Source organism: Siphateles boraxobius, unplaced genomic scaffold (genome assembly GCF_051911475.1).
Source record: "Siphateles boraxobius isolate OS27281-9 unplaced genomic scaffold, OSU_SipBor_1 13, whole genome shotgun sequence".
Classification (NCBI taxonomy): domain Eukaryota; kingdom Metazoa; phylum Chordata; class Actinopteri; order Cypriniformes; family Leuciscidae; genus Siphateles; species Siphateles boraxobius.
Window position 1 is genome coordinate 31276540 of NW_027508733.1, and position 72089 is coordinate 31348628.

At 37.6% G+C, this 72089-nt stretch overlaps 1 protein-coding gene across 2 annotated transcripts; it reads left to right on the top strand.

Annotated features, from left to right (window-relative positions):
- Positions 1-12498: 12498 nt before the first annotated feature.
- lcor (ligand dependent nuclear receptor corepressor) lies at positions 12499-51152 on the top strand. Of its 2 annotated transcripts, none has more exons than XM_077227007.1 (7): positions 12499-12659; positions 33616-33681; positions 37479-37558; positions 38110-38236; positions 40774-41103; positions 42402-42498; positions 45560-51152. In XM_077227007.1, exons 1-7 carry the CDS (start codon positions 12563-12565, stop codon positions 46614-46616), a joined length of 1854 nt encoding a protein of 617 aa, XP_077083122.1. In that variant the 5' UTR covers positions 12499-12562; the 3' UTR covers positions 46617-51152. The 2 variants fall into 2 exon arrangements, with proteins under 2 accessions (XP_077083122.1, XP_077083123.1); XM_077227008.1 differs by having other exon boundaries at positions 40777-41103; positions 45560-46767.
- Positions 51153-72089: the final 20937 nt, after the last annotated feature.

Below are 72089 nucleotides of genomic sequence, written 5' to 3' on the forward strand. Positions count from 1 at the left end.
CATGGAATATATTAGTTCTGCAGGTGCTTACATTAATTGTTGAAAATGTGTTTTTTTTACATTTGGAAACTGAGATTTTGTCTATGAAAAGCACTGTTTTAAATAAGGTATATATGCAGATCAGGGGAAATGTCATTCTTTGTTAAATGATTTAACAAGAAAGCATCTGCAAAATTATTGCCATTATAATTGAGTTAGCTATCAAGCTATTTTTTGTTGAATTTTAATGAATTAATTAGTGTGAACATGTAATTAATTAGCAAAAATAATATAATTTTTTTAGAAAATAATTTCCATTTATTAAACAAAACTTTTTGTCACAAAGTGTAAGATGTGGATGTATTCAGTGAGCAATTAATTAATTTAAATTGATTTCAACCGATAACTTAGTCTTTTTTACCAACTCATTAAGAGCCGGTTCAAAGGTCATTTGTCTATCAGACTGCACTCGCGTCTTGCTTTTGTGTGCAGCAAATGAAGACAACTCATAAGAGACCTTCCCAAAAACCTCAGATTGCGTCATTAAACCTGTGTATTTTAATAAATGTCAATCTTTCATAGGGCTTATCTGTATCTTTATAGAGTATTTATCTTAAAAATTACATATATATATACAAACTCGTGAGATATCATTATGGTACATAATACAGTGGGACACAATGCAGTGTTTTTAGTTAGTCTAAAATAACTAAATGTAAATAAATGTTCAGATGTTTACGTGGTTGGACGCAGCTGTTGTTATTATTTTTTTTCGTAACGAATAACATCTGAGGGCATATCATGAACAGAGAAACTGAAAGCTCTTTACGGCAACCCTTTAAAATAAAAGTTCGGATTAACTTGAAGAAATTGTTACAGAAATATATTACCGTTGTACAGAAAAATGTAGCAATGTAATAATAGCCTAATAATAACAATAATAATACTAATTATTATTGAAACTTAAAAATAAATAAAAAACACAACAGAATTACTGAAGAATAAAAGATATTTCATAAAAAAATATATATTTAACAAAAAAAGTGTTGTTATGAATTAAATTAATTAGACATGCTTTTTGATTATTAAAATGTAATTAAACCATTAAAATGGAACCCAAAAAACTTAAAACAGAAAACAGAATTTGGTAAAAAAAAAAAGAAAAAAAGGAATTTTCTTATTAATAAGACATGCTTTTTGATTACTAAACTTTTATTTAACATTTAAAATGGAGTCAAAAAATTTAAACAGAAAAAAAAGAATTTGAAAAAAAAGAAAAGAACGTAATTTGGGAAAAATAAAACGGATTTCATGTGGCCCTCATGAATCTGAAAATGTTGAATGGCCTTATGAACGATTTACACGCTAAAAATCCTTCTGCTTTTTCATGAATGAGGCCCATTGTCTGTATAGTATTTAGTGCTATAGTCTCTTTATGCCATCATATTGAATTCAAACTGCAGGCTCACATCAGGTGAAATATCATTTGTTTTTGGCATCGGCACTGAAGATTCAGAAACTAAATAGCGGCTCAGGAAACACTAAGTAGCTTAAACAAAGCTATCAACGTTTACTTTAAATGAATGTTGAAGGCTTACACTACATCAATATGTAATCTTTTGTATTGGCCCCTTTAACACACATACTGTGCTCCCAATCTCCAAAGAAACACTGTCCTGAAGCCCCTCCCCCACTCCACTGGTATTTGAACATCAGATTATCCCTAAACGCTTTGAGCGGTGCATGAGACAAAGCTGAGGGACGAATTAGGCAATGAGAGAGTTAAGTAATGCGGGCCTTGTGCGCGAGTTGAGTGGGGGGTTACAACTCATTTCATGGAGCCTTAAATGTTAAATGTTCAAATATGTCTTGCCAAAGGTCATACAGTCAATGATGTTCATTAAAAACTGAATCAGAGAAAAGTAACTGAACCAATCAACAGGTCAGATTGGTGTGCATGAGAACGTGCCACAACATATCAATTTACTGCATTGTTTCATACATGTGCACACGCAACAAAACTGCTTCTGTTACAGTTTAACCAAACCATTACCCAAAAGCGTATTCAGATCCCTTGTGAGTGACTGCTTTGTCTTTCACTGTGGGACTGATGCCTTTTGTTTATACCATACTGCAAAGAAGACCTTGAGGGTATATGGAGCCCTGGTACATACAGCGCCTCTGTTTGTGTAATTTAGCTGTCTCTAAAGACGCCTTGTAGAAGACGCTTTGTGATATGATCATTTAATATCAGCAGACTTCATGATTTTCCGAAAACGGATTATATTAAATATCTATTCTTTCCAAATACTATTCTGACCCTGACTGTGAGAATGCACATTTTTCACATATCCACAGTTAATTGTTAAGTCTGAATTCACGTGTAGCGTTAAAAAAATCTCTTTTGGTCCCATGACTTATTTCTATCAATTGAGTAAAATGAATGCTCATCCAAATCAGTATTTTCAGTGAATGCATTTCAATGCGTTCCTCACACAAAGCTTCTTGCTTCAATGTGTTTTATATGTGACCTGTACTTGTCTGTTATTGCTTATTTAACTTCAACAAACTCCAGGTTTGAGTTCAAGGTTTTTTGTTTTGTTTTGTTTTTTAGGGCGGAGATGAAATTGGAACAAGAGACTGAAATATTACAGCTTCTTGCGTCACATACAGCACATACAGTAGAGTAAATGTTTTTATACTCTGTATTATGTGAATATACTGGAATAGTTGTGCACCTCTGGGGTTTAAGAATCATTCACTTCATAGCAACATCATGAAATGTTTCTGAATAGGGAGGCTATACTGCATAAAGCTTCTTAGTTTAGATTTTTAAAATGTATAGTTTTACGCATCCTTCCTTTTATTGCATTTTTAATGTTTGATAACCTTTCTTTCTTTTGTTTTATGGAAAAGAGCAACTTTGCTAATCATCAAATTCTCCACAAAAAAACTAAAATTATGATTAATTAGCCTATATACTGTACTGGCATACCATTTGGAGTGAAAATTAAGCACACTATTCTAGGTAGAAAAGAACTTATAATGCATTTACATTTCATTCATTTCATTCGCCTTTCTTTTACCATTTCATCCTATAACAATTGCTACAATTGTTACTGTGCACCGTAACCCATTGAAATCACATTAGGAAATCTGCCTCGCCACTGCTAGTACAATAAAAGCTGTCAGTCACTCCTAAACAGCGCACCTTTAACTGCACTGTACCTACTGTACTGCCAGCGTTAATTCTGAGGGAACAGAGATTCCTGCTTTATTACATGACCAGAGAATCACTGCCTTAAAAAGTTTGCTAATCGATTATACTCGATCCACTCACAGGATCTCCACTCGCATTTTGCACCATCATTTTGCGTCATTTATATGGCTGCTGTTATCCGAGTGACACCTGATTGGCTGAGCTGTTATCCGAGTGACACCTGATTGGCTGAGCTGTTATCCGAGTGACACCTGATTGGCTGAGCTGTTATCCGAGTGACACCTGATTGGCTGAGGTGTTATCCGAGTGACACCTGATTGGCTGAGCTGTTATCCGAGTGACACCTGATTGGCTGAGGTGTTATCCGAGTGACACCTGATTGGCTGAGCTGTTATCCGAGTGACACCTGATTGGCTGAGCTGTTATCCGAGTGACACCTGATTGGCTGAAGTGTTATCCGAGTGACACCTGATTGGCTGAGCTGTTGTCCGAGTGACACCTGATTGGCCGAGCTGTTGTCCGAGTGAAACCTGATTGGTTGAGCTGTTGTCCGAGTAACACCTGATTGGCTGAGCTGTTGTCTGAGTGAAACCTGATTGGCTGAGCTGTTGTCCGAGTGACACTTGATTGGCTGAGCTGTTATCCGAGTGACACCTGATTGGCTGAAAATGCTGCAAGAAGTCAATGCTTGGCAATCTTTCTTGCATTGCAAGGCATTATCCTTTTTATACAGGGATAGTTCACCCAACAATTAAAATTCTGTCATTTTTTACTCACCCTCATATTTGTTCCAAACCCGTAACACTTTCAATCTTCTTTGGAACTCAAATGTGTTACGCAGCATGTTTGAGCTTCTGCAAAAACCAATGAGGATCATTCTCGTATTACGCAGCACGTTTGAGCTTCTGCAAGAACCAATGAGGTTCATTCTCGTGTTACGCAGCACGTTTGAGCTTTATCAAAAACCAATGAGGATCATTTCCGTGTTACGCAGCACGTTTGAGCTTCTGCAAGAACCAATGAGGTTCATTCTCGTGTTACGCAGCACGTTTGAGCTTTAGCAAAAACCAATGAGGATCATTCTCGTGTTACGCAGCACGTTTGAGCTTCTGCAAGAACCAATGAGGTTCACTCTCGTGTTACGCAGCACGTTTGAGCTTTAGCAAAAACCAATGAGGATCATTTCCGTGTTACGCAACACGCTTGAGCTTCTGCAAGAACCAATGAGGATCATTCTCGTGTTACGCAGCACGTTTGAGCTTCTGCAAGAACCAATGAGGTTCATTCTCGTGTTACGCAGCACGTTTGAGCTTTAGCAAAAACCAATGAGGATCATTTCCGTGTTACGCAGCACGTTTGAGCTTCTGCAAGAACCAATGAGGATCATTCTTGTGTTACGCAGCGCGCTTGAGCTTCGGCAAGAACCAATGAGATTGATTCTTGTGTTACGCAGCGCGTTTGAGCTTCGGCAAGAGCCAATGAGGTTCATTCTCGTGTTACGCAACATGTTTGAGCTTTAGCAAAAACCAATGAGGATCATTCTCGTGTTACGCAGCACGTTTGAGCTTCTGCAAGAACCACTGAGATTCATTCTTATGTTACGCAGCGCGATTGAGCTTCGGCAAGAGCCAATGAGGTTCATTCTCGTGTTACGCAGCACGTTTGAGCTTCTGCAAGAACCAATGAGGATTATTCTTGTGTTACGCAGCACGTTCGAGCTTCGGCAAGAGCCAATGAGGTTCATTCTCGTGTTACGCAGCACGTTTGAGCTTCTGCAAGAACCAATGAGGATCATTCTCGTGTTACGCAACACGTTTGAGCTTCGGCAAGAACCAATGAGATTCAGTCTTGTGTTACGGAGTGCGTTTGAGCTTTGGCAAAAACCAATGAGGATCATTCTCGTGTTACGCAGCATGTTTGAGCTTCTGCAAGAACCAATGTGGTTCATTCTCGTGTTACGCAGCACGTTTGAGCTTCTGCAAGAACCAATGAGGATCATTCTCGTGTTACGCAACACGTTTGAGCTTCGGCAAGAACCAATGAGATTCATTCTTGTGTTACGGAGTGCGTTTGAGCTTTGGCAAAAACCAATGAGGATCATTCTCGTGTTACGCAGCATGTTTGAGCTTCTGCAAGAACCAATTAGGATCATTCTTGTGTTACGCAGCGCGTTTGAGCTTTGGCAAGAACCAATGAGGTTCATTCTCGTGTTACGCAGCACGTTTGAGCTTCTGCAAGAACCAATGAGATTCATTCATGTGTTACGCAGCGCGTTTGAGCTTCGGCAAGAGCCATTGAGGTTCATTCTCGTGTTGCGCAGCACGTTTGAGCTTCTGCAAGAACCAATGAGGTTCATTCTCGTGTTACGCAGTACGTTTGAGCTTCTGCAAGAAGCAATGATGATCATTCTCATGTTACGCAGCACTTTTGAGCTTCGGCAATAGCCAGTGAGGTTCATTCTTGTGTTACGCAGCACGTTTGAGCTTCTGCAAGAACCAATGAGGATCATTCTCGTGTTACGCATTACGTTTGAGCTTCTGCAAGAACCAATGAGGTTCATTCTCGTGTTACGCAGCGCGTTTGAGCTTTGGCAAGAGCCACTGAGGTTCATTCTCGTGTTACGCAGCTCGTGTGAGCTTCGGCAAGAACCAATGAGGTTCATTCTCGTGTTACGCAGCACGTTTGAGCTTCGGCAAGAACCAATGAGGTTCATTCTCGTTTTACGCAGCACTTTTGAGCTTCAGCAAGAACCAATGAGGATCATTCTCGTGTTACGCATTACGTTTGAGCTTCGGCAAGAGCCAATGAGGTTCATTCTTGTGTTATGCAGCACGTTTGAGCTTCTGCAAGAACCAATGAGGATCATTCTCGTGTTACTTATTACGTTTGAGCTTCTGCAAGAACCAATGAGGTTCATTCTCGTGTTACGCAGCACGTTTGAGCTTCTGCAAGAACCAATGAGGATCATTCTCGTGTTACGCAGCGCGTTTGATCTTCGGCAAGAGCCAATGAGGTTTATTCTCGTGTTACGTAACAGGTTTGAGCTTCGGCAAGAACCAATGAGGTTCATTCTCGTGTTATGCAGCATGTTTGAGCTTCTGCAAGAACCAATGAGGTTTATTCTCGTGTTACGCAACACGTTTGAGCTTCTGCAAGAACCAATGAGGTTCGTTCTCTTCTTATGCAGCATGTTTGAAGCTTGCTCAAGAACCAATGAGGTTCATTCTCGTGTTACACAGCGCGTTTGAACTTCGGCAAGAACCAATGAGGTTCATTCTCGTGTTACACAGCGCGTTTGAGCTTCGACAAGAACCAAAGAGGTTCATTCTTTTGTTAGGCAGCGCGTTTGAGCTTAGGCAAGAACCAATGAGGTTCATTCTTGTGTTACGCAACACGTTTGAGCTTCTGCAAGAACCAATGAGGTTCATTCTCGTGTTTCGCAGCACGTTTGAGCTTTAGCAAGAACCAATGAGGTTCATTCTCGTGTTACGCTGCACTATGAGCTTCAGCAAGAACCAATGAGATTCATTCTTGTGTTACGCAGCACGTTTGAAGCTTCCTCAAGAACCAATGAGGATCATTCTCGTGTTATGCAACACTTTTGAGCTTCTGCAGAAAACCAATGAGGTTCATTCTCGTGTTACACAGCACGTTTGAGCTTCTGCAAGAACCAATGAGGTTCATTCTCGTGTTACGCAGCGCGTTTGAGCTTTGGCAAGAGCCACTGAGGTTCATTCTCGTGTTACGCAGCTCGTGTGAGCTTCGGCAAGAACCAATGAGGTTCATTCTCGTGTTACGCAGCACGTTTGAGCTTCGGCAAGAACCAATGAGGTTCATTCTCGTTTTACGCAGCACTTTTGAGCTTCAGAAAGAACCAATGAGGATCATTCTCGTGTTACTTATTACGTTTGAGCTTCTGCAAGAACCAATGAGGTTCATTCTCGTGTTACGCAGCACGTTTGAGCTTCTGCAAGAACCAATGAGGATCATTCTCGTGTTACGCAGCGCGTTTGATCTTCGGCAAGAGCCAATGAGGTTTATTCTCGTGTTACGCAACAGGTTTGAGCTTCGGCAAGAACCAATGAGGTTCATTCTCGTGTTATGCAGCATGTTTGAGCTTCTGCAAGAACCAATGAGGTTTATTCTCGTGTTACGCAACACGTTTGAACTTCTGCAAGAACCAATGAGGTTCGTTCTCTTCTTATGCAGCATGTTTGAAGCTTGCTCAAGAACCAATGAGGTTCATTCTCGTGTTACACAGCGCGTTTGAACTTCGGCAAGAACCAATGAGGTTCATTCTCGTGTTACACAGCGCGTTTGAGCTTCGACAAGAACCAAAGAGGTTCATTCTTTTGTTAGGCAGCGCGTTTGAGCTTAGGCAAGAACCAATGAGGTTCATTCTCGTGTTTCGCAGCACGTTTGAGCTTTAGCAAGAACCAATGAGGTTCATTCTCGTGTTACGCTGCACTATGAGCTTCAGCAAGAACCAATGAGATTCATTCTTGTGTTACGCAGCACGTTTGAAGCTTCCTCAAGAACCAATGAGGATCATTCTCGTGTTATGCAACACGTTTGAGCTTCTGCAGAAAACCAATGAGGTTCATTCTCGTGTTACACAGCACGTTTGAGCTTCTGCAAGAACCAATGAGGTTCATTCTCGTGTTACACAGCGCGTTTGAGCTTCGGCAAGAACCAATGAGGTTCATTCTCATGTCACGCAGCGCGTTTGAGCTTCGGCAAGAACCAACGAGGTTCATTCTTGTGGTACGCAACACGTTTGAGCTTCTGAAAGAACCAATGAGGTTCATTTTCGTGTTACGCAGCACGTTTGAGCTTTAGCAAGAACCAATGAGGATCATTCTCGTGTTACGCAGCACGTTTGAAGCTTCCTCAAGAACCAATGAGGATCATTCTCGTGTTACGCAACACGTTTGAGCTTCTACAATAACCAATGAGGTTCATCCTCGTGTTACGCAGCACGTTTGAGCTTTAGCAAGAACCAATGAGGATCATTCTCGTGTTATGCAACACTGTAGCAATGTTCAGGGAAGAAGGAGGCGGGAACCGGCGAACAATTAAACATACTTTATTTAAAATAAAACAAACAAACCAAAATACCGCCAGCAGCCCCTCGCGGATGACTGCTGGCTACCGAAAATAAACATAACTGCCAGCAGCTCCTCGCGGACGACTGCTGGCTAAAATAAAATACAAATACAAAAACAAAACACAACACAACTAAAATACAGGCCTGTTCCTCTCTCGATCATCAATGTCGTCGCTCCTCCTTTATGCTTCCGCTCCTCCGTGAGAGATGCGAGACCGGTGTGCTTCACAGGTGTTGCTCATTAGCAATCGCACCACCGGCCTCGCGCCGTTCTCTCACGTCCCTCGCCCGTCCCTCGCCACAAACATGTTTGAGCTTCTGCAAGAACCAATGAGGTTCATTCTCGTGTTACGCAGCACGTTTGAAGCTTCCTCAAGAACCAATGAGGATCATTCTCGTGTTATGCAACACGTTTGAGCTTCTGCAAGAACCAATGAGGTTCATTCTCGTGTTACGCTGAACGTTTGAGCTTCTGCAAGAACCAATGAGGATCATTTCCGTGTTACGCTGCACGTTTGAGCTTCTGCAAGAACCAATTAGGTTTGTTCTCCTGTTACGCAGCACGTTTGAAGCTTCCTCAAGAACCAATGAGGTTCATTCTCGTGTTACGCTGCACTTTTGAGCTTCTGCAAGAACCAATGAGGTTCATTCTCGTGTTACGCTGCACGTTTGAGCTTCTGCAAGAACCAATGAGGTTCATTCTCGTGTTACGCTGCACTTTTGAGCTTCTGCAAGAACCAATGAGGTTCATTCTCGTGTTACGCTGCACGTTTGAGCTTCTGCAAGAACCAATGAGGATCATTTCCGTGTTACGCTGCACGTTTGAGCTTCTGCAAGAACCAATTAGGTTTGTTCTCCTGTTACGCAGCACGTTTGAAGCTTCTGCAAGAACCAATGAGGTTCATTCTCGTGTTACGGAGCACGTTTGAGCTTCGACAAGAACCAAAGAGGTTCATTCTTTTGTTAGGCAGCGCGTTTGAGCTTAGGCAAGAACCAATGAGGTTCATTCTCGTGTTTCGCAGCACGTTTGAGCTTTAGCAAGAACCAATGAGGTTCATTCTCGTGTTACGCTGCACTATGAGCTTCAGCAAGAACCAATGAGATTCATTCTTGTGTTACGCAGCACGTTTGAAGCTTCCTCAAGAACCAATGAGGATCATTCTCGTGTTATGCAACACGTTTGAGCTTCTGCAGAAAACCAATGAGGTTCATTCTCGTGTTACACAGCACGTTTGAGCTTCTGCAAGAACCAATGAGGTTCATTCTCGTGTTACACAGCGCGTTTGAGCTTCGGCAAGAACCAATGAGGTTCATTCTCATGTCACGCAGCGCGTTTGAGCTTCGGCAAGAACCAACGAGGTTCATTCTTGTGGTACGCAACACGTTTGAGCTTCTGAAAGAACCAATGAGGTTCATTTTCGTGTTACGCAGCACGTTTGAGCTTTAGCAAGAACCAATGAGGATCATTCTCGTGTTACGCAGCACGTTTGAAGCTTCCTCAAGAACCAATGAGGATCATTCTCGTGTTACGCAACACGTTTGAGCTTCTACAATAACCAATGAGGTTCATCCTCGTGTTACGCAGCACGTTTGAGCTTTAGCAAGAACCAATGAGGATCATTCTCGTGTTATGCAACACTGTAGCAATGTTCAGGGAAGAAGGAGGCGGGAACCGGCGAACAATTAAACATACTTTATTTAAAATAAAACAAACAAACCAAAATACCGCCAGCAGCCCCTCGCGGATGACTGCTGGCTACCGAAAATAAACATAACTGCCAGCAGCTCCTCGCGGACGACTGCTGGCTAAAATAAAATACAAATACAAAAACAAAACACAACACAACTAAAATACAGGCCTGTTCCTCTCTCGATCATCAATGTCGTCGCTCCTCCTTTATGCTTCCGCTCCTCCGTGAGAGATGCGAGACCGGTGTGCTTCACAGGTGTTGCTCATTAGCAATCGCACCACCGGCCTCGCGCCGTTCTCTCACGTCCCTCGCCCGTCCCTCGCCACAAACATGTTTGAGCTTCTGCAAGAACCAATGAGGTTCATTCTCGTGTTACGCAGCACGTTTGAAGCTTCCTCAAGAACCAATGAGGATCATTCTCGTGTTATGCAACACGTTTGAGCTTCTGCAAGAACCAATGAGGTTCATTCTCGTGTTACGCTGAACGTTTGAGCTTCTGCAAGAACCAATGAGGATCATTTCCGTGTTACGCTGCACGTTTGAGCTTCTGCAAGAACCAATTAGGTTTGTTCTCCTGTTACGCAGCACGTTTGAAGCTTCCTCAAGAACCAATGAGGTTCATTCTCGTGTTACGCTGCACTTTTGAGCTTCTGCAAGAACCACTGAGGTTCATTCTCGTGTTACGCTGCACGTTTGAGCTTCTGCAAGAACCAATGAGGTTCATTCTCGTGTTACGCTGCACTTTTGAGCTTCTGCAAGAACCAATGAGGTTCATTCTCGTGTTACGCTGCACGTTTGAGCTTCTGCAAGAACCAATGAGGATCATTTCCGTGTTACGCTGCACGTTTGAGCTTCTGCAAGAACCAATTAGGTTTGTTCTCCTGTTACGCAGCACGTTTGAAGCTTCTGCAAGAACCAATGAGGTTCATTCTCGTGTTACGGAGCACGTTTGAAGCTACCTCAAGAACCAATGAGGATCATTCTCGTGTTATGCAACACGTTTGAGCTTCTGCAAGAACCAATGAGGTTCATTCTCGTGTTACGCTGAACGTTTAAGCTTCTGCAAGAACCAATGAGGTTCATTCTCGTGTTACGCTGAACGTTTGAGCTTCTGCAAGAACCAATGAGGATCATTTCCGTGTTATGCTGCACGTTTGAGCTTCTGCAAGAACCAATTAGGTTTGTTCTCCTGTTACGCAGCACGTTTGAAGCTTCCTCAAGAACCAATGAGGATTATTCTCGTGTTATGCTGCACGTTTGAGCTTCTGCAAGAACCAATGAGGTTCATTCTCGTGTTACGCAGCACGTTTGAGCTTCTGCGAGAACCAATTAGTTTTGTTCTCCTGTTACACAGGACGTTTGGGCTTCGGCAAGAACCAATGAGGTTCATTCTCATGTTAAATTCTGGACAGTGACGAAATATAAGCTGTTGTCCCGAATCCGGACCTGATTGTCCCGAAAATTATACTAAAGAAAAATCTTGAGTAGTTATTGTCTGATAAAACATCAAAAACTGTCCGTGGAGGTTGAATCATCCTCGTACTGCAGCCAGCCCCCACCGGCTGCTCATTGGCTGCAGCATCTTTTTTTAAAGTTCTACAAAGATACCTTAGGCGCAAATTTAGAAATGCATTGATAAGCTAATTTTCATTCATTCGTTTCGTTGACATGGCATTACATAGATGAAGAGAAGGCAAAAATTGCAGCAGCCGCGATCTCAGTGATTGTGCAGGCAGGCAGTCGTAAAGGAGGGATTGATTTGTCAATGCACTGTGTGCAAAAAATACTTCGGCCAAGAGCAGTTACATTTGAATTCATAATTTTATGTTGTTTTTTTGTGGCAGACTTATCTTTGAATAAAAAAATGTTTGGTTCAGGATTGAAATTCATTATCTTTTATTATAGGCTAAGATGACATCACCACAGACTACATATTAGACTACTATACCCCCCCCCCCCTCCCTTTTATATTTAATCAAAAAGATCTTCACCATTCATTTGTGTTCCGAAGATGAAGGAAGGAAGTCTGACAGGTCTTTTTTGGGTGAACTATCCCTTTAATGCATTAAACATTCCTCAGAGAGACTAAGTACAAACGTAATAATTCAATTGTGTTTCTTTAATGTATATTATTTTATATTTTTATCTAAAGTATAGGCTATTATTAAAATAATGCCAATGTATTTTTATTGTTTTATATATTATTTATCAATATATGAAATACACAATATAAATAACAAGGATCATATAAGTATTAACATATGATAACAGACAATTTTTAAATGAAGTCATCTGAATTACTTTCCGCGAAACACGCTATAGGAAAATGTAAAGCTTAGGCATAGGCTGAATAAGATTTGGATGTGGGAGGGACATGTCAGAACAGAAGTGTGCTGCAGCAGGGAAGACCCCCCCTCCAGCCCTTCCCACAGAGAGAGAGAGAGAGAGAGAGAGAGAGAGAGAGAGAGAGAGAGAGAGAGAGAGAGGATGGGGGGGGGACTGATGACGTCGACTCTGGGAAGCTCCCAGTAGAAGGTGCGCGCCCGCGGGAGGGGCCGATAGAAAATGGCGAGTCTGTGCAGAAGGCAGCAATGCACGATCGAGAGGCGCGGCTTTCGGCAGGAACTTGATTCGTGGCGGCATAAACTCATTCACTGTGTAGGTAAGCTCGTTTAACCTAACATGCAGAATTGTCCAGTACAGCTTCACGTTCCGTGAATGTGTATATTTGTTGTAGGGGACTAGTGGAAATCAATTGCCTATAGCGGCGAGCGAAGCGGCTTTTTTGTCTCGCAACGATTTTTTCTCATAGCCGCTCACCACCCTCTGGACCTTATCCAAAAAAAAAATCGCAGTTATGAGTTTAGTTATGCGGCCGTAATATGAGCAATAATGTGTGTCAAGTGCACATTTGTTTTCATTTCACTGTGTAATAGTTAGTGTTTTGGCCCCGAGGTTATTTCTTTAAGTTATTTTTTTTTAAGAAAATTTGGGCGATGTTTATTTATTGTAAGCAGGGCGTGTTACGTGTACAGAGGGAATTGTGCATTGACCAATCAAATGCGTTCCTTTTGCCAGTGTGCGCGCTCCCTGTTTTATTGTAGGCTACTGTATTATTTGGGGTTGGGGGAGGGCTGTGCGCGTCCCCGCCCCACTGTCATGCTGCTGCGAGCGCGCGTCCTCCCTTCCCTCAAATCATCGGCGCTGGGGGAGCGCGCTTTGCTGCAATGGGGAAATGTCAGAAAATAATTTTGTATTTTAGGGGAAGGTGGGGGGTTGACAAAGAAAATGACACTGCGCATATTGCATAGTTGTTATCGCGGCCTTGTCAAGACCAGTTCTTGCTATACTGAGCATTTTAATATAATGGCTTGATATTAATCTGAACATTTTTGGGCGAATATATACGCGCTGATATTTGAGTCTATTTTGATGTGTTTTTTTTTTTTTTGGTTAATCGATTGCTCGCTTTGTCCGTGAACGAGTCTTGCCAGTGTAGCCAAAATGTCGTGTAAATAACAACATTATTTGTTTTTTAGGAATCCACGAGTCCCGTTTCAAAGTGTTACTCATATTTGTTTCTCATTTCCAAAAATATGATGGAAAATATTGGTTTCCCGCCCCTCCCCCTTTAAATCTAATGTTTCATTAGCTATGTTTAATCCTTTTAAATCGCCGTATCTGATGTTATTGGGAGATTATCTATTGAGTCTTAACCTCGAGGTTTCCTCGTTTTCAACCCTAGATTTGTGTTAATCTCCCTTTTAATGTCAGACAGAAAACCCTTGGCTTTTTGGCATCTGTTAACTGCAGCTTTTGAGTAAATGTTGGTCACTCTTTATCAACCAAAACAATGTAGATATTTCAAGGCATAGTGAACGGACAAAGTCTGATTATAATGTTGCTTTAATTACACATGATGCCACAAATACATTTTAGATGTCACATATGTGGATCTCTTGGTAAAGCTTTTATTGTGAATTTTGCTCTTATGTTTGTTCAACATGCTCTACATCATATCAAATATGATACACTTTTTTGTTTAAAATGACTAGGATGTGTTTTATTATCGAAGATGGCATGTGTCAGTGAAACCTGCTTAGTTATCCTCTCATGATATGAAAAAACTCCCAATCTCAAAATGTCTGTTTCAGGAAGTATCAAGGCACTGAGGTTATGTTGGTTAGATTTATTGCTCTTCTGTTCTTAAATATGAAAGATATTTGGCAGTGAGCCATTAAAGGGTTGGTTCATCCAAAAAAGAAAATTGTCCCATGATTTCCTTACCCTCAAGCCATCTTAGGTGTATATGACTTTCTTCTTTCAGCCAAACATTATCTGAGTATTATGAAGTAATATCCTGGCTCTTCCAAGCTTTATAATGGGAGTGAATGGTTGAAGATATTTTGAAGCCCAAAAAAGCACACCCTTCATCATAAAAGTAATCCATATGACTCCAGGGGGTTAATAAAGGCCTTCTGAAGCACAGCCACGCATTTTTGTAAGAAAGATATCCATATTTATAACTTTATAAACTATAATCCATGGCTTCCGGTAACGGCGGATGAGTGACCTCTGACCCGACGCATGACGTATTGACGAACACAGAAGTGTTACCGGAAGCCAGTGATTATATTTTTCTTACAAAAACAATCGCTTTGCTTCAGAAGGCCTTTATTACCCCTCTGGAGTCGTATTACTTTTATGACGAATGGATGCGCTTTTTTGGAGCTTCAAAATCTCAGGCGTTACTTCCATTATAAAGCTTGGAACAGCCAGGATATTTTTTAATATAACTCTGATTGTGTTTGGCTGAAATAATAAAGTCATACACCTAGGATTGCTTGAGGGTGAGGAAATTATGGGATCATTTTCATTTTTGGGTGAACTATCCCTTTAATTATTTCCTTACAAATTATGGAAATTTCTATAGCCTAGTTAATATATTTTTTTCCTGATACGTTCTGCTCTAAAATATTACATTGTAGCCTATAAGATTGTTTCTTTGAGAGTACAATCTCTATGAATTTAAAAAAAAATCCTTCTAGTAATCACAAATGACAATGTTATGGAGAAATGATTATTGTGTGGGAACTCTATTTTAAATATAATTGCTGTGTTTAAGGCTTAAAGATTAGTTGCTTCTTGTATCTTGCGCTGTGTAGTTATTTCTGTCCATCATAAGAGATTAATTCCAAGTACATTTTGAGGAAATCTAGGCTAAATATTTTGGGCTTAGCCTATTGGAAATTTGCAGTGAATTCATAACGAGAGCTTAGCTTTATCATGTGTTTTTAGAGGTAAAAAGTAACCAAAGCCATTAATACCCCACCGTATTTCTGAAATCTAGAAGTGTGTAAAAGTTGATTCACACCTTCATGAAAAAGATTTTTCTCTGTTGATAACGCTTTAGGGAGCATCATAAATCATTCCCTCAAACTTTTTTTCCAGGGTCAAAGTTCCATAATCCAAACTCTATTGTTGTTAACAAACTGTCCAGCATTCCAGCATTGATAGAAGTTGCAACGTTTAGAAACACAATTTTTTTCATTGCAAGCCAATTAATTTGGACTGTCAGTATCATATTTTGCCATACATTTCTTTTTCCGTGTTTGTTTGTAGTCTGATACTAAATCACCCTCTGTAATGTAACATGAACTATTATGTTTCCTACAGGCTAGCTTTTCCTGTTTGTTGTTGGCAACTTTGATACAGCTTTGCATCATGGGTACAGCAGTGGTTCTCAAACTGATGGCATCCTTAAAGGACTGATTGCCCGAAATGGTTAATAACCTGATTAAAAATGACTCTTGATAATAATAAATTCATAATAATTGTCAAAAATGTATAATTAAATTCATTAACTCATAACTGTTTTTATTTACATTAATTTTATGATAAGCATTTCAGTTGTGCCATTTCTTGTCATTGATTTTCATTTACTTTAAGAAACAGTCTATTATGAGACCCCTGAATAGGATTTTGGGTGTTAGGAGGACGTCTGTTATGGATGTTTCATTTGGTTAAGGTGCCTGTGTTTTAATTAGCCAAATTTATTCCATCTGCTGTTTGTTTTCACCCCCTGCAAAGAGTTTATCCATACACGGACCCGGCGGTCCGGTGCCAAACCTAACCTCGGCTTTCCTGGCTCTTTTCGGACTCTTTCTGTGTGAATTTGTCAGCACACATTTGGTGTCATGCTCGACAGAGTCACAAATTCAAACAAAACTGAAGGTCAAAGCTGCTTGCTGTGAGAACCATTACCATCAGGAAAAATGTCACTTTTTATTTTTATCTCTAGTCATCATCTACCTCCCCCTCTCTCTTCGAAAGCTTCCCTATGCGTCCGCCTTTCCTCTCTTTTCATCAAAGATCAGCAACAACCTTATGGCCAATTATGTTTCTTGCAACATTTCTCTCAAATATAGGGCTATTTTGGATATTCCTTTGACATTTTATCAATGCCTTATAGTCTCCAGTTTTGGTCTAATCCATACTAGATATATAATAGCCTATACTAGTGCTTTAGTAGTTCCTGTAGTTCTTCTCAAATATATTGGTTGATAATCATGCATTTTTAGTTTTGGTGGTTTGAGAATCGTTTCGACACATATTGAGAGCGACTTTATACCTTTATTTTTCTAGCTTGACCGTAAAACGCTTCTAGCAGCTCTTGAACATCCACCCCCAACTGAAGAGGTTGTTAAAGAAGCGTCTGGAGCTATTTGACGACAGTTTCCAGCAGATTTAATTGGTATGTAGGCTGCAAGAAGGTGCATTGATTCAAGTTGCATTCGTTTTGACCACCGCTGAAAATCAACAGCATTTTAAATTGATTAAAAAAAATTGTCATCTGAATTATGTATGGATCTTTTTTTTTCTCTGTGGGGATGTTGAGATGCTGCAAATAAGGAAAATACTGCAGTGAATTTGTATTACATTTTTTTTAATAGTTATATGCTCCATAAAGCCTAGGTTAGTTGCATTCAGTGTTTTAAATGAAAACACTGAATGTGTTTTCATTTAAAACACTGTGTTTTTCAATGAAATACAATTACTGTTAGGTTGCATTGCACTTAAGTTAAACTAAATTTTTTTTTTTAAGATGAAAATGAAAGAAAATGAAAGACATGTTTTGTTTGCACCATTGGAGAAGCCGGTTTATAATCACAATAGTAACTGTGATTATGTTATAGTGGCGCAGCTAAGGAACTAAAACATTGATTCTTCATGATTTCAGCGTGTATTATCGAGTTTACAGCTACGGTTTCCATCACAGCTTTGAAGCTGTCAGGGTTTCACTAAACCATGTAAACTACTTTAAATGTACTAGTACTACACTCCCACAGAGATAATACTTTTGGTTTTTCCACTGGATTTTTCTCAACAGTTGGGATCTTAAATATGCCAGGCTTCTGTGCCTAAGTATTTTGACATCTGGGAAGTCTGTTTCCATTATTATTTCCTTTAAAACCCTAGGGATTCTCATTCTGTCAAATGACATCTAGATTAAATCCGTACTTTATCCCAATTCTGACTTTTTTGACTTCTCATTTCATGCAAATCCTGTTCTTTTTGTGTGTGTGTGTGTCCATGTACATAGTGATTTTTTAAATTAAAGGCACAATATGGTAGATTTTTGGATTAAAATATCCAAAAACCATTAGAACAGTGTTATGTTTTCTTTACTTGAGTACTTACATTATCTCACGTTTCCAACAATGTTTAAATCCATAGAAATCAGCAAGTTTAACCAGTGTAACATTGATGTCATATCTGCGTTACCCTAGATTTCCAGTTTTACTTCCGTAGAAATCATGGAAACACCAAAGACGCTTTAATAAATATTTTTTTTTTATAGCAACTGTTTGGATACATTAATTGACAGAAAACTAATCATTGTTTTAAAGCTCAACACAGTAGTGTTATAACAACTTTCAACACACTCAAATGTATTTTAGTATGATTGTTTTGACCAAGTCAAACACCGCTGTGTTACTCCACCGTTTTAATTTGTCAAATAAAATGGCCAGTATGAGTAGTAGCCTATTCAGCACTTGCGGCTGTTTCATTAGAATGAAATAAAATAATGTGAATTTAAGTGATCAATCATAACAGTTCAAGAGGAAGACATTAATACATACATACTGTGCCTTTTAGTAGATCAGTTGGTATTTTGGATGTCAGACGCAAATGAATAATAATTGTAAAATAAATCTTTCACATGTTAAAGAACAGTTTGAAATGCTTTCCCCTAAATTCCCAAAAGATTCTAGGTAAGCAAATCCTTTGATTTGATAAAATAAACATTCTTTTACAGCCTCTTGCCCAACTTTGGGAGTGTTTCTTTTTGATATCCTGTAACCTTAAAGACAAGATAAGCTAAATTTTCTCTCTTCCTCTTTCTGTGCTGAAGTTCATTTTAGCCTTTAGCAAAACTCTCTGTAAATTCAAGTGTGTCAAAAATCTGCCATATGGTTTACAATTTTTTTTGTCTACTTCTCATGTGACTCTGTGTGGTTGTTATCCATTAAACCCCCTGAACACTTGCTGTGTTGGGAATGAGTTTAGATTAGGGTGAGGGTTGAAGGAAATTTGACATTATTTTTGCTGTCGATGTTTTCTGGGAACTGTTGGAATGCTGACGCAGATTTCTGTGGCAAATTAGTGAAAACCACTCAGTCTAGTTTTCAGGTTTTAATGTTTTATGGTGGTACAATTCCTAAATGCTAAAAACATTTTAGCGTCACTTTTAGCAAAGTAGTTTAAATCTTTTTGAAACATACTTGTGAAATGTTGTACACAAAGACATTTATACGTTTTCCAAAACTGGTTGCAGTTATTTGATGGATATTTCGCATGCATCAATGTTATTTGAGTAACTTTTTTTTTACCCCGGATTTTGTGGTTAAAATTTTGAATGCTTCAGTAATATTTAATCTAGATGCTTCCCTGCAAATATATTGAACCAAATGTGAACAAAAGTCACTCTATCATGAAGTAAAAGCCACTGTTAATGTTTCTTGTGGAGCTTCATGACATTGTTTAACATTAACAATAATATTGATTAATATTTTTATGGTTATTGTTAAAGTATTTTCATGTATTTTTGGGTTATGATTAGCTGTATTAGGGATCGGTTGCGATGGTCGACTAGTCAAATAAAGTACTTGTCTATTAGTGAGGGTTTTCTGAGAATTTTTTGCACCAATAGGCTACTTAAATTGCATCCTGTTAGAATGTTTTGCTCAGTAAAACTCTACTAAAAGGTTGGTTGTGTGTGTAAAAAATAATGAATTGTATGTTTTGGATTGACCTGAGCCTGTTCTAGTCCTTTAAAAGGGATGAACTTCTCTGAGAGAGTTTACAAGCATGTAGTTTTGCCCATCCCTGAGTTCTATGCTTGTATCATTCATTTTCTCCTACATCGATCCTACATCCATCTGGATTCCAACACGTGAAGGATTTCTTTTGTTTCTCATAGAGCAGGAATCCATGTGAAAATCATATGAAAAGAGCTGGCTGAAATCTCATATCAATTACATGCCCCCCCCCCCCCCCCCCCCCCCCCCCCCCCCCGAATAGAGATGATTTTATACTCTGGTGATCTGATGACTATTGTCTTCAGGGTCTTTGTGCTATTAAATGAGGATTAATTGTGAATCCCATTGTTCAGTAGCGGCCACTATTACAAAAGTAAAATTATGTATTAACTATCCTGAATTATTATTATTATAAAACTATTTATTTCTGGTCATTTGAACATTCGCAAATGGTTTAGGATTTTTCCACACAGTTCTGATTAAAAGTAATTTAGTGGAACACATTATCTCTCCAGCCAAGTTATTACTTTTTGTCGTTTTTTTAAATGTATTTTTTTACCTATTCCAAAGCTAGATTATATCTCATTTAAACCCTTATAACCTATTTGAGCAAATATAGGGAGTATGAAGTGATGTTATTTGCTGAAGTTTGGGTTGTTTTGTGTTTCTCATAAATGAGAAATGAGAAACACAAAGCAATAAACCTGGATATATATTGGTGTTTGGTTGAATTATGATATTTTCATGGTAGTTTAACAGTTTCTTGGTAAATCTTAACGCTGTTTAATTGTGGGGCATCATTGGGGAAAAAATCCTTTTTTAAATCCTACTTTTTTACCAAACATTTTCTGAATACTGCACTGACTTAACTGGTCTTGGATGTGCAGTTTTTGATTTGTCCTGTGAGGGACCTGGAGTATTTAAGACAGATTGATTTGTGGGAAACTGTTTTTGAATGGAGTATCGCATCACCTGATTTGTATGTAGACTTGAGAGATGAAGTTTTCCTTTCACTCATATATTGTTGAATTATCACACTGGCATACAATGGATACATGTTCTCTGATGTCTTTTTGAAAGTAGTTCACCCATAAAAGAAACCATTTTCTGGAACTCAGGATTTAAGCTGCTCTTTTACACTTACAGTGGAAATTGTCCCAATTCACTTTTAAAGACAGCATATAAAGACAATTCACTTTCATTATATGGAAAAGAGCAGCTTGGACATTCTGAAGAATGTCTTCTTTTATGTTTCTCTGAAGAAAGAACATTTGAAAAACATTTTTTTTTTTTTTTGGTGGTGGTGGTGAATTATACGCCTTTAGAGGGATTTGATTTCTTATGGTGGTTTTGTTTATGAAAAATTTTGAATGTACTGCATTAAACATTTGGAACATAGTTGGCAACAGTGACTGCATGGTTGAAATAATCATATCTATACAATATAATATAGAATATAACCCCCCCCCCCCCCCCCCCCAAAAAAAAATAGATACATTTTTGTTATATCCCTCAACCCTATTAAATGAACAGACTGATAGAAGGATATTATTGATCCAAGGTTCAGGTGCAAAATAGCAGCAATGTAATACACACACGATGAAGGCTATGCCTTTTTTGTAAGTGCTTTCATTCTCAGATTGTCCTTAAGCTATAAAAAATAATGTAGTTTTTTTAATGAAAAATTAATTCTGTGAAAGAAATATATATTTTTAAATGTGCTGCAAATGTTCTGTGGGTTTACATGGAGATCGCCACATCGATTAACGTGCTAGTCGTGAAATTAAACCATTTGCCGTGACTCATTTAACGTAGAGCGCCTTGCAAACATGAAGTATTGTGGTATATTGATCTATTCTTTAAAAAATAATGGCTTTTTGGGGGGGAAAAATATTTTTTGGTGAACACTTAACCCTATAAATAACCTGCTTTGCAGTGGACTTAAATCCACATCTACTTTAACCTAATGCTTCACATTTGGTACTTAATGGCCAAGTAAACATTGCTTTTGACACTAATCACCACCATCAAAAGCTTAAAATTGCCTTTCGTAGCCAATAGTTCATTTTTATGACAACTGGTGCATGTGCGAGATGTACATTCCCTGCAATTGGGGCTTGATGACCTAAAAGGTCCTGTCATAGAAGGCCGATGTCCTGTTGGGTTAAATTTGATTGGCCATTCCCTCAAAGCACATCTGCGGGTTTACAGTTTTCCCGCACCCTAATTCAAACACAATCTGGGTCAAGAGCGGCCCCAATGACATTGTTTAACCTCCTCTCCAAATAACACTTCTGCACTTACAATGTTCTTGCTGGAATTGAACAAGGAAAAATAAAATAGCGGATGCACTTGAGTCTGTTTTCTCTGTTTTTCACAGCATTTTGTGCAGTAGCTTGCACCTTGTTGCAGGAATGTTCTGTTTTTTTTTTTTTTTTTGCTGGAAAAGCAATGTATTTCAGGTAATAGGAAAAAATTATCTGGAAGACGGCAAAGTCTGCTTTTATCCTTTATCTTTATGATCTTCATAGTGTTTCCTACTAGGTTAGACAAAAGACTTAGTATTCAGACATTTTACAATGCAAACAAGATTTGAATATATTTTTGAATAATATTTATTTATTTGCTGCCTTTTTACTTTATTTAGATTCTAGTCTCTTGGGGTATCAAGTAATATTTGTTATCTAAATTTGGCTATTGCTTTGATACTTAAGATGTTGCATTAATTTGCATATTTTTGAGAGTGTTAACAAAAGTGACAAAAAGGAAAATGCTAAAGTTTTTATTTAGTGAATTCAGTCAAGATAGGGTACAGCAATGGGCATGATATTTTTGGAAAGTCAGTTTATATTATTATTGTGTTATATGTATTATTGACTGTGTTATATGACAGTTTTTCGGTTCTTGCCTGATAACTGTCAATTCTGATGAATGTTGCACATTTTCTGTTTTCAAAAAGTTTTGGTTGAACCTTTCTTCATACAAATGTGTCACGAACTGCTACGAGACAAGAAGGTTGAGGATCCAAATGCAGTATTTATTGAACAGGGTAATCCAAAGACGTTATCCAAAGTACAGGCAGTGTCAAACACAGACAGGCAGCCCATATAAACAAACACAACACGGCAGGGAACACGGGCAAAAGAGTAATTCACGGAACAGGGAAGAAATCCAAAACCAAGAGACATGAAACCAGGGAGAATGCTCGGAATTGCTGTGTAACACTAAACAAGACTTTACAGATAATGAATGAGAAAACCAGAGGTGCGTCCCAATTTGCATACTATCTGTCCTAAATAGTATTCGAAAATAGAATTAGGACGTCCCAAATCGTAGTATGTTGAAATGAGTGTTTTAAAGATACCCGGATGGTATACTATTTCCAGTCAGAATCCGAAGTGCAGATCGATGCACACTCTAACGGCTAATATTGCCCACAACCCATCGCGCGTTGGACGAGGATTCGGTTAGAACTACAAATACGAGTGAAAAGTGTTAAAAAACTACAGACATGGAGGATGCGCGAGTTCGCCAGTTATGTAGAGAGGTTTAGACAAAGGGATTTGAGTGATTTAATTATCAGTATCTAACCTGACGAAAATGTATTTATTCAACGTTGTCTACATTATATTGCACCTGAAGCAGCATTGTGAACTTTTGTAAAGATACGTTTAGCCATTACCTTTTAAATGCATCATTATATTCAAATTGCAAACACATGAGGAGAGTTTCCGCATGAAAGACCCATTACTGGCAGAAGAACGTGCGACTACAGTTATCTCCGAAACGCTAGAAAATTAAATTAGATTGAATGGAGGATTTTAACTGTGACAAGATGATTGACAGGGCAGTTTACGGTGACAGGAACACGCAACAGATCTGTCCGTTAAAGATGACGGAAGTATTATGTCCCTGCCAAAGCTTACCTACTCTTTTGCTACACACTCAAAAGTATGTACTTTTTCTTCACAAAAAGAGTACATACTTTTAGGGCGTAGGCGAATTGAGACGCAGCACAGGCTTATATGGGGTGAGCTAAACAAGATAATGAGACACAGGTGAATGTGATAATGGATGAAGAGTCCGGGCAGTGAGTTATGAGAGATGTAGTTTGTGAGGGAATGACAATAGTCTGATGTTGAGGGCCTCTGGTGGCTCTCAAGGACCCTCCAGCTGGTGACCGTTACTAAATGTGTATATGTGTTTAAAACAAATTCTATTATAATTAATTTTTTCTGTAATTTTCAGAAAATTCTAATTCTAATTTTCTTGAGCCCTTAATTACACATTACTATAATATTAAAGGTTACAATTAATAACAGAGCCCAAGTTATTAAATTTGCTGCTAATCATTTTAAGATATAATAATCAACACTCATAAAAAAACTTTTGTACTGTAAATTGCACATAAGGCAGGTTTTACATTAACTTTTTAATCTAATTATAAAGTTAATTTTCTACTCCAAATAATTTTTGAAATATAATCATTTACACAGTGGCTGTCAAAACTTGTTTTCATGACAAATTTATTTAAGCATACATTAAATATCAAGACATTACTAACAGGTAAAGTAAATAATGGATTTCTCTATCAAACTAACCTGCTATTGGCACTTAAATACCTGAGGGAAATGTAATGCTACGTGAGATATTATTCTCAAGCTGTTTTATTGATATCTTTCCGCAGTTGAAACACTAGTTAAGAGACAGTGAGCCTCTTCTTCTTCTGCACTTTTTACTGGTAGAAAAAAGCGTCGCCCCCTTCTGGATTGGAGTGTGGATTGCCTGTAATGAATGTATTTGTAGTGCGACCGCATGCACTGAACTGTGACGTCCATACCGTACGGTTCGGACGAATACCTAGGGTTGGGTTATCGTTTGAATTTTAACAATTACGATTTTGATTCTGCTTATCGATTCTGATTCTTATCGATTCCTAATTTCAATTCTAATAAGATTAAAAAAAAATCAACAGGCTAAAGAACAACTTACGACTTTTACGACAGAACGTTTGCCTGTGGTTTAGAAATAGCATAGAAAAACAACTAGTCTAACTAAAAAAAAAAAACTTATTTAGTCCTATTGTAAAACATTTAATTGTAGCTGAATATCATGAACAAAAATCAACAGGCTAAAGAACAACTTACGCAAGGAACATTTGTCTGTGGTTTAAAAATACCAAAGAAAAACTACTAGCCTTTATATTTTAATATAAATTTCAAGCATTCGCAGCAAATGGATACAACTGTACAAAGATACGATTGAAATAAACTGTTTTTTAAGATTTTTGGGTATTCAGGTACAGATACTGTTATCAAATGTAAAATAACACTGCACTTTATGAATAAAATATACATTACAAATATAGTTACAAAAGTTATTCAGTCAAGAACGAGTGAATTTTCTCTTTGACTTTTGTTGTTATAGAGACGGCAGCTGCTGTCACTTTAAAGGTGCTCTAAGCAATGTCGGGTGACGTCACTTCTTGTTGACGTTTTAAGTATTGTCAAACAAAACGAAGGCTAGCTTGACCCTCCCTCTCCCTCATCCGCGCACTAACCCCCCAAATCCTTCTCGTCGGTTATTGGCTGGAACAGTTTGTTATGTTTCGTGGTGCGGGTTTGCCCAGTTTGGTTTTGTTGCCGTTTGTGGAGCCTGGGGTGTTGTCGAGCCAGATGTGGGCCGGATCTGGGCCGACACTATGTTGCTGTCTGGGAAACAGTTAAACGATATTTTGTCTCTTGCCACACTTCTTGCCGGAGTTCGGTAGTGGACTAGCCTTCCCGCTAACTTCACAATAGAGTCCTTTACTGCAGGTTTTTGTCCGAGACGAGTCGACGAGAGGCGACAGCACTCCGCTTTCCTCGCCGCTAGTTCTTTGACGTAGGCTTTGTGCTTCAGGCGTTAGGAGCAGGGCCGTTCTGGAGTGTTTCCCAAAAGCATCATTAGCCAACTATGGTCGCAAGTTCCGTCATTATCAGCATAGTTCAGCGAGTCGGTGTTTCCCGAAACCATCATTCCAACAAACATTCGCAAACAGTATAGCAAAGATGTGTGGTTTGAACGACAGATCTCAGCCTGTGGTTAGAAGCAGAGTTTCTTGTTTTCATGACGTGGCCTTAATTAATCCTTATATTTCGAATAGATACAAATGTCATTTACGTCTTTTAGTTTGTCAAGAGATTTAAAGCACAGTTTTTGAAGAGTGTGCACATGCTCTAGTACGTAAGAACGAGCATATAATTGAATCGGGAATTAAGCAAAATAACTGAGAAAAAATAAGAGATAGTCCTCAGATGCCATGTCAAAACATCTAGCGTTAATTCGATCTCAAACAGTTTCATTAAAAGGAGTTATTACTCCAACACATGCGTGACATCATAAACCAACGTAGTTGCGACAGTACAGTTTCGGGAAACAGTAGTGACTAGTAGTGTAGTGAAAATTAACGGAGTCGCGGGTTGCGTTTTTTTTTTGGGCTATATTTATTATGTACTGCGGGCGCAACAAAAAAGGCCCTTTGTGGGAATCTAGCCGTTGTCTAATCTGATTGGACACTGTCAAATTGGGCTAGTTTTCATTCCATTTGGGCGGGTTTTGAGTTGTCATTGGGCTTGAAATATTTCTGGAACCTGGCAACCCTGGTTTCGGGAAACAGTCATGACTAGCTAGTTGATTTCTTCAACGATGCATCGTAGTTTTAGTTCAGCAGCGTGTTGCGTCGTTGTGTGGGAAACACACTCCAGGCCACTGAATCCTTGTTGCTCCGTACGACGTGTCTGCTCTGCGCATCTTCTCCTAGATCGGGGCGAAACCAAACCACTTCCTGACGTCTTCGTTCGCTATGTGGTCCCATCGCTTTAGCCCATCCGCATCTCCATAACACGCAGAGCCTGTTCGTGTTTCACAGGGCCAACAATGATCTGATAGATCTCGGCCTTGAGACTGTCAGGCATCCGTTCAAGTTGTTGTCTTTAAAAACAGACAGAGCAGTTTAACAGTTAAAGCTCAGAATGCTAATTAAAACATCACAAATATATTTGTAGTTAAGAAAAAGTCTAAATTAACTATTCAACCTCACTGAGTCCTGAATAAATGCGAGTACCTAATTTTCTGTCATTCGATCAGTCATATAATCAGTATTATATCTACCATCTTCCACCTTGATCTCAGAGTATCGTTATTAAAAACTCATATCAGTCATTATTAAATCTCCATGCACTGTATCCAACCATTTTAACACTAACTTACCTTCCCTTTTACCTATTGCCCTTCATCTAATGCCTTCATCTCTAGTCGACGTTCCTACGGCATTCTCTGTTACGGCCAGCGCGTTTAAATACTTTCTAACTTCATCAGATGCTACACCACATCAGTTGAGGATCATAATTAGTCATTCATCTGCAAACAAAGACCCGTATGAAATGGAGGATGGGGGAGATATCCTGATTCGATCCTGCTTTTATACCATGCGTGTCCTTTAGAATTCAAAAGCCAGACAAGCAGAGTTTTTAAAAGCAGGTTTTCAATCGCAATCCAAACATGTTATATATATAGTCCAAAAAAGATGATTGACAGGCAGCAGGAGACAAAGGGATGGAGGAAAGGCTAATTAAGAGAAGTATAGCGATCTCGCGCATTGTCACTAAGCAACGTATAAAAACCTTCTTTTACACCCTGAGGTTAGGAAGCACACGTCTGAGAAAAGCCAGTCTGCCTCCATAAACTTCCCTTTTTTCTGTTCTTTCTTTAATAATAAAGTATGTGAACCTTGCGACCTCATAATTAGCTTTTTCAGCAGTCTTTCAAATTAATTAGTTTGATGTCTGTGTATGAAATGTGGAGATAGAGGGCATCAAAATGGCAGTAGCATTACGCTTATTTATAACATTAATCTCACACAGGTGATGTGGCACTCTTTTATTTAAGCTTCTGCTATGAAAGAAAACAGGTTTTTAGGGGTTGCAGTTCTTGAATGAACAAAACATTAAGCTTTTACATAAAGCAAAGTGGTTAATGGTGCTGAGCTGTGATGCTCACGCGGACTCTGGAGGTTCAAATCCGGCTTTCAACGTGTCTCTTCCCTTCATTTTCTGTCGTTTTTTGCACTTTCTTTACAAAGGCCAAGGTAAACAAAAAGGCCAAATAATTCGATTTGGGTTTTTTTGTCAAAAAGGTTAAAAACGTTTTTCTCATTAAAAACGAAGGCCAAACATAAAAAAGCAAGGAAAGTTGTATGTTGTGAATTATTTGTTTCTTTTTTTTTGAGCCAAAGAAATACTACATTTCCCCCCCCCCCCCCCCCCCCCCCTTTTTTTTGTCTTTCTTTTTTTTTGGAAGTGTTCGAAGCATTTGACACAGCAAGGTCAGCTGTGAGCAATGCTTTTATGCCCGTGTTTACAATTTATTTGGAATTGAAGTTAATTGACTTTGGCAGAACGTGTGAATTGAAGCGTAGAAAAACCTATAAAGCACTTCCCTGTATGAGAATAGAGAATTCCGTCTATTGATATCACATAGACACCAACAGCAGTCACATGAGATATCTGCGCTATTCACTCAGCATTGGTTTGTATTTGTGTGGCGTTCACCTTGCAGGTGATTGAGACAAGAGCAGAAATCTACTTTCTCAAGGGTGAATCTATCCAGCCTCAGTATAAGCAGCCAAAGGTAATCTTTGTTACCTCAACATCTGTTCCACTTCACGAAAAATATGAGCGTCTTAAACACTGAATAAAACATAAGCGTTTGAAAAGCGCTCGCTTTTTATGAACAAAGTGTCACTGAGTCTAGGATAATGATTTGTGAATTTATTTTCTGTTAGTAAAGAATGTGAAAATAGATGCCAAATTGATTACTTTTATATTTATTTAATTTGAAACTATTATGGTTATATTTTAACTTGCTGAAAAATATAAATATAATATAAAAAACAATGAATATTCATATTATTTCTAAATAAATGTTAGAATATATTTAATATATTATGTATTATAATATATTTTCATTTATATTTAAATCATTGATACCATAACATTAATAATAATAAGAAAAAGAAGAATTTACTGAATTTATTCTCTGCTCAGAGTTTACCTACGTTCATTTTCATGGACTTGTTTGAACAAATCCCAAACACTAAACGCACATAGAAGTTTATTTATATTACAGACATAAATAATACCTAAAAGTTATTTGTATGGAAGCTTGTTTTCCTCCAAGGAATATTAAATACAAAAGGTAATTGTGACTTTTTATCGTGCAATTCTTACTTTTCCCCCCTCAGAATTGCATGACATAAAGTCGCAATTCTGACTTCTTTTCTCAGAATTATAAACTTCTCTATATCTCACTTTATGAGATATAAACTCGCAATTGTGGAAAAAAGTCAGAACTTTGAGAAAAAAGTCCGAATTGTGAGATACAAACTCTATAAAGACTGAGTTTATATCCCATTTTTGCCAGTTTATATCCTGCAATTCTGACTTTATATCACACAATTGTGTGAGGCTTGTATTTTATTTAATTTTTTATATATATATATATATATATATATATATATTGTTTTTTTTTTTTTTTAGACAAACTGGAGTGGATGTTATCATACCTCGATGCTTCTTTTAATATTTCTAATAGTCAGCGTTCCCAGCATACATTGAAGCTCACACTATTTAGATATGTGTTTTGTATAATATATTGAAAAGGTATATTAAAGATAGTGGGACCTATCAAACATTACTTTAGATTAGCTCTATAGTATTCTAGCTACATTTCTTGGTGCTTGAAAATTAGAGCACATTAAAAATTGATTTAATTTATTTTTATGTGTCAAAGGAATAATAAAAGATATCATGCTTGCGTTTTACAATTGAAATCCTAATCATTTCAGTGGCCTTCAGTCGGATAATTAAATAATTGGATAATTAATTAGGCGTTCTGCTTTTGGCACATGGTGCACTGAATAAATCATTGGCCCCAACAGGATCGTTGAACTGCGCAGCATGACTCCTGCGTGCCGCCACACTGTCTTCAGCCCACAGATTCCTGTCAGAGAGTTTCAGGAAAACGTTGCTGCTTTTCCCCCACTTCTAAATGTATAGAATAGCCATCAGGGTCACAATTGCAGGTTCTCCACAGATTTAGGATTGCTTTCTCAAACACTGCGGCTTTTTTTGTGGGTTAACTCCTTAACCAAACAAAGAGAAATGACCCATTTTCCTCCACCCCTCCCCAATTTGAATAAGCTCGGAGTGAAATTGGATAAATGCAGTTGAGAAACTACTCTTTAAACACAACAGTGGACTCAAGAATGAGGGCAGGATTGGGATCATATTTTGGTGTGTTTTTCTTTTCTGTCTTTTGAACTGCTCGGGGCCGGATAAAGGGGCCGGATAAAATCCTCCTCCGATGAATATGTTGAAATCTAACAATCTACTCTTCCCATCAGAGATGTTTCTGCAGTGACTAACCATAAGATCTAACCGAGATTAATGTAGGTGAGTGTTTGTCATTATATTGGTCAATTTCGTTGGTTTGTTCTTGAAAACTCATTTAATTTTGCCTTGACTCGATTTGTTTTCCTTTGACCTGGCTGTCACGCTGCTGACTTTTTTTGTGTACCATCCGTCTCAGGGAATGGCTCTACCAGATAGAGATGGTTGTAGTTGACACAGATTTCCCCTGAAAGAGCAAACCCAACCCCCTTTCTACCTTCTGTGAATGAGGGATGTTAAGGATTGGGGGTAGGGAGTTGGCTTAATTTAGGGTTAAGATAAGCCATGGGGAGGCAAGCGTGCACCGTCTCTAATATGCTGATTTTAATGATTTAATGAAGGTATTGTCATCCCCGGAGAGAAACAGATATTTTCCCCCTCCAGTGTTAATATAAGATGATATTGATCTCTTGGGTGGTGCTTAGTTCCTTAAAATGTTACAGAGGAAGTCTGGAAGATATTGACAACAGCTCAAGCCTTTAGGAAAGTCTATATTTTAATCATGAAACCGCAATCAATTAGATTTTTTAACAATAAAACAAAAAATGTTAAAGTAAATTTTTTGCAACATATATGAAGCCAAAATATTAACAAATTATTGTAATATTCATTCAGAAGCAGTTAATATCCAAGTTCATTTCAAAGGGGCCAAATGTCAAGTGGTGTGCCTCAGGGTTCGGTACTCGGTCCATCGTGTGAAAATCTCCAAATTGACATGCTGTCACCACAGATAAAAATAAGGCTAATGCTAAATCTCAAACTTTGCTCGGAGCTGTTGAAACATCCAGTTCAATCCCATAAACTTCAAATTTTCTTTTCTTTCTCTTACTCATATATATATATATATATATATATATATATATATATATATATATATATATATACATTTTAAGGGGATAATTTAATAAGAATTTTAGGTAGATAAAACAAACCCTGTAATTCATGGATTTAGAAACATAAGCAAAGCACTCCATGTTGATTGTGTTTAGACTAATTTCAGCATTAGAGGTAAAAGCATGATTATGTTTTTTACAGTAACTGAGCCTTCTAATCTGTCCTCAATATAGATTAAACATAGGCAGTTTATGTAAGGATTTAATTCAGTTAGAGATTGAACAGTTAGCTTGTGTGGAAAGCTTGCCCAAGACGTACATCTTGGAAATGTTGTCCTTCAACCGTCTGCAGAACTCAGACTCTGTATGATATATCGATCTTATCTACTGGTTGGATACATGGTTGCTTGTTGCCCAGTGAAAGTAAATTATTCATTCATCCACTACACTATATTTCGACTATTAATGGTCACCAGGAAGTTCAAACAAAAAGCTGCTGACGTGACCCTCCCTGGTGGTAAATTGATTGGCTTGTTTCTGTTCGTTCACGCACCCCTTAATGGGACATTTCCCCGCCCTGGTTTTACTGTTGTTCAATTTTGTGTATGTATGGAATGCATTCTTCATTTGGTCTTGGAGATTTAGGGTCGTGTAGGGAATGAATGTTAGTTTTGTTGGCTTGAATGAGTCGCTCTATGTCGATATCCCACACAGTTGTCCTTCATACAAGATGCAAGAGGCCTGTATGAAGTATTATACCAAGACTTATGGTAATACAAAATACTTGATATCCTGCAAACCAACTTGGGTAACGAATATATTTTAGGCTCAATTTTCACACACACACACACACACACACACACACACACACACACACACACACACACACACACACACACACACACACACACACACACACACACACACACACACACACACACACACACACACACACACACACACACACACACACACACTCTTGTACATCTATCTATGAGGACATTCATTGACACAATGCAATCTCTAGCTGCTTACCCTAACCTAACTCATCACAACTAAGTGCTTAACCCGAACCCTTAACCTAATTATAACCTTATCCCTAAAACCCAGGTCTTGACCCTCAAACAGGCCTTTAAAGGGGTTTCAGAAAGTGAGGACCGGCCAAAATGTCCTCACTTTACTCTCTTTATCCTCACTCCAATGGTCTAAAACTCAAACTGGTCCTCACAAAGATAGTTGTACAAGTACACACACACACACAAACACACACATATATACATTTTGTTGGACATTTCTAAATTTTAAATTTGCTTATAATTTTTTTTCCCCCAAACACTTTTTACCATCAAACACTCCATGAAGTAAAACGATAGATTTTTGGTCCATGTGTGTCAGCTTTGGGATACTTGAATTGTTGACAAAATTGACTTTTAGCAGATACATATAAAACATACAGTCTTTTTCTTCCAGGAAAATGGCTCATCTTGCATTGCTCAGTATTCGGTAACACTTTTTAATAAGGTTTTATTTGTTAACTTTATTAATGTATTAGCTAACATGAACTAACAATGGATAATACATTTGTTACAGTATTTACTAATCTTAGTTGATATTAGTTAATAAAAATACAATGTTCATTGTTTTTTCATGTTAGTTCATAGTGCATTGCTAATGTTAACAAACACAACTTTGGATTTTAATAATTTGTGAGTAAATGTTGAAATTAACATTAACTAAAATTAATAAATGCTGTTGAAGTATTGTTTGTTCTTAGTGCATGTTCACTAATGTAGTTAACTTATGAAACCTTATTGTAAAGTAATACTATTTTATCCAATAAAAAACATGTTTTAAATAAAAATACAGAACAGATATTTGGCATCACAGTTCATTCATCTTTTTTTTAATTTTATAAAATACTCTTGATTACAATATAACTTAAAATGTGTATCTTTAACTACACATCATATGAACAACTACACTGACTTACACAAGCAGTATAACTCAGTATCAGTTGATTTTGGGCATAAAATTATGTATGGCAAAAATTTGTAAATGTTTGTGTAATGTAATCACATAAAAAAATGTACTTAATCACAAATATCTTTGCATTCTGTGTCCAGTGCTTGATCATTGTGTACCTACCAATGCAATTATCCACTAGAGCCGGGAACCGCTGCAGTTTTAGCATTAGTGTGGTGCATTTAATGGACTAGAATGTCAGACGTCTTTGAAGTGCTCGTTTTTGTTTTCAAAGCCTCCTTTGTAGAAGCAACAATTTGGAATGCATGCTTTATAACTGCAGTGCGAACAGCGGATGAATAGTGGATCTCACTAAGTCTCGCTGTTTCTGTTTCTGTCAGAAAGACGGCGGTCTCCTGAAGGACAAAAACTTGTGATCGTGTTCTTCTTAATCATTGTGACAGCATAGCTTTAAGTCATTGAACAGCATGGATTTGCCTTAACTAAGTTTAAGTGCATGGTACGGTTTAGACTAGAAAATGCACAGAAATGTTATTTTTGATGGCTGCTTTAATTTTTTTTTATTTTTATCTGTTTTGCCTTTTTTAGATATTTTTGGTTGCAGTTCTTTGTTTAGGAGTTGACATTGTGTCCTGCTTCAGCAGTTCAGATATTCAGATGTCTGCATCGCATCTGGTTCCTTTCTAAGATTTCCAGGGCTTTTACAAAATCACTTCTATAGACATTTACCCAGAATAATACCGATCTTTTTTTTTCCTTATTCCCTATTTTAGCGGATTCATCAGGGTATATTCATGAAACTACTCGGTTGATCCAGTATTTTCAGTTAATTAAATTGAGTGGCAGGATTAAATTGGCAAAGCATTGATTTAGTTCATAAAATTGAAAGCGGTTTGTGCTTGTGTGGGGGTAGACGTGGGTGGACATGTGATTTGTACTTATAGACCATACATACAGCTAATAAGAATGTACCTTTGTCTTCTTCACAGGGTTTGAAAGCATTTTGGAGGGGCTGTTTGGACCAGGACTCATAAAAGATCTTACCTTCTTTCAAGGTCAGTGTTACAGTTTATATGATGGTGGTGAAGATTAAAATAACCATTACTTTTAGTTTCGAAAGTTGGAAACTTCTACAGTCTAAATAAAGAAGATCAAATTTGAATATTTTGTTCAGATTTTCTTATATTAGCCATGTTCCTGACCTTATATTATAAATGATGAAAATTGATTAAAAATCCATTAAAAATATGAATTATTACATAAAAGTACATTTAAAAAACATTTGGCCACAACAAACAATTTTGCCTCTTAAGTTTTTTCAACTATGACTGTTTGTGCTTTTAAAAAACATTTGGCCACAACAAACTCTTATGTTTTTTAAACTATGACTGTTTGTTCCACTGTAGGTTAACTAAAGAAACAATAGTGCCAGGGAAGACCATGTTCAAAACTAAATATGACATTAAATGTGTGATGTGTGAACAAAATATATTGTGCATAATCTGCAATCAACCATTTAGTCATTTTTTTTAAACTACAAAAGTGTTTTGTTCAAGGGAACGTACAGTGCTGGCAATGAAATTAGCCTGTGCAAGACAAAGAAGTTGGCCGGTTTATTCCAGAAATGTTTAAAGTGTTATTTGAGCTTCAGAATGCTCAAAACATAATACATAATCCGAGATTTAGTGAAGTTAGGAAGGAAATCTGGACTAAAACATGCTGAATAAATGTACAGATGTTCCACTGTGGTGATGGGAGCCGCTGTAAGCGACAGAGAGATTTGTAGAGTTATTGGAGGCTTGACGTCATTAGTGACATTCGCTCTGATAAAATGAATGGTTTGAGTCCTACTCTAGTTTGAGTTTGAGTCCTACTCGTCTATCTGTGGTTACAACACAGATACACGAGTAGGACTCAAACTAGGGCTGGACGATTAATCGCATCCAAAATAAAAGTTTGTGTTTACATAATATATGTGTGTGTGGTGTGTATAATTATTGTGTATATATAAATCGATATAAACACAAACACATGCGTGTAGATATTTGAGAAATATTTGCATGTATTTACTGTATATATTTATATATAATTTATAATAATATAATATATATATATAATTTATAAATATTTTATACATAAATAACCCATTTTTCTTATTTATATATATATACATTCATGTGTGTGTATTTATGTATGTACAAAATAATGATACACAACACACACATATATTAATTAATAGCAATTAATCCTTGCACAGCCCTAATTCAAACCATCATATTCATTCACGCTGAAAGGCCAAGCCAAAGACCAACTCACGTAATTGCAAATAACTCTCGGAAAAAACATTGTTTTGGTAGTTTTATGCCTCCACTGCTCGATGGACAAATCTTTTGTACTGCACTTTAAATAATGAAACCGTTTAAAGAGGTTTTTTTTCCACTTAAACAAAATTGCACACAATTTCTTCTTTTGTTCTGGAGTTCCTCAGGGGTCTATTTTAAGACCTTTGGTCATTTTGTAAATTCACAAATTAAAACGCAACAATCTAATTGCACATTAGCTTGTCAACCATAAAACCAGAAAATGTTCAAATTGTCTGTTTCTAAAGGTATAAATACTTAGTTGTTCGCACAAAAGAACCATTCATGAACTTAAACCATCAAATCATATTAAGCTAACTACATTTTTTATTCCTTTTTTTCACAAATGAGCATGACATATAAACATGGCTTTGATGTGCTTTTTTGCAGCACTTGAAGTGCAAATTAACTTCACACAGTGAACAGAATTTTTTCTATGGCAAATATGACCTTTTTCTCCAAGTTTTAAATTATGCTGGCAATCATTTATTAAGAAAAATACATATTTTTGCAATAACATTTCATATTAATAAATGTCTATTCATAAATATATTTTGTGTTTGATAATTTTAAGGACATTTCTGTTTATCTTTTGCTGTTACTGGCAACTACAGTAAGAAAACTACAATTCATACCCAGATCAGTACAGTTTAGTTCTGTCTCCTTTGTTAATGAGAGATTGTTTGATTGCTTGAGAGAGATGTCACAGCATTTATTTTTTAGTCATCCATTTGCCTTAATTTAATAAACTGTTCTCTGTTCTTCTTCACTATTAAATAATATATCCGTATTATTACACATTATTTGTTTAATTTACCTGTCACACATGCAGTAGTCTAGAATAGAAAGATTGTCTCCTCTTGGGTTATTTTGAAGTCAATCGGTCAAGAGACGGCAACTCCTAAAAATAAGCAGAATGACCTTTTCATGTGATGGTCAGCTAGCGGCTATGATCAGACACAGCGTTGAAAACATAATCTGCATAATCAAAGATCATAACAAAGAAGAATATTTATAGGGGTCAAGTTTTATCACTTAAATGCACCCCCTCCAGGCCCACTTATGGTAGTCAAGGTTTCTTACACCAAAAACCATTGTAATTTAGTTTCTCATGACCATTTTCCACCCACTCTTTTGAACCCTTAGAAATAAATGGGCAATTTTATTTTTTTTGCACATGATTCCTGTCAATGTTCACCAATACATCAAATCGCCGCAGGCTTCCATGTGATTTATGTGACTTCTGCCTCAATAAACTCCTAATTACTGCTTAATAATAGTTAGTAAGGTAGTTGTTAAGTTTAGGTATTGGGTGGATTAAGGGATGTAGAATATGGTCATGCATAATAAGGTATTAATATGTGCTTTATACGTACTAATAAACAGCCAATATCCTTATAATATGAATGCTAATAAGCAACTTGTTAATGGTGAGAATTGGACCCTAAACTAAAGTGTTACCTATATTTGTAAATCAATTCAAAAAGTACTGTGAGTAGTACAAATACAAAATATATGTAGTTAAACACTACTCGTATAACAATTATTATTTATTTCACATAGTTTTGCTTTGTCAGAATGTTCTGTTTCAGTTAATCATCCCTCGTGTTTTTAAGCCCTCAGTTTCCCGTCTTACATTATCCGGTCTCATCTAAGTTTACGTGGTTGTGTTCGCTATTCTTCAGCGTTTTAGTTTGTGTATTATTGTAACGAATCACTGGAGGCAAGCTGGTTGAGAACCCAAATGCAACTTTAATTCAAAACATAATCAAACACAAAACAAAGGCATGAAACTCGGAACAAGAACCTGGACAAACATTTAATACTCGACAAAGACACAGGGCAAACATGAGGGCTTAAACACACACTAATTACTAGACAAGAAACACCTGTGAACAATGACCAGACGATTAAATGACAAGACACATGGCAGGATCACATGACAATCAGGCAATCACATGACAAGACACAGAAACATGACAATGACAAGTACAAGAAACACAACCCAAACCGTGGGAATTATAATAAAGACTGCGTTTTAGTTCTTACTCGATTGCAACTACAAGTCTGACACTCAACACACTGAAATTAGAAAAGAAAAGTTCACTTGTTGCGCATTTCATTCAATTATGCCAACTAAATATCTTTAGCTCAAACCTCTAGTGTCAGTTCTGTGGGGGAAAAACTTCTGAGGTTTCATTCTTTTTAATACTTATTAATATTACACTGTACTTAAATATTTAATTACACTGTAACAATGACACCTTAATATAAAGTGTAACCAGAAAAAAACATGCCATGGACCAAAATATAGTTTGAGTTGCTACTGAAAAATTGTCAGTGCAGGAAAACCCACAGTATTTCACTTTTTTATATGCATTATAATTAATAATAATAATTGGCCAACATCTTGTCATTTGTTACAAAGTGTTTTCAGTGTTTGTTTGTAAAAGGATAGCACTTCACTAACAACTTTTCCTTTTCTCTTGCAGATTGTGAGCCTGAGGGTGTGTCAGATTGGTCGTTTAATGAAAATTGTCTCTTTTGCTGCTTAAGACGTGAAAAAGTGAAGGTAATTAATCTCGCTCTTATTTTCTTATCTATGTATTTCCACAAACAATGCATTAGCAATGTCACATTTCACCTTGAGTCATGCTGTGTTTTCTACCATGCAGCACTTTAAATATATCTAGTCAGCTGGGTCATTGGCGTTGAATAAAAAGAAAACAGGAGAGATAATCATTAACGCTTTCAGGAATGTTTATTAGTCAGATGACATTATTAATAATGTATCTCTTTTAGTGTTTAAGATATTACTCGACAACACATCTTCAGATAAACTGTGAAGGAAGATTTTCTCTGCAACAAGGCTCAAACGATAAATCATATTTTTTCTTTCTTTAAAAGTAAACGGCATTACTGTGTTTGTATTCACAAATTTTAGCAGTTAAAAATCTGAGAAGTATATTGGTACACATCACATAGCACTGACTACACATCCATTTTTCAGGTGAAAAGAAAATAAGTATTAATTTGTTAATGAAGTTTCTAATATGATTGCTTTTGCTTTTAATTAGCTTTTTTATTTAATTAATTTAGACTCTCATTGTATTTTCTCTCTAGGAAAATTTGGTTGGTTTGAACAGCCAAGTGTTATCAGAAGTGGACAGCTTCAAGCAAGATCAGTCCAATATTAACAAACTTGAGAAGCAAGCAGAGGATTTCCTCAATGTTGTCTTCTATAGAAAGGGTAAGACAAGCTTCTCACACAGAATATATAGTGAGGATTACAAGAACTCAAACCGAAGTAGTTGAAGAATGTGTAAAGACACTTTTTCCAGGTTACTGGTATGATCAATGTTAATTGTAGTTGAATTGTGTGGGGTTATTTCTTATAAACAAAGGCAATTATGGTGGTGAATTAAAATTATGTCCTTTTAAAATAACCCCAAATAATGATAACATTGCAAAAATCCATTTTTAAATAATTGACAATTATTTAAAAAAAAAAACCTTGAACTCAATTTAAAGAGGACCTATTATGCTTTTTACATGTTCGACTTTCTTTAGTGTGTTATGTCTGTTTGAGCATGAAAAAGCTCTGCAAAGTCAGTATATCAGTGAAAAATATCAGTGTCAGTGTTTCTAAACTCCCTGAAACGCCAAACCAGTTTTCTTCCAGGAACAAAAATGTCACAATATTCCTCATTTAAATCATTCCCACCCATATGCATACGCAAAATAAAGAGACGAGGCCTGGTTGAGTTAGTTAGTAGTGTGTTGAAACTGATGGTTATGGTAATTAGGGGCGGGACATTTCCCAAACATGCTCCAAGCGCCTAACCAATCACAACACACTGGTCCAGCTGACCAATCAGAGCACAGTGTGCTTTTCAGAAGGTGGAGCTTCATAGAGACAGGAACTAAACAGAGCGTTATTGACAGACTGGGAAGAGAGGAGCTGCAACAATGGAGAATATGAGACTTATTTTTGTTTTTTAATCATTCAAGCATGAAACCTATTCTACACAAAAAATTTTTAAAAAGTCTTGAAAAAGGGCATATTAGATCCTGTTTAAATCACTTAATATATATATATATATATGCACGGCCTGGTGGCCGATCTTCACTGATTTGGTTTGAATTAGCCGAGCAATAGCACAGCTGTACATAAAATATTGCAATCCACACAGCATAATGGGATACAAATCAGAGTTCAAATGCACCAATACACACAGTACGACTGGTGACTGAATGGTTTGATGAACATGACAGTGAAGTTGAACATCTCCCGTGGCCTGTAGAGGCACCAGATCTAAATATTTGTGAGCCACTTCAGGATATTTAGGAGGAGCGAGTCAGAAAACGTTTTCCTCCACCAGCGCCACATAGTGATCTGGCCACTCAGAATCCCTCTTGACACTGTGAAGGACTTGTATCTGTCAATCCCAAGACGAATTGATGCCATATTGGCCACAAAAGGAGGCCCTACACAATAATAATAAATGATTTTGGTTTAAAACCAGCTGTTTCAGTTTCATTGTCCAACCCCTGTATATCACACATGCACACAATATTCTACAGTAAACAGCATACAATATGCGTATATGTACAAGATAAGGGTTTTGAGGTTCAAATGTTTTCCGGTTGTTTTCCTTCCTTGTGGTGTGTGTTTGATGTGTTATACTCTACGGAAACGTCTTCCCTCTTTGAACTTTACTGCCCTGTAGGAAATGTTTTCACAGCCTTGTCTGCTGAATCCAGTGCCTTTGATTTGAACAATGGCAGTAAACAAGCGCATTGTGAAATAGTTTGATGATGCAGTGTTATAAGATAGAAAATTCATAAAAGAGAAATATTGATGAGAGAGGTATTTTTAGTCAAATATTAACTTATCTTGTTCATGTTCACCTGGCTGTTCAATTACAATATTGCAAAATACATAAGAGACTTGTGTGTGTGTGTGTGTTAGTGTGTGTGTGTGTGTATAGAGTAGGGGTGTAACAATACCCTCATGTTACGATTCGATACATATCACGATACTGAAACTCACGATACGATATTATTGCGATACTCCAAGACATATGATAAAAGGTTAACATAAAATTAACTGTTGATTTAAAACGCTAAATGGTATTAAATCGTGTGTGTAAATGAACAGGCTTGGACTTGGTGCTGATAACCCAATGCACAGGACAATGGTGACACCAGAGTAAAAATATTCATGATTCTGTAGCTGAAAATACATAATTATTTTAGACGAATATGCTTTTACTCTGTCAGTGACCAGATATATTTAAAATAATGTACTTTTTGCTAGTAACATAAGACATTTAGCATTAATCAGGACCCACAAATATTCCCCCATTGCATTATTATACATTATATTCAACATTATATGTACCAGTTTAATGAAGTACTGACACTAAAACTCTGTGAACTTGAATAACTGTGAACAAGTTTTCACATTTTTTTGGGTAAACTATCCACAATACATATTGTTGCATTTTTGTATCGCGATATATTGTGACACCCCTAATATATAGACTAAAAACAAAAAACAAAAACTAAATTACCAAAACAAAAATTGAAAATATAAAAATAAAGATCATTAATTAAACACTATAATATCTCAATGATACTGGTGTAAAATGTGAGCTTGGAGTGATCAAAATATTTGGAGGCTAGACATATATCTTATAGCCAAAACTAATTTCTCTATAACTTGAAGTAAAATAAACACTAAATGCATTCATTGTCTCATTGCATCCCGTATGTGTCTCTCAGCAGACCTCCCGAGATTTACAGACCCCCACATTCCTCTAGTGGCTCGTGAGATCATGCAGCGAATGATCCGACAGTTCGCTGCCGAATATACCTCAAAAACCAGCTCAACTCAGGACGTACCCCAACCCCAGTCCCAGCCCAACGGCACCAAGGACCAAAGCCTGCCGAAAGCGCCCTCGCTGGACCCGGACGCCTCCACCCCCGCTCCCGGCACCGGCGCCGCTGCCTCCGCACAGAACCCCGTCCTCAGCAAGCTCCTCATGGCAGACCAGGACTCCCCGCTGGACCTCACCATCAAGAAGCCAGAGACGCCAGAACCCAGCGAACAAGGTGAGGCCAGCTTCCTGCATCGCTGCAAAACCTGCATTTGTATCTTTTTTGAATGTCGAAACATCCTTTCTTAATGTTTTAATGTTGAATTTTTTCAAATAAGTCTTTAATTAGGCTATTGAAGAATTGAAAAAAGAAAAAAATAGTGCTGGGCAACGATTAATCGCATCCAAAATAAAAGTTTGTGTTTACATAATATATGTGTGTGTACTGTGTATAATTATTTTGTATATATAAATACACACACATGCACGTATATATTTAATAAAAAATGTGTTATTTATATATAAAAACATTTATATTTAAGATATAAATGTTGTATAAATACAGTAGTCAACATTTGAAGCGGATCAAAATCTTTCATTAAAGTTATACATGAATTTTGTATCTTAGGACAACTTTTTTGATCCACTTCAAATGTTTACTAATGTATAAGTGCAGTATATACAGGCAAATATTTCTGAAATATATACAGATGTGTGTATTTTTATATACAAAATAATTATACACAGTACACACACATTTATTATGTAAACACAAACTTTTATTTTGGATGCGATTAATCGTTGCCTAGCACTAATTTTTTTTAAAATATCTATATAGTTATAAATAATCAAGGCATGTATTCCATTCCATTAAACATTTAAAAAAAGGAAAAATTTATTCTGTATTCACTGAAATATCATTACATTTTAATAAACAGCTATTTACCTACTTAAAAAAAAAAAAAAAAAGCATGTTAATTTCCAATCTGTCAAAATTGGGGCAAATTAGATTCATTTAAAATAATTGATACGCAAAAAAAGAGAAACTGAAATCAGGTTTAAATATTTTCCTGAAAATACACTATTAAAATATATGTAACTACTGTACTTACACAATTTTAATAAATCGTAAAAAACATGCTTTTGCTGGTGATTTTTATATTGGAAACAAAATATCAAATTTATTGAGTCAGCTTGCAAAGTTTTGAGACAGAATGATGTTTAGGGTGAGAATTAGCTCACCGCATTATTGTGTTTCTCCAGCTGTATACATTTGTTGTATATAGATCTCTTTTTACAGAGATTGACTTGCATTTGGGATGTGCATTATTCAGTTAGGAAACTGTGAATATGATTACAGAAATTATTATAACCAGAACCTCATAAAAAGCATGTAAATATCTTTAAAGACTGTAAACTATAAAAACTTTGGGTACATGAATGGTTAAAGGAAAACTAGATGCTTTGATTCAGATTGGTCAACTGGTTTTTGTTTTAGTTTGGTCTTAGAATATGACAATGTTTTATTTGCAGATGGAGTCCTTGACCTCTCAACTAAGAAGAACCATAGTCATGGTAGTGTCTCAATGAAAAGCTCTCATGGTTTCTCAATCATGCCCACAGTTAAGGGGTAAGAAGTCCTTTTTTTTTCTTTTTGGCATTGTGGCCATTACTGGCATGTCTGTTGCACACATGACTGTAACAGTGAATCAGTGAATGAGTTTTTATTCCTATCACTAGTTGCTTATTTTATGTTTCACTTTTTGTTCGAGGTAGCTCACAAAATGAGCACTTCAGTATCATCACCCGCTACAAAAATAAGATTCAGTAAGTAAGGATGTCCTATGAGTGAATATTGAATGAATGAGTCCATGAATATTGAGCATCTGCCGATACCGAGTCCCAATCCGATAGTCTACTTGTATTTTCCTAGTGCTTGGTTTTATATATATATATATATATTAGGGCTGTCAAAATTAACACGTTAACGCACACAATTAATTTTTCTAGTAGTTTAACACATTACAAATATTTAACACAACGCAGCATCTGTTTTTTTACCATCATCCTTTGACTAGCATTATGTTATATAATCTGTGTATCTCCTGTCTGTGTGACAGAAACATGACTTGTGCGCACAGAAAGCCACTTCAGACGGCGCTTGAACAGACAAAACCACACAAAATGATGCCAAAATGCCCGTTTTGTCGAGTATCCTCGCAAGCACAGTCTTACATGAGTTAAATGAACGTAAAGAGTTGGGATGGCATGCGTGTCAGATCGTGTCGTGCATCAGATCTTAAAGTGACAGCTGCCTAATAAACCTCCTCATGTTCATTATTAATGTTAATCAAAGAACAAAAGAAAAGGAGAAAATCACTCATTGCTCTTGACTGAATAACTTTTGTAGCTTTAATAATATATTTCATTTACAATTTATGCAATGAAGTCTGTGAAGTGTTTGATAACTTTATTCAGTTTCTGTATATATCTTAACGGTTAGACCTACCTGAAAATCACTGTTAATAAGGTTACATGGGTCAAACCAACGAAAACAATTACTTTTTGTGCATTTTGACCGGGCAAGTAAAAATCTGAACTTGTCTGACTGGGTCAATAGAAAAAAAAATTAGCCCTAAAAAATAAAAAAAGGAAATTAAACGTTTTACTTCAGAGTGTAAAGACGTGACAAACTGAAATCATCTCAATAGGCACATCAACAGTCACATGACGCACGCGTGTATCTAATCAGTATATTGAAACTAATCATGTATATTGAAGGGCAGGTAAATGTGACATTTATTATCATGTGTTTATGTGAAGATTGTTTTAAGTTAACTTCAATTAAAAGTTGTTATTATATATATATATATATATATGCACACATATTGGTAAATGTAAACATCTTTTACAATGGTGTACATTGTATACAGACTGTGTGGTTACAATTATGAATATGATTATAATATTGATATGAGCTTCTAGTATTGAAGTTCGTGGTGTCAGAATGCCAGTCTCTCAGTCAAGTCCGAAGCAAGACGCAACCCATAACAACGCGTTAAGGCAACGATGTCTCAGATAGTCTGACGGCATATAAAAATAAACAGTAAATAAATGACTTTCGAGTGATTTGTTACAAAAGTGTGCATCAAATTTGTTAAACACCAAAGCTCGAACAAGTGCGTGTAAAACGCTAGAATAGACCTCACTGGTTTTTGCGCTTCACGCACGCATATTTGAGCTTCGTATTTTCCTTTTAATGGCGGTGGGCAAACAAACCCACTTGAAGGTGCAACTGCTACTACTGCACAACACCAGCATGACCGCTGACGAAAAATAAGGGATCGGCCTCGGGATAACCGACAACAATCAGTTTATAAAAAGCATAATCGACACTGATACTGATCAGTACGTGAGAAGCATTATCTGTAATTTTAGATTTGTTAGCGAGCATTTTAAGCCAAACCATGTAATGCAAATATCATAGAAAAACTGTTGTTGCACAAGTGTTTGGCACAATAAACACTTATACTCTAGGTACAGGTGTCCTTAAAATGGTACTCTTTTAGGTTAAATTAAATTGTTACTTGGATACACAAAAAAACTTCCAAAAAGTTCATGTCTGTGTAGTGAAATGCGTATAAATCTTGTACAGAATGGTGCGTTTAAACAGTAAAGGACTTTATTTGTAGCATGGGCAAGAATAAAATTTAATAATTTAGCTGATGTTTGAAAGAGCAGAGTAATCTAAGTGAAGTATCATCAGAGCACAAAGGTATGTATAACCTCTTGTGGGACCTCAATTTCCTGCTTAGACAATCAACTTTCCTTTCTGTACTAAGACACTTTACTAAGGTACAGACAATGTGGTACATTTCCTCAGAAAAGGTACTTTTATTTTTCTCTGAAAACTAGATACAGAATGGTACTGTGAATGATTGTCAATGAAACCACACAAATAAGGTACAAAAACTTTTTTTTAACAAATTGTATGTGTTTAACCTTGGATCAAACTTCATATTACATGAGCCATTTTATTTTCGAATCATTTTACATGTGGTTTGCAATATTTGCAACTTTATTAAAACTTGGGACATGTCTAAATACACTTTAAAACTCTGATTTGTTTTATTTTTAGCAATAAAACTAGCGTAGATGGAAAAACATATATGAACATTTACAACATGTACGAAATTAAAACGGTTAGCATGGGTAACAGACCAGCACATTTGTGTAAGTAAATGTGTAAGTTATTCTGTCACTGAAGTAGGGGTTAGCTAGTTTGGTACCAGATGTTGGTTTCCATTTATTTTCCATAAATTAAAGAAAAAATATTAGTTTGATATTTTTTAATTCCAATTTCTATGGGAATGGGGCTGAATGATTGATCTTGACAAATGCAGTCAATATTACATCATTAAGTTAACCATTATAAATAGTTTTGTAGTTATAATGATTATAAATAGTTCAAGATTATGTGTAAATTATAAAGTTTGGCATTCGTTGTTCGACACAGTCGGGAATCTGTTGTAAAAGTGGTATTTGTTACTCTTTACAAAAAATGAACGTGACTATTCATGGAAAAATTTCCTTGAAGACAACAGAATTGTTCCTTTCCATTAACTACAAGACTTTATCCCAGTAACATACCAAATTCTCACATATGAACATTTTATCTTTCCATAAATTAGGCGTTCCCAGAGAGCTGATCACAACTATCGAGATGTTGATGATGAGGATGGCTTGCCACCGAGAAGCTTGCATGATGGGATAAGGGAGAACTGTATTAGTTCTGGACCCCTCAAGCCACCGTTGGCCCGTTCACTCCTTATAAAAGAGGAACTCCTGAACCAGAAACAACGCCTCCTTGGCCAACCCACACCTCTTTCTTTGGCTAGCCTGGAGTCCGTGGGTCTCCTCAACAGCCATGCCCAATCCCTTCTTTCACGTGATGGATCATGGGGGAAATCCCATCTAGACAGCCTCCTGAAGCTCAAACAAATTGGCGGGAATCTCAGTGACCTAAGCGACCTGCCTCTTTTCCAGGAGAACCTAGGCCTGTTCACCAAGGGCACAAAGTCCCATGACACTGGCTCCATCACGGTAAAGAAAGAACCAGGACATTCCCCTCCAGTGGACTTGAAGATCCCGCAAGTTAGAGGCATGGACCTGTCCTGGGACTCCCATGGGAACGCCTCGGATCTCTATAGTTACAGCTCTATAACGATGGGTAACGTGCACTCGGAGAATGCGCTCAGTAGGAAGCTGAGGGTCATCTTGCCAAAGCAGAGTCGCAGGGCCGCTCTGGGAGGCCTTCTCGACGCAGGAGCCGTGGCCGAGTACTGGGGGGCAGACCTCGAACAGCCAACTTTGGGACCCCAGTACCCATCATCAGATCCAGAGGCCGACCCAACAGGCTCCAAGCAACCCCGAAAGAAAAGGGGGCGGTATCGGCAGTACAACACTGAGATTCTAGAAGAAGCCATTGCTGTGGTGATGGGTGGGAAGATGAGCGTTTCAAAGGCGCAAAACATCTACGGTATTCCCCACAGTACCTTGGAGTACAAGGTAAAAGAGAGGATGGGCACACTGAAGAACCCACCAAAGAAAAAGCTTAAACTGATGATGAGGGCCGAGGGGCAAGACTCTGGGATCACCGGTGAAACCGAATCCACGTCGACGCCCGCCACCACACCCATCGCAACGCCAGGAGATCTCTTGCAGGGGACAGGAGACAAAGTCGAGTAGATTACACAGAACACCTCATAAAATGGAAACAGTTTTAGATACTGACAGAAACAATTGATGATTTGAAATTGAGGATTGGGGCTTTAATTGTGCCAATTTACTTGCAGTATCTGGGTGAGCACAACTGCAGGGATTGATGGGAGGATTTAAGCCTGATAACTGGGGATAAGAAACAAATTGGCAGTTATCAGTGGTCGCATTGACACTGCAAGCATTTGCTGAAGTTTTTTACAACATAAAGCAACGAATGCGTACTAAAGCCATAAGAGAGTATCCACAGAAAGACATTTTTGTTAAAAACGAAAAGCAAGCAGATTAACCCTTTGTTCGCCCCCTTCATCATGAACTTTGCTAGCTGTGCCATTAATGCTCATGCGTTTTGGACGGCATGCCATTTTGAGAAATGAGAAGTGGGGTTTGAAGGGTTTCGTGCAAAGCTGGAAAATAACCCTTCAAAAATGAATTAATCTTCTCTTATGGGTAGGTTTATGAAATAATTCATGATCTTTAAAACTAATTTATTTCAAATGGAGTTGACAAGGATTGTCACCAGGGATCAATCCTAGGCCCGTTTTCTATTAACAGGTAAAAACTATTGCTTTCGACTCTTTGTAGTTTCCTCCTTTTATATTCTGCGCCATTAAAACAGACTAAGAATTAGACACGTCCATTTAAAAAAATAATGAAGCTTAAGATTAGTCATTCAGGGATGCATGTTTGTGATGTTGAAAAGATTTTTTTTTTACTTTACTGTATAACTAAACTTTTCTTTAACTCTAGCGCTTTCTTTTGCACTACACTTTCAGTCTGGCGCTCGCCAGAGCCTAAATCTGGCAATTAGACCTGATTACCTCGACACTGCTTGCATTACGCACTTACTGTTCTGTCTGGCGTACTACATCATACTCATTTTACAGTACTCTACTCTTGCTGAGAGCCTCTCTCTTAAAAGGTTTCCAAAACCCATGAAGGGACAATGCCGACTTAAACAACACAGAACAGGAACGTGTTTCAGATTCACATCTTTCTACTAAAATTAATCGAGGGAGGGTTCATGCAGTCAATTTTTGGCTGTCTCTGGCCGCTCCCTCGTCGCTGCTTATAGTCAGTCGCTGACGTGTATATTTATAAAAAGAAAAGCATTTTTCGCAGAGGGTTGGTTTAGGGGAGGGTGGAACATAGGTGGGGGGAAATGTAGGTCAGGTTATGACAATATAACCCTGTTATATTATAAATTTGCGTTCTTTCAGAGAGCCGATTGTTGTCTCTGAATAGATTCTTTTCCTCATGTAAAACTCAGGGCAACTGAGACAAATATAGCGATCATGTTTTTAGAGAAACAATGCATCTTACCTACTTGAACTGGAACCTGTGACACACTCTTAGTAAATGAGTTGGGTCAGGGGCAGGGCTTTATACCGGGCGTTAGTTGGGTCGAGCTGAGCCATGGATTGCAGATATTGGTGGGATGTTATCATTCGAAACACCTGGCCAGACGGACATTTTCTGAGATCTCTCTGAAAATAGCACTTTGTTTAAAAATAAAAGTGAATATGTTTGGGTGTGCGTTTTAAAGTAGCTTTTGCAGTAGCAGATAGCATAAAGGAGACTTGCGAGATCAAAGGGGGGTCATTTTAACGACCCCTGCCGTCCTGCAGCTTAGACCCAAACATGCTCATTTTGTTTTGAAAAAATTACCTCTAATATAAAGTGGTCGACAGCTTGAACTCTCAGATTTGTCTAGTGTTGCCTCACTGTTTAGTGTCACATTGCCCCTCTTCAAATCTAACCGTGTCATCTGATGTATATAAAACTGAAAAAGCGCTAGATCTGTGAAGATTTCAAAGAGAAGGCTTTTGGAATGGCATGCTCCACTTTGATGTTGTTTGAAGGGCATTCTGGTATATCACTGCCTGGTGCTCACCCAGTCTGTGACAAAAATTATACTTCAGACTTCAGGGTTTCTGATGATGAAACTGACTCTTTGAAATGTACCTTTTATTTATTTCATTATTTAATTTCAATAATTTAAGTAAATGGCATGCACCAGTTCAGTGGAGGCTGATGAGTTATTTATAATCTGACACTTTTGGTGGCCAGGTTTTCTTCAAGGTGGACGATCCTGGCCACACCTTTACAATTTTGCCCAGTGAATTCAATTCATTTTAAAGCCTTAATTAGGCTTGTATTTATTGGACAATTTCCTACAACACTATAGTTGTAGGTATGGTTGTCATTTTATTTAAATTATCTTTTTAATCAAAAATTATTTTTAGTTTTGTTAGCTTTGTTTAATGAATTTACATTAAAGCCATGTGTGAAGACACTACTGAAATTAGTAGGAATCTTGATTATTTTTATCAAAACTGCATACAATAGTAAACAATTGATGTAATATATAGTTTTTAAATTATGATCTGTACTTCTACAACTGATTATGTAGCAAGTCGAAGGGGAAGTTAGCTAAGTTAGAATCATATTCATACTTATAGCTCTACATGTAAATCCCTTTAGGTCATCTGGCATCAAATGCACCAACACTTTACCAATGCTGAGCGTTTAAAGTGTCTAATTAGAATTTAGTTTGGTCCTTTATCAATCAATCAGGTTATTTATTGATCAACGTGATGTAAAATAATACTCTTGCCATTTAAACATTTTTCTAACCAGTATTGTCTTGTTTTACAGTAAAAAACTTTTTTTTTTAAATCCAGAAATCAAGATATGTTTTCTTGATTTTACAGAATATTTGAAAACTTTGAATTATTTTTTTCTTACCCTACTGGCAAATGTATTTTTTTCTTGTTTTAATTATAAATTTAGTTGGATTCTCCAATAAAATTGCTTAACTTTTACTGTAAAACAAGGTAAAAAATGCAACTATTATAAGTAGTAATTATAAGTAGTAGATCAGTTGCTACATCTAGATAGTTAGTACTACTAGTACAAACAGATTACATTTTAATTGAATATTTGCCCTCATAATTGGCACTTATGAATGATTGCACTGATGGCCATGACTGGAAGTTGTTTTGCAGCACTTAAATCTTTCGGAGGAAACCTCCCTATTGTGAATCTAGAAGGTTTTGAACTTTCAAATTGCTACTGTACATTCTGCAACCTAATTTATCATCAGCTGTCTGATTCACAATGGTGCATGCCATTTCAACATATTTATTTAATTTGACTTCAATGATTAATGTATTACAGGGTTAACGGCTCCCCCTGTCCAAAAACATCCTCCTCTTAAAGAAACTAAAACATCATTACACAAATGAATGTAGAACCATTTCGGAATGATTTCTGAAACCAGTAGTTTAGAAAACATGGCACTTTCACATTTCATACATTGAACAGACTGTTTTAATTTTTCTCTTGCTGCTCGTTTCAATAGTTGTCGTTTTATTTGCGTTTCTCTGAAACGTACACCTGTAGCCTTCAGTACTTTCGTATCTCAGGATAGATTCAGCAGAAGGGTTCGCAATATTTGTCAGTCGGATAACAATGCAGACATAACTACCTGTACAAGAAGTGCTTAGACATGTTATATTAACTACAATCTGTGCACAATATACCTCATCCTTGGGAATAAACGCACCTTTCTGTGCCACATCCTTAAATACCATTCAGGGGCACGTGGAAAAGGAGCAGTTGAAACTCTGGGAAATTAATTTTATTTTCCTATTTCACCCTCTTTTTTGTCTTCTATGAGAGGGATGGCGAGGCATTTCATGTGTCTGACTGACCAATATTTACACCCTTTTCATTTAGGTACAGAAAAACGATTTTTTTGAATACAATCAAAAATTTCGCTTAACATTTCGCATCTTGCCAATAACGGGTCCCATCCTTTAAGTTAACTATCGTTAATCGTCAAGGCAAACATCAATGGACACTGTAAGACACAATCCCTTTTTCCTGTACTCTGAATAGCGATTGAACCATCAGGTTTAACCCTCATGGGTGTTTTTGTGAAAAACACAAATGGAGGTTCGAAGGGCAGAATATGGGACAGGTGGAAATGTTAACCTTTCTGTTGTTTTTGTGCTCTTTGTAAACTTGTTTTTAAACTGCATTCCAAAAATTTCAAGAGATACCTTTATATGGAAGAAAAATCTATACATATTACAAATGAATATATTATATTTATTTTACTGTTAATCTTTTTTATTTGTCTTTTTGTTCTGGTTGACATTGAAATGCTACACAAAGAAATGATGGAAATCGACGCCGACAGCTACAACCTCACTTTCTGTACCATATGAAGTGCCATTTGTTTTGTCTCAAGTGGCTCATTATAATATCTTTTCTGAAAAGATGCTCGGATAGCCTTTTTTTTGTCTTTTTTTGTTTCTTTGACAAGTTTTTGACCTCCACTGCATATCCACATAACAGCATTACCTCAGGTGAGATCTCTCCAGAGCAGCTGATTCTACATTTGGTTGTAGAAATCAGGACCTGTACTTGACTTTTAGACGTTTCCAAAAACGCAACGATCACTTTTCAAGGAAGCAGTTTATAAATAACACTAGTTGCATTTTTTTGTTTTCCTCTGGTGTATTTTAAAATTGAATGCTTTGCTTAACTGAACCACGGGTCTCTTTTTGAATACAACTTTAGCACACGTTCAAATCAATAGGGCACACATTTGTACTCCACAAATAAAACACACTCCAAACACTCACATGCACACAGAACTCCATCATGTCTACATCATGTGGGTGGTTTACAGTTTTAAGCTATTGGTTTGATCACTCTTCAAGGGAAACTAGTCGGGTGTGACATTAGAAAGAATCTGAAAAGGGAGAATATGGACACATTGACACTCCAAATTTGATGTCTAATTATATCTGATTAAATGTATTTTTTACAACTGCCATTTAAATGCATATTAGAGGTTAAGTTGCATATTATTGAGATTGGATAAGTTTATATTTTTGTTCAAACCATTAGTTAAGCCTAGAATGATGTTGTCATGTTACGATTCCTTCAAGTTAGGGTTAGGGTAAAAACTATTGTTTTTTATTGATTTTGGCGAAATTAAAATGAATAGGCACACCTTTATTCAACAGAAAACATTTGGAATTGGGAGAAACAAATTGTCGGCAAACATTTTAGTCCAATTTAATTATAGATATCCATCAGACTGTCAATCTATGCACTTGAGGTACTTGCACCATAATAGATTTGTTTGAGTTTGTGATTATATCAAGTAGTTTTAGGGGCCATTTTGTTCTTCGTTGACAACTTAAATAGCATTATGTCAAGTAACTAAGTTGAATATTTGATCAGATTTAGATAAGCAGTATAACTTAAAATAGCAGTTGTCATGGTGCAGCACACGCCGTGGTAAAAGACATGTTTCGAATGTAACCTCCTAGAGAAACATGTCTCAGAGATGATGGAATATGCACAGACAGTTCAGCTCAGAACAGTGAAACTTACCATGATACTGTATACATTATGCATTTCATTGAAATGTTCATTTTGGTGTCATCCGGAGTACCTGTCTTGCAGTGTTCAATCTTCACCGATAATTTGATAAGTGCATTCAATCATCATTACACAAATAAACATTGTTTACTAATTAATAGAAACGATAATGAGCCGATAATACCTATTGATAATTGGTAACAACATTCGAAAATCATTAACCAAGGCGACCTACAATCTATATAATCATTTTTTTACACTGAATTGAATCAATGTCGCCTTGATTACTTTAATGCAATTAAATAAAAATAAATGCATGTCATTTTATGTATAGGTGAAGTGTGTCATTTCTGGGCCACTAGCGCAATGGCAAAAAGATTTGTTTTTAAACATGTTTTAAAACACTGGTGTGCCATTGGTCCACAATCAGATAATCCCACCCCAAACTCGCTCTATTGGTCGAATCAATGTTTCTACGCTAGATGCTCACACATCTATGATCATCTATGATCAAACAGATCAATGTTTGTAAAACATACGCTTTTTGGGGGAATCCGCTCTAGTCGACATGAAATCATTTTTTTAAATCGCACACTTCATCTTTAAAATGAGATGTTCCTGCTAAGGTTTTAGTGAAACTGTGAATTATATGGAACAGAGCCATGAAAAGCCAACACCTGACCTCTACAATGAAACATTAGTATGGATGACAGTGAAGTCGTTGTTCTTAATACACTCGATGCTAGCTCAGTGAGAGGTCAAGTAGAGCTGTGAAAACGCAAATGAAAGCGAAAATGGAGAAAATGTGCTTGATGAAATAGTCAGCGTTCTTCTAGAGAACTTGAGAGCTTTGTCTGTTAAAGGGCTGCCGTTGTGTTGTCATGACAATCTTGCAAGATCATTCACAAGTAAAGGTGTGCCTATTCTAATTGCTGTTTTCCCTGAGGCAAAATACATATTCTTTTCTGTTCTTTTATTTTATACAAAATACAATTTGTGGATTGTGCATTCTCAGTATTTCATATGCGATTTCTACCATAGTGTCTACATTCAAATGTAGACCAAATTTTTATTTCTTTAGTAACTTTTCTATATAATTTGGCGGGACGCAAAGAGAATATTAGATTGAAACGTGTTGGGAGTTATGATATTTCCAAACAAGAGTCCTTCTTTCTGTAATGCGTGTTGGATCTTGTTGGCATTGCATGGAATTTCATGCCTGGATCTGCTCTTGACCATTAATCTCATCCATGACTGTTTAAACCCTGCAGTCCATTGAGTTCTGCAGGATTAGGATTATTAGTTTTGCTACCTCAATTTGCATATGGTTTTGACATAGGAGTCCTTTGGTAGTAAAGCAAAAATGACTTGTATCTTGAGGGACGGACTGTCCCTAAAGGCTTTTGCCGATCAGGTTGTGGAAAACGTGTTTGCGGTTTGATCGGCTTACCTGCCGTACTGTATGTAGCATTTCAGATGCACGGAAAACACTGGCTCGTCGTTCCAAAAGTCACGGTCCCGTTCTGTCGGAAAGCAGTTATACATTCCGCATGCACATATGTGTACCTAATAAACCACATTTATGATCGAGGTAATGGCTCTTTTTGGACCAAAATGTCCTAAGTTATGCATCTTGACTGCTTCTAAAGTCCAGTGTTTGGGAGGAATATCAGGTCGACCGATCACCTCTAAAGTTGGAAATGCGTCGTTATGTGTTTTTCCTTAAGAATCTCAGTATAGTCATTCCATACCATATGAGTTCGTGCCCTTGAAATTCAAGCCAAATGCAGTATGTGGGCAGTATCTTTGTTTGCAATCGCATTTGCATTCATGCGTTTGTGGCGCACATCTCATCTCTTGATGGGATGCTGTGCTGCACTTTGTATGGAGTCGAAGCTTTATGGAGCAAAAATGCCTTTTGCTATCTGTTCGACTGTGTTCATATTTCCAAGTACTTTTTAAAGTTTGGTAAACATTTTCAGAGTGGAGTCTTAACGTTGTAAAGGTTCGGCGTTCAGTGTAGTATGACGATTGGATCCCTTCTCCCGTTACCCCCCTCAGGTTAATGCATGAGACTGGAATGATTAGGCTCGGCTAAAGATTGATACCTTTTCTATATTTCTTAATGCTGTTGATATTGTGATTTTAAAACTTTGATCAAAAACGCTTGCCTTTACTTTCCATTTCTTTCACCAGTTTTGAGAAGTTACCCCTATTAATACAGAATCCCACCAGTGTAATGGTCGAAAAAACGCTTGATTTTTGTTGCAATAGGAAACGATTTGAGTGCAGAAGGCAATACTACTCGTGATTTAAGTCCCATTGAAAGTGAGTTTGTTGTCGCAGGCCCAAGAAAGCAGGTCGGCCCACAGGCGGACGACTCAACTCAACGTCCTTATCAAGACCGCCTTTTTTGCATTTTGAAAAGATTCAGCCAAATATCCTTAGTTCAGTGCTTTATTAACAGCGAGGATTGTAAAGTACGAATTACCTGGAGAAACAAAAATGGACACTCTAACTTTAGATCTTTCGTTTGGTCCCTCGAGACCCACAAGGCCACAAAGATTATTTTGTTTCTGATGTCTGTACAATGTGTGATGATGTTTCAACAAAAAGGAAAAAACCTTACAACGCAGAATACCTCAGATAATAAATCCATGTAAATCTTGACAGCCTCCACATGTAGATAGAGCCCTGTTCACTGCCTCCTCACCTCTCATGTGTGTTGGACTTTTCTTCTTCTATCGTTTCACTGCCCGTTATATGTTGTGGAGGTTTCATTTCTTTCTTTTCATGTCTGTTTTTTAGTCCCTGGAACAGATTAACCGTTCATCATTCATCCGTGTGTTTGACAACGTTAGGCTGCGTTCACACTGACGGGACTTTGCAAGTCACTCGTTTTTTGACGAGAGTTTTTCAGACTGTTGGTGATGCAACAAAGTTGAGCTATTCAACTTTATGCAAATGCATAGTGATGAGGTGACAACCAATGGGAGTCTAGACTGTGATTTGTCACCTGATTCAGTTGGATACTGTGGTTGAGTAGAAACGTCTTCTTCTAGCAACCAACAGTACAGCAACCTCGTGACCTCCAGCGTTTTCATCATGACAGTGTGAATGCCAACTTAGGAAGGGAAGACATTGACTCAGTAGTAGACACTAATTTTTACGGTCCATCTCAGAGTAACAGTAATAATCAGACGTTTTTGGTAAATTACCATGTCTCTTGCAGATTTTGCTCTACACTGGAAAATAATTTGTTGTTTAAACTTAGAAAAAAGTAAAGTGTTTGTGCTACCTTAAAATTTTAAGTTTAGTCAACATGAAATGTTAAGTTTGTGACAACATGGATATTTGAGTTGACTAAACTTACCATTTTAAGTGTAGTTCGTATTACGTAAATTAAGTTTTGGCTCCAAGTGTGGCTAGCCAAAATCAGTCGGACTTCTAAGTCATAAAGTGGGCTTTGTCTTCTTTTAGGGGTTGTCTGTTGAACATAAGCCATAGTTTACGCATTTGTCGGGCGTAATTTCATCATTCGTTTTCGTTATCAGCTAAACTGAATGTAGGGGGAAAAAATAATACAAAATTGAAACTCTTAACACATAACTTTTTATGTACCTATACCTACTTTAGGACAAGCTATAGATTATTATATTAATGTGTTCTTAAATATATATATATACACTCAACAGTCACAGTGCACTGTATATAATGTTCTGTATAGTTATATACTTATCTTCTGGAAAGAGATGTAAATCTCTTCCTCATTTGATTCAGGGATCAAACATTTCAGTGCAGTATATTTAGACTCCAGTATACGGCATTTGTATAGTTCGTTTTCATTTGCTCACACGTTTCTTTTTCTGTAAACATACTGGAATGGTAGTTAGTCTTGAAGTGAGCTAAACAAAAAATAAGTTATTGTAAGGCATCTTAACGCTGCAGTGGTGCAAACGGTTGTGTTTTTTTTCACAATACTGTACAAACAGAATATATATATATATATTGAAAGGAAACGCAAACTTTTTAAGGTGGATGTGTATATAGTCTCGAACCAATTTCGCGATTCGATTTTTTTTCTTTCTGGTTGAAAAACTGGAGTGATTTTAAAGTATTTATTGTTACATCATTTGGTGATGTAAATTAATTTTCCCCGTGAAAAAAAATGGTTATAAGCCAAGTTTTACGGTATTGCTTGTTATTTTTGCTTGCTACGTGTAAATGGAATTTAAGTTTAGAAGTCGGATGGTCAAAATCATTTGTAAACACTGGATCTATCGGACGATGTCCTAAAATCATCCTCATTCGTGACGATGAGGAAACGCGCCCTGGGTGTGCTTTGCTGCAACTACTTTTTCTTAACGATAATGATGTTTATTACTATTATAATTTCTCGTGCGAAGTGAAACGTCTCCGTGGTTGTGAGCTGGTTCTGTATGAGTGTGGAATTGCTTGAGGTTTTATTTTTTTTTGCTTTTTACTCATGCATTTTGAGAATAAACCATTTCTTATTCACTTAAATCATACGATTTCTGAAAAGACAAGCCTGAAAAGACAAAGTAGTTGTTTTCTTGATCATCTGTGAAAAGATAGAAAAATACGTTCCTTAAAAACATTTCTCTATTTATCTTAAATCCTATTATTAAGCCACAACTACGAATCCCTCAGGGACAAACAACACTGATTCAATCTATTCAGGTACTTTCTCTAGATTCTGCGGCCTAGCTGTTAAAATATGACAAGAAAAAAAAACGTACATATTTTTTGACAAATTGAGCAAAAGAAAACGGTCGCTCATGAAAAGAGTCATTTTTAACCCGTTGTCACTTAATTTCTTTTCCTCTGTCCTTTTTAGTTTTTGTATTCTTTGTATCCAGACTTAAGTACAATATACTAAATGAATGTCAAGCTGAAACTTCAGGTGAAGAGCAACACTCAGCCAGACAGTGCTTTTCATTACAATTTCCTCTGCACACACTGTGCCTCAAATGCCTGAAGACAATACAACACTATAGCGACAAACACCCCATCAGACCCCTCAATGATAGTGTTTGACCGGTCTCAGCACGCCTATACAGACGTACCTCTACAACGCCAGGCCTGATCTTTCACATTTGCGGTCAGTAATTGGTAGTTTCGGTCTCTGCTTTTAGCATGTAAGTATTTCAGCGAAGAAACTGCCTCTCAATTTGTTTTATTTGAGCTTTTAGGTGCCTATTATTATTGTCAAAAAAGCTCAGATACTTCACGAAGGACGTGTGAACTGGCTGTTTTACTGATTATAAAGATTATTAGAAAGACGAGCACAGGAATCGTGTATATAAAAGCCAGATCATTTTAGCGCAGAGGTAGGCCTAAGTGTGATGAATAAGGGCAGCATTTACTCTTTAATTAGTCTCGTGTTGAGTTTTTGTTGTTGTTTTCCTTCAGATTTGCAGTTCTTGAAAACATTCCTGTTGTTCATGTCGTCGTGCGTTTTAGATCACGATGCCTGATAATTGGCAGTGGTTTTGATGTTTTCCATATGTGGGCTTGGAATCCACAAGTTCAGGCCTGATATAAGGCAAAAAATGAAATACTTACATGTTAACTCTTTTAATACAAGACGGAACAGGTTTTTAAAATGCGCAGGTTTGCCAGTGTGGGAAAAGGTGCTGCTTTTTCCGAATCTTCTCTGTTTTCGATATACCTCAGACCATCTAGATCGAAACGAGTGCTTTTTACGAAATGGCATCTTGCCTTGTAACACGCTGGTTCCTCCGAGTCGGTCCAATTGTTGGAAGACAGGCGCTCCAAAACTGGAATAGACCTCATTTCAATATATACTGTTTACTCTTTGACAAAAACATTGTATAGTTTAATATTTTCTTGTACTGTAGATTTATTTATGTATATTAATTTGTTCTTTTTTTGTACTGTGTGTTTGACTTTTATTCTAGACTATTATCGATGTCCGTGTTAGAGCACTTACGAGGATCACAATTATTTTTGTTTGATTGCACTATTTGTTTGTTTTGTTTTCTGTTTGAATGCAAATTATTATTTTTGAGCTGGGCTAATGAATAATAAGCTGTCTCCTAATGTATGTGATTTTTAAAAAAAAAATGAAAATGAAAAACTGATTAGATTTTCTGTGGTCTAATTTAAAAACAAACAAAAAAAAGTTTTCTCTTACTTTTTATTTGCATTGACCGTTAAGCAAAATGCTGATTAGATCCGTCTTTGTGCATGTTTGAAGTTTTACTGGTTATATTTTACCAATTAGGAAAAAAATGCCATTTTTCAACACATTTTAATTGTAACATTGTGCAAGTTAGTATTCACTGGATGCTAGAACCTTCTTATGAAAACCACTATTCTTCTAATAAATTTTTGTTGTGAAAACGACGTGTGGATATGTTTTATTGAGCAGTTGCATGCTTCTACTGTTATTTTTTGATAAAATATACTGTATATATTTTACATTTTTTCATCACATATTTTATAGTTTTATAGTTTAATAAATCTTTTTTTCTTGGGTGACCAGCCCAACCCTTAATTTCAGTTACAAGAGTTTTTTAATGAATGAATCATGAACAAAACATTATTTCACCCTGTCACAGAAAGTAGGTTTATTTAATTTTAATAGATTATGTGTTTTGTAATCAATCACAAATTTGATCTATAATTACATTAAACTTCTCTTTTTGTACCAACCCTGTAGCATTCATACAATTTAAGGGTTTAAGGTTGCAGATTTGAAGATCAGCACATATTGGTCAATTTATTTATATTATGATCACTGCAATTTTTTCCCCATAACAGAGTATAAATATACAGCCTGATGAGGCAAAATATAACCATATAATTATACTGTCTGCTGTCTTCATTATGTTTGCCATAATACTGCCTACATAGTTCAACTCTGTAACAGGAAAAAAAACCTGTTATTTTAAGCTCCATAACGGCGTTGAAATATCTACTATCATCTAATTATCATGGAACGACGCCACATTATTTGCAGTCGTTACTGTAGTACTTTGTGTCAAAAACGTCTTGATCGCTGTCATTCCCCTCCACCCGACCCCCCCCCCATTACAGAATTGACCTACAGCAGAGTTATCATTATACTGTCTTAATCAGTATTATATGATATATCTCAATAGTTCAACTGTTTCGGAAACAACTGATCACTGTTATTCCCCCCCATAACAGAGTTGACCTACAGTAGAGTTTGACAGTGTGAATGTTATCATTATCTAAATCCTTAATCTAAGCTAATGTCATTAAATTATGGAGTGCAGCAAGGATCTGTGTTAGGCCCTCTGCTATTTTTTATTTATTTGCTGCGACTTGGTAATATATAAGAAAACATGGAATTAATTTCCACTGTAATGCCGATGATACTCAGTTATATTGTTACATATTTCACATATTTCATCACGAGCAGATGAATTCTCTAAATTATCTAAGTTGACCGAGTGTGTTAAAGATATAAAATATTGGATGACCTGTAATTTTATTGAATTAAATTCAGATAAGACTGAGGTATTACTTATTAGACCTAAAACCTGTACACAGAATCTCTTAGAATATAATTTGCATTTGGAAGGATTTAGTGTTACTTCATCCTGTACAGTTAAAGACCTGGGGGTATTTTAAACAGTAACTTTATATTCATTTATATTCAACAGTAACATATTTCATGTTACAAAAACAGCCGCCTTCCACCTCAGAAACATTGCTAAGCTCCGAAACATGCGTTGTGTTTTTATGCAGAAAAGTTAGTCTAGACCTCTAGACTAGATTACTGTAATGCTTTACTAGCTAGTGGTCCTGCATCCTCAATAAACAGGCTAAAGTTAGTCCAAAATGCAGCTGCTAAAGTTTTTACTAGGTCAAGAAAATATGTATAACACCAATTTTATTGTCTCTACACTTATTACCTATTAAGGTCTGTATCAATTACAAAGTATTGCTACTGACCTATAAGGCCCTAAATGATTTAGCTCCTGTGTATTTAACTAATCTTCTATTGCCTTACAATCCATCACGCTATTTAAGATCACAAAACTCTGGGCTTTTTGGTAGTACCTAGAATATCTAAGTCCACTAAAGGAGGGAAAGTGTTTTCACATTTGGCTCTTAAACTCTGGATAGCCTTCCCGAATATGTCCGGGGCTCAGACTCAGTCTCCCAGTTTAAATCTAAAGACGCATCTCTTTAGCCAAGCATTCATATAATGCATCTCCTAACCTAATACTCCAGTTATATCAGATCAAATGCACATGATTATTCTTGCTTAATGTTATGAACAGCAGCTACGCTAATTATTTTCTTTGCTTCTCTGTTTTATCTCGGGATGCTCATCCTGAGGTAACTAGAGAGTATGTCAGCTCCAGTTTGGATCCAGCCCATTATGAAGAGTTCAGATGCCCAACACCTGTGAAGAGACGACCCAACCCTCGCGAAGACTTCAGATGAAGCAAACTCTGAATCAACATGCACCAATGCTACATTTTTCTAAATGTCATAATCATTTGTTAACAAACAAATATTCATTACTTAAATTAGCTCATTGTTTCTGCCTTAAATTATTACATTGTTTAAATTAATACATTTTTAGCTAACTGTGATTTTGTATATGTGACCCTGGATAACAAAACCAGTCACAAGTAGCACTGGTATATTTGTGGCAATAGCCAACAATACATTCTATGGGTCAAAATGATCGATTTTTGTATGAATTTTAGCTCAAAATACCCTACAAATATTTGGATATAGCATGTTAAAGTTGTCACTTTTTGACGGTGAGCAAGAACACCTCGTGTTGTGTCTGTCCCTTTAAATGCAAATGAGCTGCTGCTCCCGGCGCAGAGGGCGGAGCTACAAAAGCTTGCACTCACACAGACATCCACTGAAAATTTCAAAAACTTTTAGCCTTTTATGTTCAAATCGGAGTCAGAAAGATGGAGAAACTCAAGGAGAAGATTTCTGAATGGTTAGTTGATGAATTTATGTAGCTTATATGTAGTCATTTTCTAGTCATTGATTAGCATATTCTGTCATGATAATCTACAAATTGTGTTCCGGGGGCGGGGTTTATGTAAATTTTAGGGTTTGTGATGTCACTAACCCGGGAGGAAGCTCTGTAGTCCCTACCAGCCGTTTGTTGTAGTCCTTAAAAAGCTTTTTCTTTAAAATAAAATATCTCCCTTTGCCTTGAACTTTGTGCGTCGTAACTTTGCATGTGTTGTTTATACTCAAACAGCAACATTATACACTAACTAAAGTTAGAAAAATGAAATCATAATCAACCACCCCTTTAATCTATATTATATATGCTTATACTGGCCACATGAATCTCAATAGTTCAACTGTTGCGGAAACAACTCACTGTTATTTTTTCCTGCATTACAGTTGAACTACTACTGAAATATCATTGCACTTCAACACATTTATTATTGTAGGTTGTGCTAAAAAATGCTGTGAGTGTTATTGTTATCGTCTTAATCACTATTATATATTATACTAGCCATATCAATCTCAATAGTTCTTTGCCCATAACAGAGCTGAACTATTGAGCTTGATGAACTATAATGTGGACCATTAAATACTGATAAACACTTACTATGGTTTGAACCACCAAGATGGTGATGGTAAAAGACCGGTGAAAATTAATTCTCCGAATTATTAGCCCTTATTTTTCCAAAATCACTTACATGTAAATGTCTCTTTATGTCACAGATCATATGCCTAATAATAACTTTTAATTTTGGCTGCTCTCTTTCCTTTTAGATTTCCAATTATGTTAATGTGTCATTTAGGTAATAACCAGTCAGCAACACCAAGATATTTTAAATGGCTACACCATTTGAGATTAATCACAGAGTTGTGTACTGTGCAGGTGACCTTAAACATGTTACGTCAGTGAAATCATTTGACATCACCCATTTTTGATCGGACCGTATTTTAACAATCCTACCACACTACACTTAGCCATTAAGGGTCTGCATTGTTTAAATTGACATGTGTCAGTGAGTGGAAAGGTCAGGTCCATAATAAAAGAGCCTTTCCTACTGTGCACAGTTGCGTGTGCTCAGCAAGTGTCCCCATTACTGAATAACAACTGCAGAAAATTGATTCAATTAAGAAACTAAGGACAATTCACAAAGAATGTCTTTAGTCTTAAAGATCATCACACTCTCACAGGCACGTTCAAGAAATAAAACTATTTCTGTCTTATTTATTTGGCTGTTTCCAAAACGGCGTTAAAAAGATTGAAAGTAAGCAACTAGATCTTGAAAGGAATTTGTTTTTATTTTTGATATATAAAGATGTATAAATACATTGCCAAGCATTGGCAGCTGTTGTCAACTAATAGTCCATGTTTTTGTTAAAGCACGTACATTAATCAACGTACATGCATGCGATTATATGTGTAAGCGAACATGTTTATCAGAGCTTAAATTTGGATAAACCTTAGCGCAGATAGACTTGGAAAGTCTCTCGCTAACATGTGTAACGCTTAATTCTGTCACCATTAGGCAACATTGGAGCTATTTGACTTATATTGTATGGATAAAAAAAATGACTTTCTAAATATACCGCCGTCTTTTGTTCCACAGAAGCAAAAAGCAAAGAAACAAAGATGTTTTCCTCCCCCAGTTGTATATAAAGTCAAGGTTAAACTAGCCTTCATAGCGACATCGATGAGACCAACAGGTCTGTAATCATTACGACAGCTTGGATCGGAGGACTTTGGTGCAGAGGTTAGCGTGGCTAATTTGAAGCATTGTGAGTTGTTGATGCTTGTTAAAAATAGCGGTGTACACTTGAGAAGCAGAGGTGTGGAGTTCATATGGTGCACGGACGGGGACTTAAGCTTCTTGTTTTTTTAATTCATTTATTGATGCACAAATACATGCTTTTATATTGTGCAAATATTGTAGGTTTTTGTTGTTTATACTGTTTGGAAAGTGTGTGTATCATACACTGGTTTTATTAGTGGTGAGGCAAACATCACTATTAGGCTACTATGCTCATAATCAAGGCTTGTGATTTGAACAAACCCCTAAAAGTATTAAACTTGGGTGTGAAATCCATACTATTTTTTTTTATTTGGTTATATTCCAAGAGACCATCACAACTACAGTAGTTGCCAAAGGAAAATTGACATCTTCACCCTTTATTTAAATATTATTACAAATGTGTTAAACATTTTTGGCCAGGCTGTCATTCAAAGAAGTTAGAAAAAAGAAAGAACCAATTAAATGAATAACTTATTATTTGTTGTGTGAGCTTTGTGCTTTTCTTTTTTCTTTTCTCTTTTTGCATAGTAAAATAAAACCTAGCTGTGGTTTGCCCTTTTCGTCAAATAATTTTGTCAGATAAATACCTTAACCAAATGTAGTGATTTGTTCTTCCTTTATATTTAAAATATATATTTTTTTGTTAACAACTGTTTATTGAGTTTTCTTTTTTAAAGTCAAGAGACACAAAAATTCAAAGCAAAAAGCAACTATACAAATCTAGAACCCACCTCTGGTAGACTTCAAGAAATTAAAAATAAAATACAAACATAGAATGTAGACCCAAAAAATAAAATTAAATAAATAAATTACATAGATGTTAAAAAAGTTGACACAATATCAAAAGCAGCATGCCATAAATGCAGTCTTAACATTGGTTGAGTTCCATCGATATAATGTCCAGCAAAGACACTGTCCATGTTCGTCTGTCCATTGTGTGAGGAGGATTCCAGCGGTTAACTAACTTTTTTTTTTTTTTGCCGCGGTGAGAGCAGCTAACAGTAAATATCTTTGTTGAATGGATAAGGTAAGTGCCCTAAAATCGTTTAAAAGAATGGTGTGGGGTCAAACAAATATCAGTGTCCAACAGATATGAGTCCTGTGAGAGCTGGGTCCAAAAATATGAAAGTAAAATAATGTCAAATGTTTTTGAAATAAAAAGCCTGTTGAATTGCACTACTTGGGAAAAAATAGGCATTGCATTAACCATGCTTGCATTTTAATGCATTGTATTTTTAGGGCTTGCATTTTTATGGGCTGAAATTCAACATGGGAGAATATTTAAGCTGTGAATATTTCAATTAAAAAAATTTCAAACACATTTTCATTATTAAAAATTCAATAATCCATATCCACCCTTCATATTTCACTTCCAAAATATTCTATCTGTTTAAAAATACAGCCTATAATATTCAACAGGCAATTCTCGGTCCATTTTATTTCGCTTTGCAAATTCGCTTCCACAAATTCAGTGGTTCAAATTCGACAGTAAATTCAACATTGACGTCCAGGAACTGCAGGAAAAGCAGTAGATTGCCGAGCATACTCTCCATCTGCTGTTAGTCGACCTCACCAACAGGGGGTGCAAAAGCGCTTGTTGTTTACGGAGACCAGCAAAATTAGAGCAAGTCATTCATTCATAAAACTCATTTACAGCAATGTAAGTTTATTTGTGATTATTATGACGGCTGTTTTTGTTAAATTCGCTGCCTTCACAGTTACTTTTCCTGTGTAGCCTACATGCATATTTCTCTACCGTGAACGAGATCATAATGTTATTCCCCGATGCGGATATGCAGATCCAATGTTACATTTTTGAGGTTGACATATATTTCTCTTGGTTGTTTATTTGCCTTAACTTTACATTGTGGCGATGTGCTGCATGCAGGCTATTAGGGTTTCCCTCAATACTTCAGGATTCCCCTGCTGGACATGTACAACGCTTAACGTAGCTTATGGAGTATTGATGTAAAAGTCCAAACTCACAGGCAAGCAGAAGAACTCAAAATAACGCGCACAGCTGAGCGTTTCCCAGTGATAGACTGGCATAAAGTTGGCTTGATGTTGGACATTCACACATTTAGGGACCGTCTCTAAAGTTTATACAACTTTGGTATACACGTTTCTAACTTCAATAGCATTTGAATAGAACGACTTACAGTCATAAAACCAACTGTAAAGTGTTCGTGTAGTGTCAGGCATAATGTGCACCCTTTGGATTTTTGATATTTATTCAAATAAATTTAAGTTTGCTATTGAAGTTAGAAAAGTACATGCCAATGTTGTATGCAACTTTAGAGACGGTCCCTAAATACGCGAATGTCCAATGTCATTTAGCAGACGCTTTTATCCAAAGCGATTTACAGTTAAACTAACAATAGGAGGACAACAATATGCAAGTGCTATGATCTCAGTTTAAGCTAATGCAATACACGTAGGCATTTTAGGATTTAGGGCATTTGTTAGTATTAATTGATCAAGTGTTGATTTTATGCCAGTATATAACGAAACGCTCAGCATGAAACTTTGTGAGTAAAGTTTATAATCTGAGTCCATCTTCTTGCCTGTAGCCTATATAGTAGCCTACAGCCTACATCCTCAATAAGGTGCAAGATTGGTCTTTCATATCACTGTATGTGTTAAGCGTTTTGTCCCAACGGAAAGGGAATCCTTGAGTATGAGGTATTGAGGGAAACCGATTATAATCCTGTTCATGGTAGAGAAAGCTGATGACATGTAGAATACACAGGGAAAGCAACAATGAAGTTATTGAATGAAACATAAACACAGCTTTTGTGTGTTTATCATCTTTTCCGCATATACTGTCACAGATAATCATTTCCATTTTATGAATGAATGTCTTCGTCAGCAACACGCGCTTGCACCCCCTGCTGGTGAGGTCGACTAACAGCAGATGGAGAGTATGCTCGGCAATCTACTGCTTTTCCTGCAGTTCCTGGACGTCAATGTTGAATTTACTGTCGAATTTGAACCACTGAATTTGTGGAAGCGAATTTGCAAAGCGAAATAAAATGGACCGAAAATTGCCTGTTGAATATTATGGGTTGTATTTTTAAACAGTTTGAATATTTTGGAAATGAAATATGAAGGGTGAATGTGGATTTTTGAATTTTTAATAATGAAAATGTGTTTGAAATATTTTTAATTGAAATATTCACAGCTTAAATATTCACCCATGTTGAATTTCAGCCCATTAAAAATGCAAGCCCTAAAAATACAATACATTAAAATGCAAGCATGGTTAATGCAATGCCTATTTTTTTTCAAGTAGTGCAATTCAACAGACCTTTTATTTCAAAAACATTTGACATTATTTTACTTCCATACAAAAAGGTGAAAGAGAGGGACAGTCCCAAAAGAAGTGCAAGTACGTGCCTAGAGATCCTTGGGAACAAAGATTACACGTGGGAAAAATATTTTAAAAAAATCAAACATATTTTTCTCATATTTTGATAGTTTTGTAGGCTCATAAAAAACATAATCACTTTTGGTCACATTAAAAAAATTTGCTGCAAATAAAAGTTCTATTGTCAAAAGGAAAGCGATGTATGAAGCACAGCTCACACAGAATTCACTTTTAAAATAAAGCAGCTTTCTGTTGGTCAACATGGCAAATACAAGTGACCAACTTGAACCCGTTGCGAAATCTGTGTGTGAAAATATTTGACCTTTTATTTAAATGACTGCATTTTGACTGGTGAAGGTCACATATACCGTCCTGTAAATTTTCAGTGTTAACTGCTTTGGAAATGTGAGTAAAGAAAGCAGACCTCCTGGGACGTTCGTATTTATGTTGGAAATTGGAAAGTTGTAATTATGACATTAAAGGAGGACTTGAACACACCAAAAGAAAACCCCAAGTTTTTATTTACAGTTTTTCCCGATTGCACATTTCTTGAAACTATGCCTCTTATTCTCAAACACAAATCCACAACGCCTCACTAGATTCCCCAAACATCCTATTTTCAGGTTAAAATGAAGCTCTAAACTCAAAACCATTCACTCTTGCTGAAAAACCAAACTTTGCCCTCAGACATCACACACAAGCCCTCACAAACACACACACACACACACACACACACTACAACATAGTCTTACACACTTGTGCAATAAATTCAAAAAAACATTTTCCAAAACTGGTAAGTTATGATGCTTGTGGTCCCCTAGCCACCCACTCCCAACCCCCCTGATTACTGTATCTGTTACATCCTTTTTACAAAATGTAAGCATTCAGAAAACTCTGAATCTGTATGTGAGGCAATTTGATGCATTTATTTTTATTACAGTATAGTGCAACAGCTACAGTACATGTATGTGTTTTAACAGCACACATCTCTCAATAGTTACAGAGCTGTCTGAAAAACATCTACTTGTTTTTCTCCCGGAAAGTTCTTATGATTGAGGCGACGGTGAAGCGACTCAAAACTCGTAGCCCAGCCTCCCTCATAGTCTTACCATGGACAAAGACATGGGCAACGAATTTCATCTGAGACTTGAGACTTCCACCTCCTCCTCTCCCATCTACTCCAGCTCCACCTCCTCCACTCCCATATACTCCTCCTATACAACCTCCTCCACTCCCATCTACTCCTCGACTCCCATCTACTCCTCCACTCCCATCTACTCCTCCTCCTCCACTCCCATCTACTCCTCCTCGTCCACTCCCATCTACTCCTCCTCCACTCCCATCTACTCCTCCTCGACTCCCATCTACTCCTCCTCCTCCACTCCCATCTACTCCTCCTCCACTCCCATCTACTCCTCCTCGACTCCCATCTACTCCTCCTCGTCCACTCCCATCTACTCCTCCTCCACTCCCATCTACTCCTCCTCCTCCACTCCCATCTACTCCTCCTCGACTCCCATCTACTCCTCCTCCACTCCCATCTACTCCTCCTCCTCCACTCCCATCTACTCCTCCTCGACTCCCATCTACTCCTCCTCCTCCACTCCCATCTACTCCTCCTCGTCCACTCCCATCTACTCCTCCTCCACTCCCATCTACTCCTCCTCGACTCCCATCTACTCCTCCTCCTCCACTCCCATCTACTCCTCCTCCACTCCCATCTACTCCTCCTCGACTCCCATCTACTCCTCCTCGTCCACTCCCATCTACTCCTCCTCCACTCCCATCTACTCCTCCTCGACTCCCATCTACTCCTCCTCCTCCACTCCCATCTACTCCTCCTCGACTCCCATCTACTCCTCCTCCACTCCCATCTACTCCTCCTCCTCCACTCCCATCTACTCCTCCTCGACTCCCATCTACTCCTCCTCCTCCACTCCCATCTACTCCTCCTCGACTCCCATCTACTCCTCCTCCTCCACTCCCATCTACTCCTCCTCGACTCCCATCTACTCCTCCTATACAACCTCCTCCACTCCCATCTACTCCACCTCCTCCACTCCCATCTACTCCTCCTATACAACCTCCTCCACTCCCATCTTCTCCTCCTCCACTCCCATCTACTCCTCCACTCCCATCTACTCCACCTCCACCACTCTCATCTACTCCACCTCCACCTCCTCCACTCCCATCCACTCCTCCTCCACTCCCATCTATTCCACCTCCTCCACTCCCGTCTACTCCTCCTCCTCCACTCCCATTTACTTTTCCTCCACCTCCTCAACTTCCATCTACTCCTCTTCAACCTCCTCCACCCCATCTACTCCTCCTACACCTCCACCTCCTCCACTCCTATCTACTTCTTCTCCACCTCCTCCACTCCCATCTACTCCACCTCCTCCACTCCTATCTACTTCTTCTCCACCTCCTCCACTCCCATCTACTCCACCTCCTCCACTCCCGTCTACTCCTCCTCCTCCACTCCCATCTACTTCTCCTCCACCTCCTCAACTTCCATCTACTCCTCTTCCACCTCCTCCACCACATCTAGTCCTCCTCCACCTCTTCCTCCTCCACTCCCATCTACTCCACCTCCACCTCCTCCACTCCCATCTACTCCGCCTCAACCTCCTCCTCCTCCTCCACTCCCATCTACTTCTCCAGCTCCTCCACTCCCATCAACTCCACCTCCTCCTCCACTCCCATCTACTCCTCCTCCCCCTCCTCCACTCCCATCTACTCCTCCTCCACCTCCTCCACTCCCGTCTACTCCTCCTCCACTCCCATCCACTTCTCCTCCACCTCTTCCTCCTCCTCCCCTCCCATCTACTTTCTCCTCAACTCCCATCTACTCCTCCTCCACATTTACATTTACATTTAGTCATTTAGCAGACGCTTTTATCCAAAGCGACTTACATTTCACATACTTCTCCTCCACTTCCATCTACCCCTCTTCCACCTCCTCCACCACATCTAGTCCTCCTCCACTCCCATCTACTCCACCTCCACCTCCTCCACTCCCATCTACTCCGCCTCAACCTCCTCCTCCTCCTCCACTCCCATCTACTCCTCTTCCACCTCCTCCACCACATCTAGTCCTCCTCCACTCCCATCTACTCCACCTCCACCTCCTCCACTCCCATCTACTCCGCCTCAACCTCCTCCTCCTCCTCCACTCCCATCTACTTCTCCAGCTCCTCCACTCCCATCAACTCCACCTCCTCCTCCACTCCCATCTACTCCTCCTCCCCCTCCTCCACTCCCATCTACTCCTCCTCCACCTCCTCCATTCCCATCTACTCCTCCTCTACAACCTCCTCCTCCAATCCCATCTACTTCTCCTCCTCCTCTCCCATCTGCTTTCTCCTCCACCTCCTCCCTCCCATCTACTCCTCCTCCACCAACTCCTCCTCCACTCCCATCTATTTCTCATCCACCTCCTCCACTCCCATCTACTTCTCCGCCACCTCCTCCTCCTCCACTCCCATCTACTTCTCCCCCACCTCCTCCTCCTCCACTCCCATCTACTCCTCCTCAACTCCCATCTACTTCTCCTCCACCTCCTCCACTCCCATCTACTTCTCCTCCACCTCCTCCACTCCCATCTACTTCTCCTCCACCTCCTCCACTCCCATCTACTTCTCCTCCACCTCCTCCACTCCCATCTACTTCTCCTCCTCCACCTCCTCCACTCCCATCTACTTCTCCTCCTCCACCTCCTCCTCCACTCCCATCTACTTCTCCTCCACCTCCTCCACTCCCATCTACTCCTCCTCCCACCCCTTACCAACCATGAATTTCATCTGCTCATGTGTAAATATTAAGGATGCCATCAATTTCAAACCAATTCAAGCCTATTTCAGAATTAGCAAACAAGAGGATCGTCCAGAATGGATTTCATGCATGGACTTTGCAAGCACAGATTTCACAGGACGTTTCGGAGTGGTATGTTGTTTTGTTTGTAATTTTCTTATACATTTTAGATACGATGTTATACACCATTTAATTGTGATATTTCTCTGAAAACTATGGTAATCGAAACAGTAATTAATCACAAAATCCTGACTAATTTTCCAAAGGGGTGGTGAACAGCCTTACAAAAGCAAGAGCTAACAAAAGCTACAGTAAAAACTATATCAACACTAATGTTGGCTAGCAAGCTAGCGGAGGCAAAGCTTTGCCCTTTGTTTACATCGTAGCAAAAACATAAAACTTGTAATTGGAACTGTTAATAGAAAACGCAACTCGAAATAATAAGACATACTTACAATTTGTGATTTACAAACAACAGATTGTCCGAACAAAGTGGAAACTGCTCCACTTCAGGAGAAGCTTTTGTGCCTAGCCTGCATTGTACTCTGGAAGCAGTACTCTGTAAAATGTGCAGAACATATAACCGTCGTGGTTATAATGTTCAGGAACAGTTTAAAATAACTTTTAACCACTCTAAGTTCGTCAGCCTTTGGAAGGTCAAACAAATGAGTTTTGGAAACGGGGTGGAAAAAACAGTGTCTCTTTGACATAGCAGCAGCTCAACCAGGCCTCATCCCTTTTGCATATTCCATGGGCGGGGATTATTTAAATGAGTAACATTATGACTTCACAAAGCCCGGAAAAAAACGTGTTGTAGTCCAAACAAGTCGTTCATTGTAGTTCATGGAAAGTAAATTCTGTTAAATGAAATATCTCCCATTGGAGTGGACTTTGAGCTTTGTAACCTTGCAGATATTTTTTGTGCTCAAACAGCAACATTATAAACTAACTAAAGTTGAAAAGTGAAGAAAAAACATAATAGGACTACTTTTAGACATTCTGGTGACATTCAGGTGCATTCAACTCATAAAGATGATCTTACCAACATGGCTAGTGCTGCAATAGTTTTTTTTCCCTAATGTGCACAGATAATAAATACCACAATATTCCATTTAAAAAATAAGAATTGTCTTTTTGGATTTCATGGTGACTTTAAATTATTATTATTTTTCAGAACTTCACATAATTTAATATTAATTCAAATATTATTGTTAAAACATACTCATAAAACAAATCGGTATTCATGACGCAATCCATGCATGGTAGGCTACAGTTTGTGTGCTGAGCCTGTTAAAGAAGTTAGACTTCTTTAGAATGTCATAGTTTTCAGGTTTAAGTGTAATTATTGAACGATTATGACAAAAAAATGCGAGTGGCACATGAAAGTGTAGATTTCAAATGGTTTTCTCATAAGTGTATGTAGCTTGCTTGAACCTTACTCACCTGTCATTTCATTAATCACCTGTGTGTTCACGTTCCATTAGGGTTTGGAGACAGATTTCCTGCAGTTCAGTGAAGAATCGCCTGAGCCTTCTATCATCTTGACACATTTATTTTGAAATCGTCATATTTCTCTTATCTTCCCTATGAGTGTCCACACTTTGTTCCATTCGACCGTGTCCTTCAAAGTGGACTTCACACTCACAGGATACTCCGCCATTTTAAACGAGATTACAATCCGAAGGAAGCGTAAATTGACCCTTTGCTAAGCCCCACCCTCCCTAGTTACTGTTGCTACGCCTGTCAAGCTTTCGCGCCTGGCACCTCTATTACAGTGTGTATGCACCGGTGTCAGACATTTCCCAATGAGATTAGTAATTTTTGGCGAACATGTGAAATATCTGAGAGAGCAAGATAAAAGGACTGCAGTATGCATTCGAGGGCTATATCCACGACATAATATGCAACCGATTAGCGAATAATTTCATAAAAATTGAAGCTAAAGCCTATAGTCCCAGCGCAAGCAGCAGCCACCTCATACGCTGACCATTCAAATGGGAAACACACAAATTGAGGAACAGCTATGGTGGTGCACAGCAGGGTAAGTGAAATGTAAAAATAATCTTA

Bases quoted from the DNA above. Each gene is read 5' to 3' on its own strand.
- lcor (XM_077227007.1), top strand. From the start codon at position 12,563: ATGGCGAGTCTGTGCAGAAGGCAGCAATGCACGATCGAGAGGCGCGGC. The intron at 12,660-33,615 runs GTAAGCTCGTTT...TCTTCTTCACAG, and splicing joins TAAACTCATTCACTGTGTAG to GGTTTGAAAGCATTTTGGAG. The intron at 41,104-42,401 runs GTGAGGCCAGCT...TTTTATTTGCAG, and splicing joins GCCAGAACCCAGCGAACAAG to ATGGAGTCCTTGACCTCTCA.